This window comes from Entelurus aequoreus, linkage group LG07 (genome assembly GCF_033978785.1).
Source record: "Entelurus aequoreus isolate RoL-2023_Sb linkage group LG07, RoL_Eaeq_v1.1, whole genome shotgun sequence".
Taxonomy (NCBI): Eukaryota; Metazoa; Chordata; class Actinopteri; order Syngnathiformes; family Syngnathidae; genus Entelurus; species Entelurus aequoreus.
Genome location: NC_084737.1, coordinates 49838243 through 49910331, shown reverse-complemented (window position 1 = coordinate 49910331; position 72089 = coordinate 49838243). Strand labels below are relative to the sequence as shown.

At 40.9% G+C, this 72089-nt stretch overlaps 1 protein-coding gene across 1 annotated transcript; it reads right to left on the bottom strand.

Moving 5' to 3' along the window:
* Nucleotides 1–18917: 18917 nt before the first annotated feature.
* Nucleotides 18918–57110, bottom strand: kcna10a (potassium voltage-gated channel, shaker-related subfamily, member 10a). Its single transcript, XM_062053843.1, has 2 exons — nucleotides 56993–57110; nucleotides 18918–21901 (listed from the first exon to the last, which is right to left on the bottom strand). Exon 2 carries the CDS (start codon nucleotides 21764–21766, stop codon nucleotides 20045–20047), a length of 1722 nt encoding a protein of 573 aa, XP_061909827.1. The 5' UTR covers nucleotides 21767–21901; nucleotides 56993–57110; the 3' UTR covers nucleotides 18918–20044.
* Nucleotides 57111–72089: the final 14979 nt, after the last annotated feature.

Sequence of the window (72089 nt, the reverse complement as noted above, 5' to 3'; positions counted from 1 at the left end):
TATGGGGAAAAAGAAAACCTGTCCGGGGGCCTCACTCGCCTGCCGTAACGGCTACAATGTCCATCCCGCTAAGCGGGTGTGCCTTGTGGAGCAGAACAAACATCAGGATCCGGGAGAGGCGAAAGACATTCAACCCGAACAGATTTTGGGGGGCGACCTCGGCGGGGGACTTGGCCCAGCAGTATCTCTTCACCTGCAACACAATGCGCCGGTTTAAGTCTGTCCAGAGAAACGCATTCCCTGCGCCCGCCCATATCCAGTGTCGTAGAATTTCTGACCTTTTGACCTATATTTCTTGTCTTTTAAGAATGTCCGCTCATTTTCAATTCTCTTCTATTTTGTGCCATTGAATGGACCAGTTGTGGGACAAAGGTGAATATGGAGTTATGCCAACCTGTCTACAAAATGTTTAGATTTTCCAAATATGACTAAGAGATACAAGGTTGTTTTGGAACAGACAAAACCAAAACAAAACAATCATGACGCACTCGATAAACAACAATGATGCACAAGAGACATATAAAAAATGGCAGAAGACCGGAACTCGGGAGTGATTTTGGCTTGTGTGTGTCTTGTTTACTCCGGAGTAACATGTGGTCTGTCTGCACGGCCAACTTAATTCAACCTGCACTTCTGATAATGGGTAAATCAATTTGTTGTACTAAACTACTTTTGTTGCCTGTTTAAGCTTCGGACAATCCACTACACAAATTGGCGTCACGAACAGGATGGTTTAGAAGCTACAGGTCGACAGCCGCTCCCGCTCTCTCTGTCAGGCAGACAGTGTGCTGCACGCGCGCATAACAAGGTAAGCGTTTTGCTTAAAGTGTAAACATTTTCTGCCTGGAGAGAGTCGGATCGATAAGACTAATTGCTGAATCTATTTTTGATAAAAGATAGGTTTAGTCAGGTTCTCCAAAAACAACCTGGAATGGGGTAAATTATGGTTGGATTGAGTTGTTTTATATGTGATCATTTGTCTGTGTGTTTGTTGAAAACTTGTGATTTCTTGTTTTTAACATAAGGGGATTGTTATTAGAATTTTGGTGGTTTGGAGTGTAGAAACATAGACGATGTGAGATGAACAATTTCTTTTAACCTCTTCATCCTCTGTCGTTGTTGGCAGAGGATGCTTTTTTCTGCAAGTACATTAGGTTAGCCGGAGTTGGACACAGCGAAATTTAAGGCAAGGTTGGCTAACTGGTGTGACATTTGGCCCACACAAATTTATGACGTCTATGAAGGTCCTACGTATCTGTCTATGTGGAAACTGCAGCCGGGTAAAAAGCCTGATATAAGGTGATCGTTCAGTGACTCCGGTAAAGGAGATCAACTGAGCCAAGTTGTCACGAATTTGGAAATTTGCTGCAGTATAGATGGATAGAGTTAAGGGCTCCGTATGGCAGAGCCTTGGTGAAACTATATGGACTGACCAGACACGATGTACTGTAGGATTGGTGGGTGATTCCTGGTAATTCTACAGCGCCTTAGGCCGATTATCCGAGTTGGTCAGGGATAACGCAGGTGTTGCTCCAATGAAACGGGTTAATCGCCGTTTTATGAGCAATGATGGAACCTGGTTTTTGTGATATGAGACGGCCGATTCCACAAAAGCACGCGTGCATTAGTTGTTTATATTTGTCCGGACAATGGGGTATAGTATGGTAATTTAACAATGTGTGTATAATGATGAATGCTGAAATGTGTGTGTATTGAGTGAGTCAGTTTATGTTGGTACATTTAGATATATGCATAATTTAATAACTTTTGTGTAGCACCTGGTTTCTTATCTGGTTTAATTCCCCCCTTCCTTTTCTCCCCCCCCCCCCTCTCGCAACCTCCCTTCACGCTTTTTCTCACAGCCCCGATATCTGTAAAAGTTGGGAAATTGTCTAAAATGTGTGTGCGTGTGAGAAAGTAGACAAAGTTATGTACAGAAAACACATGAGTGAATGATGCATCCATATAATTATTTTCTTCCGCTTATCAAGAGGTTGGATCGCGGAGGCAGCAGCCTAAGCAGGGAAGTCCAGAATACCCTCCTTAAACTTGACAAATTGTCCATCTAAGAGTGAATGATAAATGTTGTTCTTATTATTAAGGTTCTGATATGATACAGCTGTGCTTCTGGATGAGAAAAATAGTTGTCTATTGCATTTACTTTGAACTGTGCTGGTAAATTCTCTGTGTGAGTGACTGTGTGACGCATATAAAGAAAAAAAAAAAAAAGGAGTCTCAGCTGGAAGACATTTTAAGATAAGGGATGTGTGCGTGTGACGAGGCTGTGTGAGTGACAGCTGCGTGAGGCGTGGGCCGAAGAGGTGTGACAATGTTAGGATAGCATTGAGCTAGGATAGCATTGAGCTAGGTTAGCATTAAGCTAGGTTAGCATTGAGTTAGCATAGCATTGGATTAATTTAGCATTGAGCTAGGTTTAAAGAATACAAAAATAAAAAAATAAAAAAATATATATAAATATATATAGTGGACAGCTGTACTCAATCTGAAGAGAAGGCTGACAGGTTGGTTTTGATAATAGGAAAAATAAAATATACTGTATATGAATAAATAAACATTTAAATATCAATACATACATTTGGACTGGGACATTGAAGCATTTTTAAATTCATTAGTCATTAATTATGTGTGTAATATACTGTATTGAACAGCCTTGCTGCTTTTCTGATCCATCCAGTTCCTGTGTGGAAGTTGAGACAAACACACACACACACGCACGTCATAGATTAGGACACATTGTAACTTTGAATTAATAGTTATACAACAAATAAATTAATAATATTGAATTTAAATTTGATACAGATAAATTGATTATACATTGACATTATAATTTTTTTTAGGAATAAACACACAATAAAATAAAAGTTAAATTTATATTCTAATACATCTAAGGGCATCTGTGCAAACTGTGAAACATAGAGTCTGAAGAAGTACAGATAAGCGTCGCCAACACTCAGCGCCATTGTCAAAACAAAACGTAGAGAAGCGTTAAACAAATTCTAATCAGAAGGAAGACAGACCAAAATATGAGAACTTAAGTAAACAGACAGCAAGTAAACCAGAAATAATAATGTAAATAAATAACAAAGAAAGCAAATTTCTGTGACATTGGTGCATGTAGAATTACATGTAGAGAATAAAACTAAATGGAAATAACTGTCTGCAAGATGAGCATGACGTCATGAATTGTGCTCGGGTTAGTAATAGATAGATAGATAGACAGATAAAACGTTATTGATTCCTTCAGGAGAGTTCCCTCAGGAAGAAGAAGTAAAAAGTAAACAGTAACTAATAAGGGTATAAATGGAAACAAAATAGAAAAATATTACAAGGAGAATAAAAATAGAACAGTAAAATAAGAGAAACTAGGCATTAACGACCATGATATAAAAAAGTATTGCACTGTTATTGTTTTGCATTCCCTGTCATCCTAGCCCCCCCAAAGAGGAGTTGTACAGTCTAATGATGTATGAGACAAAGGATTTTTTATAGGCTAAACCAGTAGTTCTCAAAGGAGGGTATGGTGTTTCCGCCCGGACAAAAAAGGGGGGTACTTGAAGGTATGCCAAGGGGTACCTGAGATTTTAAATATTTTAAAATAGCGACAATTCAAAAAACTTTATAAATATAATTATAGAAGAATAATTCTTCAACAAAATAAATATTTAGAATTAAGTTCACGAGCCCAGATGGATCTCTATTACAATATCCAAAGAAGGTTGATGATTGATTATATGTATAGAAATCTTTATTATAATTTAATCACTTGTTTAATTTTTAAAATGTTTTAGTTATTCTTATTTTTTTTGTTTGTCCAAATAAGTCAAGTAAGACCACAACAAATGAGCAATATGGTGCACTGTTATACAATTTAATAAATCAGAAAATGATGACATTATGCTGTATTTTATTTCTTTATTTTACTGGGAAAAAAGGTTGAAAACCACTGCCCTAAATCATATCTAAAGCTAAAATTATTTTATAAGACTGATTATTGTGGATTATTGTGTTTGTATTGTGAGAGAAGGAGAGAAAGTGAGAGACAGAGGAAGAGAGAGCAGGTGAAAAAACAGATTGAGGGTGAAGAGGATGGTTTGAGTAAATATGGGAAAAGGATGTTTATAACCTTACGTTATGTGAATGGTTTCTAGGAGAACAGAAAATAGAAACATTGTGTGAAGTGTAAGGAAGAGATGGATACAGGATGTTGTTTGTAAAGGAAAACGAAAGTGAAGAAAAGATGAGAAAGTGACAAATGAAGGTATTCGTAAATGGTATGCTGTTGATTGTGGTTAGCTGCAAGTTTGTTTAATTGTTTGGTTGTTTAGTTGTTTGAGTGAAATGGGAAGAAATAATAGGAATAATTACATGAAAAATGGAATAAAACTATGAGTGCGATAGATAATGAATGAATAAATGAAATAAGTTTATTTTGGTCATATAATCAACCATCAACCAATTTGTGTGAGCAGTTTAACAGTAAATTAGACATATTAACAATCATACACATTTACACACAGAAAAGAAAAGAAAAAGAATGACCGAAAAAAGAATAGGCGGAAGCCAAAGCTTATATTGGCCTATGATATACATTTATTGGACATTAAATTACCTGGAACATTAACGTTAAAAGATGAAAGTAATTGTTACTATATTTTATAATGTTCAAAAAACTTTACTTTTCAAGGGTCTCCAAAACCATAACAAAAAACTACATGTGTTCAGCTCATCACTGAGGATGGTACATCATTTAACTCCTAAAACTGAAATACATATGTGTTTTTATTTTATTTTACTTGACCTATTTTAAAAATCAATATCCCCCGTAAATGATAGTGTCTCCTCATAATGTAAATAAGCTAAGAATACAAACTGGAAGGCTGTTGTTCTTTACTTGGAAACATAATTGCCATTGTTTTAAAATTAAATTATCTGAACATTTAACACATTATGACTTATAAAAATGGATTGGTATGATCATAATAATAATGCTTTGTGTATTATTGAAATGAGCCTTTTAAGTTTAAGTATTGGGTCTATATTTCTTCTATAAACATTTCCCCAAACTTCAAAACAATGTTACATATGGAAAAAATAAATGAATGACATAACATATGCAGACATTTCTTATTCAGCATGTGTTAACTTTATACCGAATAGCAATGGATTTGGATATGTTTCTTTAATATGTTCAATATGTGGCTTCCAACATATTTATGATCAATTATTATTCTCAAGAAGTTAGTTCATATACTCTGTCAAGTTACTCTTTCTGGTAAAGATTTAGTCTTATTAATTTCTATTTATTGAGATCTATTACTTAAAATAACTACTTAACCACTGTTGTGAAACACTTTCTAATTTATGGGAGTATTGGGATAGGATTGAGGAAGATGTCTGCTGTGGTGGTGGTTAGTTTGGAAATCAATTTAATAAAAGTAATTTTAAGTCAGGTAACTTTAAAGTGCAGTCTGACATTTTAGTTTGGAGTAATTTATATTTTTATTTAGACATTGCAGTACACCATACTTCTGGATGTTGCGCTAGAAGAGGATAATGGCATGACATAATAAAGTTAGAGTTAAAGTTGGGGTGCCAGTGATTGTCACACACACACTGGGTGTGGTGGAATTTGTCCTCTGCATTTGGCCCATCCCCGTGATCGCCCCTGGGAGGTGGGGGGAGCAGTGGGCAGCAGCGGTGCCGCGCCCGGTAATCATTTTTGGTGATTTGGCTCCAAAATTTTGTATAATCTTTGGTATGACTCGGCCGGGGTTTTGAACTTGCGACCTGCCGATCTCAGGGCGGACACTCTAACCACTAGGCCACTGAGATGAAAGAGGCAAACCAAATCTCAACAGCTTTCAGTTAGCTACAGATTTTGAGAGTATAATGCGAATAACTATAACTTTACAACTGTTTGCTGTGAATAGTGTTGAATAATAATTACAAATAACAGCCTACATTAATAATTAGAATAAGAGCCGATATGTAAAGTGTTAAAAAGAGGAGAAGTGTGATTAAGCCTGGCGCTTAGAGCATGGCCTTGTGTGTTTGTTGTGACTAGGTTGGATAACCAGTCGGAGACAGGCAAGGCAAGGCGGGGCAGCTTTGTTTGTGTGGCGTTTTTCCAGGAAAGGGCAGACTCAAAGTGCTTCACAGACAACAAAGTGAAATGAAAGAAAATAAAAGCAAAATTAAAATGCAGACAATAAAAATAAAAACAGTGCGGACGTTAAAAGTTAAAAGGTTAAAAGATTTAGCTGAAAGATAAGGAGAAACGTGAAGAAATACATTCTTTTGTTTTGGAGAATATCACGCACAGCGGGAGGTCAGAGTGCAAGCATGACAGCTTGCTCGCGGCTACTGATAGACAAATGATAGTTTAAATTAACGTATAGATAATCTTTAAGTGAATTAAAAGGGTACTTAAATACACATGAAGTAGTACGTATAATCTTTGAATTAAGGTTATTGATTAGCAATTAATGGGATAGTTAAGACTGTAATTTTAAAACGTGATATGCAAAATTGAACTAACCGAGAGGATATGAAAACGATGAGTGTACATGTTTTGAGTTCCAAATTCTGGAGGAAAAAACCTCAACAAAACGTAAAACCATACAGACGGACTTGGGTGGTAGCCACGGTTGTGCTAGGTCAAGCGAGGGTGGAAAGGATATGCAGCACGGGGACTGCCAACTTCTCTGAACAAGACAAGCTCCAAAGTTGTAGCCAGAACATGCTCACAAAAAATACAGGTGTGACAGCAGGACGAACAGCAGGATACAAACAGACCCCTGCTGGACATAAGTGTCAACGGACAATGTTCAACACAATCTTTGAAGCATTCCTTTGTGGTCAACCTGCACACACCTTGTAATGACCTGCTTACGAACTGTGCCCTGACATTCAATACTGCACAGAAGGAACTTCCTGATGTTGCCTGACAGCACGACATCAGCTGACAACTACTGGGGACGCCTCCCAGGAACGAATGGAGGACGGGGACTGCTCCAACTGTCCTAGCACTGGCTGACTGAGGTGCGTCCGTGTGCCCTGCAACCCAAACCGCCAAAGTGTATCATCACCAATTAGACGACTCATAATAGGAGCCTTTTGACTCTTATGTATGGTGGGACTCAAGGTATGGCCGCTCATGTGAACTATCCTTACAACAACTAGAATGATATAAGATGGACAACTAATGACCCACATTGTTCCTTTGCTCTCTGTCCTGCCTACGAAACCAAAAATGTAGGTCAAATGATAAAACAGGGCGTAGCTGCCGCTGATTGAACCGATACGCAAATACCACATTTTCAATTATTTCGGTTGTCTGTTAAAAACAAAGCTATTGGTTGCAATTTGGACATTCCTGCTGTAGGCTACAAAGAGCTAGCAGCTACACAACAGCTGAGCTAAAACAAAATTTAAGCATATCAAATAATTGTAGTTGCTTATTACATACACAAAGTCGCAGAGAGACAGAAGTCTGTAGAAAGTATTCAGTAACAAACGTGTCCGCATTATTAAACTTTCTACCACAGGAAACATACTGAACAAATACAGCAGTTATTGTCAGACTCTAATCCGGATTACCTTGTCTATCAGAGACATTGTTAAAACCCACAACAACTTTTGTTCTAATTAATGTCCCGGGGGACAAGATTACAGAAAATACAGATCGAGTGACAAAGGGGGGAGGAATTATGATTTATGAAAGGGAAAACATTAAAAGTAGATCAATTTGAGTATGTTGAAATTAAAATCACATTTTCCTCAGAAATGTATTTCAAGGTAATTGTAGTATACCGACCGACCACAGCTAAAGACATTTTTCTTGATTCATTTTCAGACATCCTCAAACAGAATAGTATGAAAGAAGTAATGTCATGGGGGACGTTAATCTGGACTGGTTAAATAAAACACGTAGAAAGAAACTTAAGGATATTATAAACGGCTTCTACATGATACAAATGATAAGCAGCCCTACTAGAATTACAATTGGATGACAAAAATCAAAGAGAACATCTGTAAATACACGAATACAAAACCAGAAAGAAGAGTGCTAAAATAAAAATACCATTGGATTAATAAAACAATTTGGATTCTAATAAAGACATGAGGACTCAGCTCTCATAAGAGCAATTAAAACAGGTCTAAATACAGATCGTATGATTTTAAAAGTTTGGAGGAACAAAGTTACAATGTTTATGCGGAAGTCTAAGGCTGACTTTCATTTAGAATTAATCAAAGCTGCAAAAGGGAACAATAGAGAGTTATGGAAAACCAGATGCAAACTTACGGAAAGAGAGCTAACAAGAAACAACACTATAACATTAAATATCAATGGCGCTACTATCGCAGACAGTCTGGACATAAGTAATAATTTTAATGAACATTTCATCCAGTCTGTACAAACCCTGAATAAAAAATCCCTCAAAATCAGTGCAAATAATTGTCATTTATTCAGGGTGGACTAATTTTAGAATTAACAAATGAAACAAAGTTAAACAAAATCTTCACTGCATTATCAGACTCACGATCTAGAGATATATGTATGGGTTGGACACTATCTTCCTAAAAACATAAGGATTGTATTATTGCTCGTATAACAACGATTGATAAATAAATCAATAACGGAAAACACTTTCCCTACCACGTCGAGAAACTGCTACTATGATTAAATCCATGAAGCAGGAAATAAAGAAGACCAGAACATGTACAGACCAATTAGCCTTCTCCACGTTATAACAAAAGGAATAGAAAATTTGAAGTTAAAAGGTAGCTTTGGAGCAATCAAGGCTGCTCACACAGTCGCTAAGATGGGCATTATGTTGACACATCAATTTAATGAGTATTATATTTATCTATGAGAGCATTTTTGTTGTAAATTGTGAGGTATGGCTGTTAAAAGCTTGGTTGTTGTTATGAATGATGACAGATGTGAACAAGAGCATGTATTGTCTTTGTGTGATGATGTAAATAAGGTGTGGTTGTATTGTATATTAACAATGTGTCCATGAAGGGGCATTTTAGGACTTCTCTTAATCTGATTACATGCTACAGTATGATTATTTTTTGATTAATTATTGATTACTATGAAAGTATATATTTATTATGATTAATTAGTGTCATAATTTTATTGCTTGATTTTTGGATCCCTTTAATTTAGGTAGCCAGGGACTGCAGATGGAAAGTAGCTATTTAGATATAATCTGGTACAGAACATATCTGTTTCTGAACTTAATGTTTCTGTGGATTGTCCCATTATAGATAGACTAAATTAAATACAACTATTTAGTGAATTATTGAGGCCACAATAATTCACTAGGTGTTGTAAAATATCAAAGTACTATTGCAAAAGCGAACAGTGACCTCAAACATGACCTGTCCTCCGCCTCTGTTCTTGCTGCACTTGACTATCAGCTGTCTTTTATTTTTCTTGGATGTTTCTGAAACTACTAATACTACTACTACTATTACTATTACTATTACTACGACTAACACTGTCCCTGTTTCAGGGACAGAGGGGGGAGGTGAGTTTGGATTGGGTCAAGTTTGAGCGTGTTGAGGTTTTATTTAATCGATATGATCAATCCGGTACAAGGATAAAGGAACGTAATGATTTAGATTGACGATTGCAGTGGTTGGCGAAAGCAACCCCAACCTCAAAGGAGGGTGCCAATTCAGTAATTAAATGTTTTGTGAATGATCTAATATCCCGACATGGTTTCCCCAAAAAGATTAGGTCAAACAACGGCACCTATTTTAAGAAAACAGGTTAATCTTCTTCAGTCACAAGATCAGCACTTCTCAGGACCAGCAGCTTCCTAGGAAGGTGGAAAGACCATGAGACCAAAATGGTAAGTTTGCAAAATGTAGAATTTGTGTGCCAGTTCCTCTGTGCAGATTTGAGGATGAAAGCAGCCACTCCAGATTCCCTTGCACTCGCTAAGAGGGGCACGGTCAAAGCAAATCCAGGATCAACACCCGATACCTGACTGGAAGGAACCGAGAGGAGAGACAACACCTTGCCAGCGATGACGAGAACAACTAAGGTTGCCAGCCAATGTGTCCACCGGGACTCCAGCAGCTGTGGAAAGAAGTGTCGGGAGTGCCGAAGCAGCGAGGAGGCCTGAAGCAAGCCGAGGGCCTGGACCAAAGCCCCACGCCCCATACTCTGCCCCAGCCTTCCCCAAAGCCCCCACAGCTCCAACTCTACCTGAGTTTTCCCCAAAGCGGCCAGCGCGCACATGCCATTGCACAGTCTGCCCAATGGACTGAACCACACCCCAAGAAGAGACAGAGACAGACTGTTTGAGTGGATCTCTTTCTTCACCAAGGCAGCCAAAAGCCCAACGAGGTGTCGGCAGGCCACCAGCCTGAGGCACCACCGAGCCATCTATACGAGCTCTAATCGAACATGGACTCATACGAAATTCAGTTGTGTGTTCAAAATCAATTGATAATTAACAATATTGGTAACTACATTCATTGCAAATGCCGGGAAAAATATTTTTGCAAATGTCTTACAGTCATAAGTCTATATACATTCATCTATTTATGTTCAATGATGTTCATGATCAAAGTATTTGTTATTCCTTTACTAAATCAAAGGGTAGGCCACTAATTGTGTTCTGTGAGATGGTTTTACTGCAGGCTGGTAACAGCGATCGCTCTGAAGGAGGGTCATAGATGGAATTTTTGCCTCGTATAAAAACATTGAGGTTTTTGCCTCTATCTGTGGTAGAGATTTAACTTAGTGGTCTACATCAGAAATTGTTTTGGTCCAGGGTCTTAAGACCCTGGAAGGAGGGTATGTCGTAGAATTTCTGACCTTTTGACCTATATTTCTTGTCTTTTAAGAATGTCCGCTCATTTTCAATTCTCTTCTATTTTGTGCCATTGAATGGACCAGTTGTGGGACAAAGGTGAATATGGAGTTATGCCAACCTATCTACAGAATGTTTAGATTTTCCAAATATGACTAAGAGATACAAGGTTGTTTTGGAACAGACAAAACCAAAACAAAACAATCATGACGCACTCGATAAAAAACAATGACGCACAAGAGACATATAAAAAATGGCAGAAGACCGGAACTCGGGAGTGATTTTGGCTTGTGTGTGTCTTGTTTACTCCGGAGTAACATGTGGTCTGTCTGCACGGCCAACTTAATTCAACCTGCACTTCTGATAATGGGTAAATACATTTGTTGTACTAAACTACTTTTGTTGCCTGTTTAAGCTTCGGACAATCCACTACACCAGCACAAAGTTTTTAGGACCGCGTTCCAGCACCCTAAATGGGCCATCGTAAGGCGGTTGGAGGGGCGAACGGTGGGCGTTGTGACGTACGAAGACAAAACGGGCAGATTTAAGCTCCGATGGCACAAACGACTTAGGGAAACAGTGGTGAATCGGGCCGGGAGCCAAGGACCCCCTCGACAAAAAGGGAAACGGTCGCGGGGTACAACCCTCAGGTAAAAATTCCCCCGGAACGCGTAGTGGCTGATCGAACACCAATTCAGCGGGGGCCGCTGCAAGATCCTCTTTAGGGGCTGAGAGCAACCCGAGCATAACCCAAGGTAAACGGTCAATCCAATTGCTATCAACGAGCGCCGCACGCAAAGCCGCCTTAAGCGACCGGTGAAAACGTTCACATAAGCCGTTAGCTTGGGGATGGTAGGCTGTAGTACGGTGCACCTGCACACCCAAGGACTGGGCCAACGCTGACCAAAGCTCCGACACAAACTGGGATCCCCTGTCCGAGGTGATATCAGACGGCGTGCCAAAACGCGCAACCCAGGCTGACAGAAACGCGCGAGCAACGTCTACAGAGGCAGTGGAGGAAAGAGGAACTGCTTCCGGCCATCTGGTGGTACGATCTACCATCGTTAGCAAATGTGTATAACCCTGCGACGGAGGGAGGGGGCCAACTAAGTGTACATGCACGTGGTCAAACCGCCTGACCGGAATCGGAAATGGTTCAAGGGCTGCCTTTGTGTGCCGGTGGACCTTGGCACGCTGACATGCCACAAATGCAGCTGCCCACTGCCTAACATCCTTCCTAAGGCCAGGCCAAACAAACTTGGCACCAACCAACTTGACGGAAGCCCGAACGCCAGGGTGCGACAGGGAGTGTATTGCCTCAAAAACCCGGCGGCGCCAGTCTACCGGGACAACCGGCCGAGGGCGGCCAGTGGAAACATCGCAGAGGAGGGCGGGACCGCCATCCTGAACTACCACCTCCTCGAGCACTAGTGCTGTACCGTCAGTTTTGAGTGCACGGATGTCGGGGTCGTTGGGCTGGTCAGCGGCCATTCCCGAAAAATCTAAACCGAGCTGCACGGGACATACGAGTACGCGTGAGAGACAGTCAGCCACAGGGTTGGCCTTACCGGCCACATGCTGAATGTCCGTAGTGAACTCTGAGATGGCCGACAAGTGACGCTGCTGACGGGCTGACCAAGGCTCTGTGACCTTTGACATGGCAAACGTCAGGGGTTTGTGGTCAACAAAATCCTTGAAGGACCGACCTTCCAACAGAAAACGAAAATGGCGTGTTGCAAGATACAGTGCCAACAACTCTCGGTCAAATACACTGTACTTCCGCTCGTTATCTCACAGTTTACGACTGAAGAACACAAGGGGCTGCCATACATTCGCCACCCGCTGCTCCACCACAGCGCCCACGGCGACATCAGACGCGTCTGTTGTCAAAGCCACGGGCGCCGCGGAAACAGGGTGGGCGAGGAGAGCAGCCTCTGCGAGCGCGGATTTAGCCCTATGAAAAGGTTGGACTCGCTGAGGAGACCATTCGAGGGAATCGCTTGCCTTTTTGTTCCGTAGGGCACCATAAAGAGGCTGCAGGAGGTGGGCAGCGCGAGGAAGGAACCGATTATAAAAATGAGTCATGCCCAAAAATTCCTGCTGAGCTTTGACAGTGGAGGGGCGAGGAAAATATGCCACCACTTGCACTTTTGAAGGCAAAGGGATCGCACCCAGCGACGAAATACAGTGACCTAAAAAATCAATCTCTGACAGCCCAAACTGACATTTAGAAGGATTGACGATCAGGCCGTGCTCGTCAAGACATGTGAACACCTGTGTTAGGTGTGACTGGTGCTCCTCGGCTGAAGGACTCGCCACCAAAATGTCGTCCAGATAAATAAACACAAAATTGAGGCCGCGAAAAACTGAGTCCATTAATCTCTGAAAGGTTTGTGCTGCCCCCTTCAGGCCAAAAGGCATACGCAGGAACTCAAAAAGCCCAAACGGGGTTATTATTGCGGTCTTGGGCACGTCCCCGGCACGCACCGGCACCTGGTGATAACCACGGACTAAGTCTACCTTCGAGAAAATGGCGGCACCAGCCAGGCGCGCCGAAAAGTCCTGGATGTGCGGAATAGGGTAGCGATCGTGCGTTGTGATGTTGTTAAGGCGGCGAAAATCCCCACAAGGCCGCCAGGAACCGTCTGACTTGGGCACCATGTGCAAGGGCGAGGCCCACGGGCTATTAGAACGCCTAATGATGCCTAAACGCTCCATAGTAGCAAACTCCTCTTTAGCAATGGTCGATTTAGCCGCGTCAAGACGGCGCGCGCGCGCAAAAACTGGCGGGCCCACCGTGGGAATGAAATGTTCGACACCGTGCTTAGTGTCCGCGGTGGAAAAAGCGGGAGTGATTAATGACGGAAAATCCGCCAGCAAACGCTGAAAAACGTCACCAGATACCAAATAATTAGCGTGTGTTAACGGTCCAAGTCCCCCCGCCTTACATGTAAAAGTTGAAAAAGACACAGCATCAATCAATCGGCGGTTAGCAACATCAACAAGCAGTCCATTAGCACACAGAAAATCCGTGCCAATAATGGGAACCGTGATGGCGGCGATGATAAAGTCCCACTGGAATTTGCGTCCATGAAAGCACACAGTCACCAACCTGGAGCCGAAAGTGTCGATCGACGAGCCGTTGGCGGCATTCAGCAGCGGCCCGCAGCCACCTGTCGCCCTGTCCGCGTCCGTGGCAGGTAACAGGCTGACTTGCGAACCGGAGTCCACCAGGAAACGTCTCCTTGACGACGAGTCAGCGATGAAGAGCAGCTCGCTTGCTTCGCCGGCGCCCACAGCTGCTACTGAACGCTGGCGTTGGAGTTTCCCGGGGCCGTGAAGGAGCATGGAGGGACACACCGTCGAGCTTTGGCGCCAAAACATTGATGGAAGAAGCACTGGCTCGCTTCGCGCCTTTTCCGGGTAGCGACTCCCGCCACTACCGCTGGGTCCGCGTTCTCCATCGTCTGCAGAGGGGGCGCTTCTACGCTCTGTACGGCAAACCGTCTGGAAGCCAGAAGCACCCGGTCAGCTTCTTCAGCCAAGCCCCGGTAGTCGCCGGAGGCCAGAGAAGCGGAGTTAGCCAACACCGCACGGGCCGCAGGTGGTAGCTGCCGCAAGAAAAGATGCGGGAAAATGAACCCGCCCTCCTCGGAGCCCAGCAGCGACAGCATACTGTCCATTAGATCAAAGGCGGTGCTATCGCCCAAACCGGGCAGGGAAAGAAGTCTATCTGCCCTCTCAGCGTCAGTTAGAGTAAATCTCCGAAGCAGAAGATTCTTGAGTGCAGCGTACTTGCCGCGCTGTGGAGGCGTTCGCAACAGCTGTATGGCGCGGCGAGTGGTCGCCTGGTCGAGGGCTGTTACGACCAAGTAATACCTCTCATTCCTCGCAGGTGGAAAAGTGCCTCGATGTGCTGGAACCATGATGCTGGGTCGCTCTGCCAGAACTCCGGAAGCTTTGTCCCCGCGGGGGATGCAGGTTGCTGGAGTTGGGGCAACATGGCCGATGAAGACACAGCTTCCTCTTCTGCGTGAAACATTGTCGGGGTCACCAATGTGGTAAATGCAAGAAACACAGCGTTGTTTCTTTGAGGTCTTTATTGTAAGACTGCCAACATAAGAATACACAATAAAGCACAATATGCACTTTTATAGTGTGCCCAAGAAGGTACATAAAACCACACCCATTCTGCTGAGTGTGAGCATGGTCCTAGTGCCCGCCACAATATATATATATATATATACACAGCCTGGCCCCCGGCCAATTTTTTTTAACCCAATGCGGCCCCCGAGTCAAAAAGTTTGGGGACCCCTGACATAGAGTCATAGACAGTCTAGCAGGGAAAGAGAAGCTACTACATTTTCTGGTCTGGTGAGACACAGATTGAACTCTTTGGTGTGAAGGCCAGGGGTATTGTTTGGAGGAAAGCAGGCACAGCTCATGACCAGACCAATAGCACCCCTACAGTGAAGCATGGTGGTGGTAGCATCATGCTGTGGGGATGTTTTTCAGCAGTAGGAACTGTAAAACTCATCAAGGATAGAGGGAAAGATCCTAGATTAAATTTAACACTTCTTATCTAACCTGAATGGTAAATGGGTTATACTTGTATAGTGCTTTTCTACCTTCAAGGTACTCTAAGCGCTTTGACACTATTTCCACATTCACCCATTCACACACACATTCACACACTGATGGCGGGAGCTGCCATGCAAGGCCCTAAATGCGACCCATCAGGAGCAAGGGTGACGTATCTTGCTCAAGGACACAACGAACATGACACAGTTGGTAGAAGGTGGGGATCGAATCAGGAACCCTCAGGTTGCTGGCACAGCCACTCTGCCAACTGCGCCACGCCGTCCCCTGAAGGCGCTTGAGAGGTGCTGCAAAGAGGAATGGGAAAAACTGGCCAAAGATAAGAGTGCCAAGCTTGTGGCATCGTATTCAAAAATACTTTAGGCTGTAATTGCTGCCAAAGGTGCATCAACAAAGTATTGAGCAAATGATGTGAATACTAATGTGATTTTTAATGTTTGAATGTGTAATACATTTGCAAAATGTTAAATTAAAAAACATTTTTACATGGTCATTATGGAGTATTATTCGTAGAATTTTAAGGGAAAAAGTAATTTATTCCATTTTGAAATGAGGCTGTAACATAACAAAATGTGGAAAAGGTGAAGCGCTGTGAATACTTTCCGGATGCAATGTAAGAGAAGGGATTGGGCCTACTCTGAGTCAAGCATTTAAGAGGGCAGAAGATATAGGAGAGTGGTGACAATAATCGCCAACGGTGCCCCAAAAGTCTTCCAGACTATGGTATAGGACAGGACAGATACATTTTTGCTCTGACAGATTTTAATCCAAGCACAATTCAGGTCAAAGGATGTAAATGTTAGTGTACCTAATTTCTTCTTTGATTATCAGTACAGAAGTTTCCTGAAGCAGCTGAGGCCAGCAGATCCATCTGCGGTTGTGGGAACAAAGTGTATGAATGTGATCATCTGTGTCTCTGTGATGTTGGATTACCACATCATAATCAAAGAAATTAATGGAAAAAAGCACAGGCAGTGGTACAATCAACTCAACTGTGCACTAGGATACTTTATTTTAAAACATTTGTATCTTTTCTGCATGGCGAAAACTCGTAAACAGCAACAGAAGTTCATAACAAACTTGGGAGTCAGGGGACACAATGTAACTAATTAACTGAGGGTGAACGACACATCAAGAGTTTGGACAAAACATTAATTTTAGTGCTGTCAAATGTTTAAATTTTTTATATATTTCTAAACCCATTAATTCAAATAAATCATGATTACATATCATCAGTAATTTATCATTATTAATTCTGTTTCATTTTGCATTAGCAAAGAGAGTTAAGAAAAAAGGAAATATACAGTATATAAACTTCATCCATCCATCCATCTTTTTCTGCTTATCGGAGGTCGGGTCGTGGGGGCAGCAGCCTAAGCAGGGAAGCCCAGACTTTCTTTTCCCCAGCCACTTCGTCCAGCTCTTCCCGGGGGATCCCGAGGCATTCCCTGGCCAGCCGGGAGACATAGTCTTCCCAACGTGTCCTGGGTCTTCCCCGTGGCCTCCTACCGGTTGGACGTGCCCTGAACACTTCCCTAGGGAGGCGTTCGGGTGGCATCCTGACCAGATGCCCGAGCCACCTCATCTGGCTCCTCTCGATGTGGAGGAGCAGCGGCTTTACTTTGAGCTCCCCCCGGATGGCAGAGCTTCTCACCCTATCTCTAACAGAGAGCCCCGCCACCCGGCAGAGGAAACTCATTTTGGCCGCTTGTACCCGTTATCGTGCCCTTTCGGTCATAACCCAAAGCTCATTACCGTAGGTGAGGATGGGAACGTAGATCGACCAGTAAATTGAGAGCTTTGCCTTTCGGCTCAGCTCTATCTTCACCACAACGGATCGATACAGCGTCCACATTACTGAAGATGCCGCACTGATCCGCCTGTCGATCTCACGATCCACTCTTCCCCCACTCGTGAACAAGACTCCTAGGTACTTGAACTCCTCCACTTCGGGCAGGGTCTCCTCCCCAACCCGGAGATGGCATTCCACCCTTTTCCGGGCGAGAACCATGGACTCTGACTTGGAGGTGCTGATTCTCATCACAGTCGCTTCACACTTGGCTGTGGATCGATCCAGTGAAAGCTGAAGATCCTGGCCAGATGAAGCCATCAGGACCACATCATCTGCAAAAAGCAGAGACCTAATCCTGCAGCCACCAAACCGGATCCCCTCAACGCCTTGACTGCGCCTACAAATTCTGTCCATAAAAGTTATGAACAGAATCGGTGACAAAGGGCAGCCTTGGCGGAGTCCAACCCTCACTGGAAACGTGTCCGACTTACTGCCGGCAATGCGGACCAAGCTCTGACACTGATCGTACAAGGAGCGGACCGCCACAATCCGATACCCCATACTCTCTGAGCACTCTCCACAGGACTTCCCGAGGGACACGGTCGAATGCCTTCTCCAAGTCCACAAAGCACATGTAGACTGGTTGGGCAAACTCCCATGCACCCTCAAGGACCCTGCTGAGAGTATAGAGCTGGTCAACAGTTCCACGACCAGGACGAAAACCACACTGTTCCTCCTGAATCCGAGGTCCGACTATCCGAGTGTTTTTATTGAATACCTTTAATCATGTTTGTGTTAACAGTGTTAACAATGTTAACAATTCACGTTTGTTTTTCCAAACAAACATTTAGCCGCAATAATATGGACCTGAGTCGTATATAAACGCAACACTTTTGTTTTTGCTCCCATTTTTCATACGTTCAACTCAAAGATCCAAAACTTTTACACAAAAGACCCATTCCTCTCAAATGTTGTTCACAAATCTGTCTAAATCTGTGTTGGTGAGCATTTCTTCTTTGCCAAGATAATCCATCCCACCTCACAGGCATCTCAAGCCTTAGGCTGCCCATAATAAAAGGCCACTCTGAAATGTGCAGTTTTATGACAAAGCACAATGTCATAGATGATTTTAGGGAGCATTCGCTTGTCATGCTGACTGCAGGAATGTCCACCAGAGTTGTTGTCCGTGAATTGAATGTTCATTTCTTTACCATAAGCCGTCTCCAAAGGCATTTCATAGAATTTGGCAATATTGGACAGACCACGCGTAACCACACCAGCCCATGATCTCCACATCCGGCAGGTGCACATCCATGATCGTCTGAGACCAGCCACCCGGGCAGCTGCTGCAACAGTTGGTTTGCATAACCAAATAATTTCTGCACAAACTGTGAAAAACCATCTATGGGAAGTTCATCTGCATGCTCGTCCTCCTCATCGGGGTCTCGACCAGACTGCAGTTGGTCGTCGTAACCGACTTGAGTGGACAAGTTGTCACATTTGATGGCGTCTTGCATGTTGGAGAGGTGTTCTCTTCACGGATTAATCCCGGTTTTCACTGTTCAGGTATTCATGGTGGGGGTAGGGTATGGGCAGGCGTATGTTATGGAAAACGAACGCAAGTGCATTTTATTGATGGCAATATTTGAGTGGAATAGGTATTTTGTGTATATAGTCAAAGTGTTAGCTCTGAGTTCAACTCATGAAAAATGGGAGCAAAAACAAAAGTGTTGCATTTAAAAATGTGTTCAGTATAATTACTTTTATCATAATCCATTCATTAATTTTTGCTTCTGTTTATATGCATTGGCGAGCTGGAGCCTATTTCAGCTGTCTATGGGCAAAAGGCATGGACTGGTTGGCCTTTCATCAAAGAGCAGACAAAAAAATTAAAAAATCACACTCATGTTCACATCTTTGGACAACAAAGACAACCTGCATGTTTTTGGACTGTGGGAGGAGGTGCAAACCACACCATCATTGTGCTGCCCTGCAGATAAATGGGAATTGTAAATTTTTTTGGAATTTTGCCCAACATTTACAATCATTATGAGAGACAGGATTGTAAAGGTGATAAAAAAGATGATAAAAAAACGCTAGGTACTAATTTTTTTATTTTTATTTTTTTAAATTGTAGTTTGTGTACATGTACATACAGACCAAACATCACAGAGTCTCAAATAATAAGGTTTAAACCTAAATGTGTTAACCTTATTTGGGGATTACTTTGAATTATATTCAAAACCCTGAACTCTTAAAAGTTTCTAGGGACAATGCATACCTTGATATAAACTATATAAATACTGTATATACAAATTAACTCAATGTTGCTGTAATTTCATTGTCAGAACAGTGAGAAGGCTTAAAAATGACGAGGGTTAGTTTATTGCTTTTCCAAAAAACTGTTAAGTTAAAATAAGTGTTTATGGTAGGAAAACCAGTAAATGGGTTCTAGTTTTTCCTTTTCACTGTATGCATATTTCATGATTTTTATCACAAACAATAATATTTAAATCGAACTAACTAAAGTGCTTTCAAACAACCCAGCAGCCCAACATGTAGTGAAATTGTTCATACGACTCAGGCAGGGAAAACATTGAGAAGAGTCTTGTAACCTAAAATGTGATATGTAACATGGCATTTTACACAACTTTTATCTGGTAAAAATAGGTAAATGTAGTGTCCACAATTTAATTGATATCTGTTGATGATTTTTTACACTTTGTGATACAAATCAAATCGCCAAAAACAAGACAGTCAAAACAAAAATCCAATACATTTCCCTGTTTTTGCTCTGTCAGATACCATTGACCTTATTGAGTGAATTGTTACTCCCTTGTTTTGTACCCATTTGAGCCCTCATGGCGTCCTCAACAGCATCTGTCAAGGACAGCTTGTCTTCTGCTTCATTCTCTCTGTGATAAAAATAGTTGAAATTGGAGACAATTACAGGAACAGGTAGAGCGATGGTCAGTACGCCAGCAATGGCGCACAAGGTGCCGACCATTTTACCCCCCAGGGTGATAGGGCACATGTCTCCGTAGCCTACAGTAGTCATAGTTACCACTGCCCACCAAAATCCATCCGGTATGCTGACAAACTGTGTGTTAGGCTCATCTACTTCAGCAAAGTATATAGCGCTGGAGAAAAGGATGACTCCAATAAAGAGGAAGAAGATGAGTAAGCCAAGTTCACGCATGCTAGCCTTGAGGGTCTGTCCCAGAATCTGCAAACCCTTGGAGTGGCGCGAGAGTTTAAAAATACGAAAGACTCTGACCAGACGGATAATCCGTAGAATGGCCAACGACATATTCTGTCCAGAACTCTCTTCTGTCTTTGTGACCAGTTCTGTCACCACAGTGACAAAATACGGAATGATGGATATGATATCAATAATGTTCATGAGATTGTGGAAAAAATCTCTTTTGCTTGGACAGACCAAAAATCTTATAAGTAGTTCAAAGAAGAACCAGGCAATGCAGGCAGTCTCAATAATGAAGAATGGGTCCGAGAAAATAGTGGGTAAGAAACTAGGCGTCGTCATAGAAGTGTAAGCTCTGGATAGGTTGACTGGCTTTGTAGCCGTGGACACGACAACGTCAGTGTCATCTCTGAATTCTGGCAGTGTTTCCACGCAGAAAATAATGATGGATATAACTATAACTAGTACGGAGACCAATGCAACACCCCGGGCTGCATTGGAGCTTTCTGGATACTCAAACAACAGCCAAAATTGTCTATAGATATCATTATTAGGCAGTGGGATATCAACATCCTTAATGAATCCTTCTTCTTCCCTAAACTGCTCCATGGCTTCATTTCCAAGCTCATAAAATATGATTTCATCTGTAAATACATCCAGAGGCACATTTGCAGGACGTCTGACCTTACCCCCGGACTGGTAGTAATACAAGATCCCATCAAAACTGGGTCGGTTCCGATCAAAGAAATACTCGTTCCTCATTGGATCAAAGTAGTCCATTCTCTTCTGAGGGTCTCCAAGAAGCGTATCAGGAAACTGGTCTAATGTTTTTAGCTGTGTCTCAAAGCGAAGACCGGCAATGTTAATAATAACTTTCTGGTCTCCGTCGTCCAGCCCTCTTTTATCGACAAAAAGGTCCTCACAGCACTCCTTAGCAAGTTGGCTGAAGATGGTCTCACTTTCCTTGGTGCCCTCACTGTTTAGCAGCAACTTCCAATTGGAGATCATACTGGCACGACTACTTCTTCCCTCTAAGCTCGGACTTAGCATTGGGGAATGGAGTACTTCCAGTGTCTGTATAAATGGGAGGGGTGTCGACGAGGTGGAATCCCACATACATGAGGGAACAGGACTCGGGTGGGATGGCGGGGCGTAAAATTGCGGTGTACGCAGAAGGTAGTTTTCGCCTGGGATGTTGTGCTCTGGGGGTACGTCCACAGTAAGCGCTGTGGTCTCATCAGCATCAGAGTCCACCTCATCATCAAGGCCGACTTCAAGGTCATCCAGGCTCCCAAAGTCTACCAGGGCCACATCCATGGCTCTGGTTCAGCAAAAGCCGGTCTGTAGGACCCAGGATAAAACCACTGTATGAACGTGGATAAAAGGCTCAGTCAGCAGATACCAACTGCTTGGCACCACAGCAAGGACTGTCTTCTGTTTTCTGTCCCACACCTGCAGATTGACAGAGACAATACTGTACTTAGTCTCCAGAAAATAACCTGAGAACAAAGGGAACATCCATCCATCCATTTTCTACCGCTAGTCCCTTTTGGGTATGCGGAGGGGCTGGAGCCTGACCCAGCTGCGGAAGGCTCGGGCGGAAGGCAGCGTACACCTTGGACAAGTTTCCACCTCATGGCAGGGACAACACAGATAGACAGACAACATTCACACTCACATTCACAAGCTAATTTAGTATCGGCAATAAACCCATCCCCAAGTGCATGTCTTTGGAGGTGGGAGGAAGCCGGAGTAGCCGGGAGGAGAACATGCAAAACTCCACACAGAAAGATCCAGAGCCCAGGAATCGAACCCTAATTGTGAGGCACGAGCACTAACCACTGTCTCTTATCTCATGACTTCTTATGTACAATATTTAAAAGCCAAGACAAGGTGCCAAAAGAAATATGTGATAAGTGAGGAGGCAAGTAGGAATAAAAAAATAAAGAAAACAATAACTTGCTACTTCTTTCTCCAGTCTGTTATTGATTCTATTGTCATTCTAACTGTTAGAAAAGCAACATAAAACAAACTAAGACCTAGGTTGTTTGTTTAGCTAGCACTTTTAAAGGAGAATGTGGTAGTGCGAGGACAACGGGATTGCGTATACATTAGTGCTTAATGTGTATGGGCCCCGCTTGATACCATGAATGCTATTCTGCACTATGATCTATAAAATCTTTGTGTTTACTAAAAGGGAGGGTCCATCATTTAAGTGTGTGCAGCTTTTTACAAATATCATTATAATACCTCATGCATTACTAGATGTTACGACCTAAGTTTGTTTATTTAAAGCCCTCACCTAAAACCAGAGCCAGTAATGCCGGTCTTGCCAGAAGATGGGCAAGATAGAGACACTAAGAAAGAGAGAATGTCCAGCTGAGCGAAAAAAAATAAATAGGATAGCATTAAAATTGTAGGGGAGACAGACTGGTGTTGAGGAACTGGGTGGCATGACTGCAAAATAAAGCAGCAAAAAACTAGACAGACAGGATGATAACACAGCAGCAACAAGAGATGGGCTGTGTTTAGTCAGGAAAAGATCACAATAGCCTGCATGTGTTAGAGAAAGAACAAGAAAAAATATGTTTTGTTCTCTTGAAGGTAACGGTGCCTATGGAGCACCAAATATGTTGTTAAATCTGTTGATTATGCAATCAAGGTTAGGCATCTGACCTCTTTAAAACACTTGTAGAATAATGTTTTTGTTATTATATTTCACGATAAAGTAAAATATAGTTCACTGCTTTGACTGTGGAAACTTACTAATTATTTGTTAGTGCACCCACAAGGTTATCAGACATAGCTTGTAAAATTGATTTGAAATATTTTCAAATGTTTCTAAATTAACTCTATTTTTATGCATTGTGAATAAGAATGTATCACCCTTTTCCACCAAAAGTTTAGAAACTTTAAGTTCCTGGAACCTTTAGTTCCTAGAACTAGAGGTTCCTGTAGACTTGTGAAAAACACTAATTAGTGGGACTATCTTGTGTTTTACTCAGCTGTAGTCTTTAAGCTAGTATGCAGTATAATGCTGTTAATAAATTTTTACAAACTTCATTTTGAAATGCAAAGCGCCGAGATGTGGACATACTTTTTAAACCTACAGTACGTATAGAGGAATATTCAGTATTTAGCCGGCTTTCAAAGCGGCGAGGCAAGCTGCTCACTGGGACTTCGACATAGTTGTTTAAAGATAAATGTGAAATGAAGGACAAGGGAAATAAAGGTAAATTACATCAAATATTAACTATTTACTTTGTTACATGCCGTAAAAGTAGTCGGTGACACGCCATTTGTGTAGTTATTCGTATAACCTGAGTGAACCGAATGCAAATGCTAACGCTAAATCTGATACGTTTATGTTGTCGCTGTATATTGTTATTTACAACTGAAATGGATCATAAGGAATCACCTGACCCTCATGAATTTATCATTTACTCAGGGGACGACTTTCTGACTGCAGGATACTTTGGACAAAAGCTTGACTTTTTATACAAAATCCGGTACGTTTTGTTTTTAAATCATATAATTTTTGTATATTATCGCTTTGTGTTTCATTTACTTACACTTTAGTAAAATAAATATGACCTAATGTCTGTTTATTTTCATGGTATCAGTGCAGAAATATATTGTAACCAGGGCCGTTGCTAGGAATTCTGGGCCCCCTGAAAGAGTATTAGCGTGGGCCCCTGTAGCCCATTTATTGCCACCTTCAATATTCTTGTTTGTAGTGTTCTTGACGGTGCCTGGTGAAATACACCAATTTGTTTACTTTTATTTACTAAATGACTGCACAAGTAGGCTAATGGTCTCGGTCACCCTGAGTAGTGATACACTCTCACTATTCTTAGAAAACGTTTTTAATGCCCTTGGACCCTGCTCTGCTGCTCCTGCTCCTGGCCTTCTTCTCAACTCTTTTCTGGTGTCCGGACTTGTGCTTTTTGGTGGGCATCCTAACCCTGCTGGAGTTCGCCCGCACTCACTTAATTTTGATGAGGAAGAACCATGGAAAGAACGTGCGCTGTGGACCAATGTTACTCCTAATTTTTCATGTCCATCCATTCATCCATTTTCTACTGCTTGTCCCTGTCGGGGTCGCGGGGGTGCTGGAGCCTATCCCAGCTGCACTAATGCATCTGAGCAAACGCAGAAACTCCCTGAGCATTCTTTGGACCGCATCTGAGCAACATCAGACACGTACCAGCATCACACACAGCTGTCCCAAACCTGACATCATAACAAGTTAAATATACAACATAAAGTAGCAAGAAACACGTCAATAATGAATAAAGCAAAACATGTTTTAGACTAAAAATCACTCCATATTCTCTACTGCTCGCTAGTGTTACCATATCTGAGTTACTGTGTAGAAATATGGGGAAATAATTACAAAAGTACACTTCATTCACTAACGGTGTTACAAAAAAGATCAGTTAGACTAATACATAATGTTGGATATAGAGAACATACAAACCCTTTATTTATTGAATCAAAGATACCGAAATTCCACGATATAGTGAATTTGCAAACAGCTAAAATTATACACAAAGCAAACTATAACCTGCTACCCAAGAATATACAACAATTCTTCTCAAAAAAAGAGGATAAATATAATCTCAGAGAAAAATGTAATATAAAACATGTGTATGCACGTACAACACTTAAGACCTTCAGTATATCTGTATGTGGAATTAAATTATGGAATGGATTAAGCAAAGCAATCAAACAATGTACTAATATGATCCACTTCAAGAAACTCTTCAAACTTAAAGTGTTTACAAAGTCCAAAGAAGAAGAACCATGAAAAACATTCTGAATTTATTTCATCCATCTATTCTTTCATTCTCAAAATAATCTTACTTATCTCATCATATGAAATGTAACCTACTTCACCAATTATTATTATTATTATTTTTTAAATTGTGATTACTTATGGAGCATATTGTGAATAAATTGAGAACAGGAAGTGAACAAAAGTTTCAGCAACTGTTATGTAAAGAAAAGGGGTAGGATTAAATAAGCTATGCTTCTTCCTACTCCTTTTCGAACATGTTGAAAAGAGAAACTGGAAATTGTGATGTATCATGTTGTATGCTTGCATGTTCGAAATGAACTCCAACTCCAACTCAAACTCAAACTCAAATGTGTTAATTTAATAATGCATTACGTACACTATACATTACCTTTTGCACTATATTAATTTATATTATTATGTGTTGTCAACTTTGTACTTTTTTATGTCATTGCCTGAAATAAATAAATAAATGAAAACAATAATAATAATCAAAATAATGACAGATGTTTTTTTTGTTTTGGTGTGATGACGGCAGAAAGTGACCGTTTCTGCTTGATAGTACTTTGTTGCTGACCTCCTCCTTGTCCTCCTTGAAACTCCTCGGCTGGCACGTCATTGTTTTATCTATTGTGACCACTTGTTGATATGGTACAGGATAAATTGTTATGTGTTTATTTTGTTTAGAGTTGAGGTTGGATTTGTATTTTGTGCGCTGCATAGATTTCCCATGCATGGAGGACACGTGGGAGCAGTGCGCAATTGTGCAGGCGCACAACTTAGAGAAAACATTGGTGTGGACCTAAAAAAATTTTAGGAAGAGGGTTATTGAAATTAATAAAATTTGAATATTGTATGACTTGTGGCTTTGCTTTAATTCAGATTAATTTATATATAGTATACATATATATGGTAACTGTGGAAGTTTCCCTCCTCGGGGTTCCTCGGACCACCAAACATCTCCACACGAGCCCAGATCAGGGTTACAACACTGTTTTATTTTTCTCAATAGCGTCTCTCATGTGCTTTTCAGCAATTGTCTTTTGTGCTGTCTCTCTCTCTCTCATGCGCGTGCTCTCGCTCCAGCTTCCACCACCTCTCTCCTCTCCGGCTGCTGCCTTTTAACAGAGCGACAGGTGATTAGATAGATAGATAGATAGATAGATAGATAGATGGATAGATAGATAGATAGATAGATAGATAGATAGATAGATAGATAGATAGATAGATAGATAGATAGATAGATAGATAGTACTTTATTGATTCCTTCAGGAGAGTTCCCTTAGGAAAAATAAAATAATAAGATAAGCAGGCCCAGGTGGACCATCTACGCACCTGTCGCTGATCTCGAAGCCGGTCCTGGCACACCCCGCTTCGCTGCAGGTCCGCAGGCCACGCCCCCCTCCACAGTAACACTTTAGTATGGGGAAAATATCCTACCACTAATTAGTTGCTTATTAACATGTAAATTAGTAACATATTGGCTCTTAATTAGTCATTATTAAGTATTTATTAATGCCTTATTCTGCATGGCCTTATTATACAACCAGTACGCCATTAACTGAGAGTCTTCCCTCAATAACCTCAGAATTATTGCTTATTAGTAACCCTAACCCTAACCCTTATTTGTTCCCCTAGTGTCCAAATAACTCTAAACTAAGTATGTTAATAAGCAACTAATTAATGGTAGAATATGTTCCCCATACTAAAGTGTTACCATATATATATATATATATATATATATATATATATATATATATATATATATATATATATATATATATATATATATATATATATATATATATATATATATATATATATATATATATATATATATATATATATATATATATATTCTCTATACATATATTAGTTATATTATATTATATTAGTTTAGTGACTGCATAATCATTTTGTCATAAAGGCTGCTAGGGGCAATGTGTAGGCAATGTAGAGGGCTGTGGGCCCTTAGAATTGTCATCACCTTTCCCACACAAATCTACAGGAACTTAAAGTTCCTGACCTTTTGGTGGAAAAGGGCCTAATGTGTGCATGATAGTGCATAATACAATATGAACCTGTTCTGGGTATTTTGCATGATCCCTTTATTACATTTTATCTCTCACTATTTAAGACTCTTGCATCATTAGAGTGCCACTGTCTTTTTTTTGGCAAGAGCAAGGGTCATACTGTACATGATCAAATGTCAAATTCGTGTTGCACAAATCACCATGCCATACTTCTTGGTCCACACACCGTAAAACACATTTGTGCGCAGAGCCATGCAAGGAAGCTGGCACTACAATGTAACAAGAACATGCCTGAGCCGCCCGAGCAGACTTCTTGTCAACAGTATCTAATGCTAATAATGTCTTTATTTGTAAACTTCGTATTCAAATCTTTGCCAGTTTGTGAATAAAGAGCATTGACGGTTGACAATTAGAGTTTACCAGACAATAATGCATTGCTGTGGCAGGGAGGATAATTCTGTTTTTAAGGAAATGCGGCGTGACCTTGACTTGTGGTTGTACAGCTTAAACGAGAGGTGTCACATGGGGCCCATGTGAACGCCTGGCGCTCTGTCTATTTTAGCCATTCTATTATTAAGCAGCAAGTCAATGAAGGACAAGCCCATGCAACAAGAACTTGACCTGCATGAGATGCTGTGAGTACATAAACATATAGGAAATCCATACGTACATAACGTGGAGTCCGCTCCAGAAAAAAATGGTATTGCATGTTGCTGTGAGAAACCTCACATTTTTGTGACTTTTGACTTCACCAGATGTGTGTAAACATGAACAGATGTTCAGCCAGATCTAGCTTAGCTACCAACCAAATCTTCCACATTAGATCAGATCTAATCTCATTATGTGTGCAACTTGATATATACTGTATATATTGCATTAATATGAACTCCATCCATCCATCCATCTTCTTCCGCTTATCCGAGGTCGGGTCGCGGGGGCAGCAGCCTAAGCAGGGAAGCCCAGACTTTCCTCTCCCCAGCCACTTCGTCCAGCTCCTCCCGGGGGATCCCGAGGCGTTCCCAGGCCAGCCGGGAGACATAGTCTTCCCAACGTGTCCTGGGTCTTCCCCGTGGCCTCCTACCGGTTGGACGTGCCCTAAACACCTCCCTAGGGAGGCGTTCGGGTGGCATCCTGACCAGATGCCCGAACCACCTCATCTGGCTCTTCTCGATGTGGAGGAGCAGCGGCTTTACTTTGAGCTCCCCCCGGATGGCAGAGCTTCTCACCCTATCTCTAAGGCAGAGCCCCGCCACCCGGCGGAGGAAACTCATTTCGGCCGCCTGTACCCGTGATCTTGTCCTTTCGGTCATAACCCAAAGCTCATGACCATAGGTGAGGATGGGAATGTAGATCGACCGGTAAATTGAGAGCTTTGCCTTCAGGCTCAGCTCCTTCTTCACCACAACGGATCGATACAGCGTCCGCATTACTGAAGATGCCGCACCGATCCGCCTGTCGATCTCACGATCCACTCTTCCCCCACTCGTGAACAAGACTCCTAGGTACTTGAACTCCTCCACTTGGGGCAGAGTCTCCTCCCCAACCCGGAGATGGCACTCCACCCTTTTCCGGGCGAGAACCATGGACTCGGACTTGGAGGTGCTGATTCTCATCCCAGTCGCTTCACACTCGGCTGCGAACCGATCCAGCGAGAGCTGAAGATCCTGGCCGGATGAAGCCATCAGGACCACATCATCCGCAAAAAGCAGAGACCTAATCCTGCAGCCACCAAACCGGATCCCCTCAACGCCTTGACTGCGCCTAGAAATTCTATCCATAAAAGTTATGAACAGAATCGGTGACAAAGGGCAGCCTTGGCGGAGTCCAACCCTCACTGGAAACATGTCCGACTTACTGCCGGCAATGCGGACCAAGCTCTGACACTGATCGTACAGGGAGCGGACCGCCACAATCAGACAGTCCGATACCCCATACTCTCTGAGCACTCCCCACAGGACCTCCCGAGGGACACGGTCGAATGCCTTCTCCAAGTCCACAAAGCACATGTAGACTGGTTGGGCAAACTCCCATGCACCCTCAAGGATCCTGCCGAGAGTATAGAGCTGGTCCACAGTTCCACGACCAGGACGAAAACCACACTGTTCCTCCTGAATCCGAGGTTCGACTATCCGGCGTAGCCTCCTCTCCAGTACACCCGAATAAGCCTTACCGGGAATTAATATGAACTGTAAAGTATAAATCACCTAAAATAGTAATAGCACATTTACTTACATAGTAACTGTCTCTTTTAATGCTATAATAAATTATAGGGATTGCATTGGCTGATCCAATAACTTTAAGGGTGAAGAAATGAAGTACTTAGTTTGAGTTAATGTTGCACTGGAGTATGCATTGCAGGCCTAATAATAACTTGACATGCAATTTTAGCACACTTGTTAAAAATCATACATCCATTTTCTACTGCTTGTCCCTTTCCGGGTCGCGGGGGGTACACTTCTGTTTCAGATGATCTGTTCAAAGAACTCCGGCTTATTAGTGATTCCCAGTGCCCAAAAAGAGTCTGCGGGCTATAGAGCATTTTCTATTCGGGCCCCAGTACTCTGGAATGCCCTCCCGGTAACAGTTAGAGATGGGGGGGTGGGGTGGGGGGGGGGGGGGTCCGGTGGCCATGGATGAAGTGCTGGCTGTCCAGAGTCGGGACCCGGGGTGGACCGCTCGCCTGTGCATCGGTTGGGGACATCTCTGCGCTGCTGAGACCCGTCTCTGCTCGGGATGGTTTCCTGCTGGCCCCACTATGGACTGGACTCTCACTATTATGTTGGATCCACTATGGACTGGACTTTCACAATACTATGTCAGACCCACTCGACATACATTGCTTTCGGTCTCCCCTGGTGGGGGGGGGGGGGGTCCTCTCCAAGGTTTCTCATAATCATTCACATCGACGTCCCACTGTAGTGAGTTATGTGGGCTCTGTACCGCGGATGTCGTTGTGGCTTGTGCAGCCCTTTGAGACACTTGTGATTTAGGGCTATATAAATAAACATTGATTGATTGATTGAGATGTTTGTAGCTTCACATATTTAGGTAGTTACATTTTCTTTAGCGGTGCATTATCGTCTCAAAACTATTTAAACCTTGTAAATATTACTGTATTCATTTACAAAGTTTGTAAAATTGTATTTGTTTGCAGAGAAACAAAACACAAACAATTTGTATTTTCTCCAAACTCCTAATATTACATATTAATATTCTAACTGGCCATCTATTTGAAGTTTGCGTGTTCATGTTAAATAAAAAAAATTTAATTTACAGTGGCAGGTGATTGGGAGGTAGAGTATGTTTAGGTTCCTGCTCTTGGGTGGACATTGTTTTGGTAGAGCTGATATTTTTGGATGTAATTTTCCGGATTAATGCTGGCTGAGCAGCATGGTGCCATAAGCCGAGGGATCTCTTCTCTCAGATCAACACAGATGCCAGCGAGCCATCATGTGCAGACACGTACAAAACATATCTACCCATCCCCCCGCCCCCATTTTTCTTACTGCTTTGGCATGTTTTTTGGATGCCATCACTTTATAAAACATCTGGCAACACTATGGTTAATTTTGTGAGAGCAAGCATACCTTGGGTTTTGACATTGTGGATTATGCAGCCAGGGCAGCCCATCCCATGAACACTCTGTGTGTTGTTTGCTGTCAAAGTTCAATAATAAGGTTGCTTGAATCAAATAAGGAATGTGTAACACTACCTAGGCTTCACCCCCTTGCAAAGATGCAACATAGTTAATTCCATGGGGTAGCAGCAAACCCAGCATGGAACATTTCATTGTTCACTCAACAATGATGTCCTAACTTCTTCAAAACCTACTCTAATGCGATTAGCACCAACATTTGGGAACCAGAAAAAGGAGATAGAAGAAAGATTTAGCATGCTTTTGCCTATTTGTGGCAGCACTGGACAAAGTTATGTATCAGTCTCACTTTTGCATCTCATAACACATAACTGGTGCTTTCAAGGAACCTTGATTAAAGTTCGAAACAGAGGTATCATACTTTTTAAAGTCAGGGGAGGCTAAACCCTCAGTAGATATACTAATAATCGTAATTGTATACATTACACAACATATACGATTCTACACCATTTTTAATCTATTCTTGTTTTTTATTCTTAAACCGTCACTTTTTTGGCTCGGCATAACTTCATCCCTGTTCATCCAATATACACCGTTTTAACTTCATAATGTTTAACCCATTCAGGACTCTTTGGGACTTTTTCAACAATTTTCTAAAAATTCCCAGATTTCCCAGTTTCTCGGGAAATCTTTCCCATTTAAAATGAATGGGTATTATTTTTTACTTCCACAATGTCCACGTTTTTCAATTGATTCAAACCATTCCAATTTCAACACATTCCACTTATCCTGGTGATTGAAACTAGAAAATTTCCAGGTTCTAAAACATTCCAGAAATTCCCAGACTTCTCGGTTTTCCAAAACCCTATTCCAACCCTTTTTCCTTTCAGTTTTACCGTCCACATTTCTTAACCAATTTCAACCATTGCACCACCAAAACATTTAACTTATTCAGGACATCAAACGTATCTATTTTATTTTTCCTGAAGGTTTCCAAGTTTTCCCGAAATTCTAGGAATACCCATTTTTAATTACAAAGTTTTACTAAGTTAATATTTCTCAGTCGATTCAGAAAATTATGGCACAGAACCATTCATCATATCCAGGGCCATTGTGCTATTATCCATAATTTAAACATTTCCAGAAATTCCAGAATTTTCAGGAAATTCCCATTCAGATGAATGGACAATTTTCCAAATTCCAAAATTACTGAATTTCTCAACTGTTTCAAACCAATCCACCTTTAAACATTTTGAAAATTCAAATGAACAATTTTCCAGGTAACAATTTTTTTTTTCCAAATCCCTATCATCACCCTTTGTTATTTTGGTTTCACCGTCCACATTTTTTCCCAACAATTCCACAATCCAAACATACCACTTAGTCAGGACACCAAAGTTACCCTTTTTTTTCTTTCTTTTAAATTCCCGTTTTTCCAAACTCCAGGAATTTCCAAATTACCAATTTGTTATTGCAAAGTGTTGATATGTCAGTAGTTCTCTACCGATTCAAAACATTCTAACACCAACCCTTTCTTCTCGTGAAGAGGGGGGCGGCATATCTCAGTTGGTAGAGTGGCCGTGCCAGCAACTTGGGGGTTCCAGGTTCGATCCCCGCTTCCGCCATCCTAGTCACTGCCGTTGTGTCTTTGGGAAAGACACTTTACCCACCTGCTCCCAGTGCCACCCACACTGGTTTAAAGGTAACTTAGATATTGGGTTTCACTATGTAAAGCGCTTTGAGTCACTGGAAAAAAGCGCTAAATAAATATAATTCACTTCACTTCACTAATTGCTGGACTCAAAAAACGTTTTTGTTTATTACCAAATTGCCATTCAATTGAATGGACAAGCTGTCCAAATTCCAATTCTCAAATTTCTCAAACCATTCAACCCTCAACACATTCCACTCATTCTGGACAATTTTAAACTACCACTTTTCTAAGTTCCCCCAACATTTCTGGTATTCATGGAATTCTGTAACACTAATTCTCAATTAAAAAGTGTTGTCCCAACATTTTTCAACCGATTCAACACCAACCAATTAAGTTTATTCAGGACATTCATGCTATTTATCATCTTCAGAAAATTACCACTTTCTCCAGAAATTCCCAAATTCCCAGGAAATTCCCATTGAAAGGAATGGGAATATTTTCTTTGTTTTACGTGGGCTTAAAATGGAACGAGCAAAAAATTATCTTGACAAAACACTTCAAGTTAGTTAAAGGCCTACTGAAACCCACTACTACCGACCACGCAGTCTGATAGTTTATATATCAATAATGAAATCTTAACATTGCAACACATGCCAATACGGCCGGGTTAACTTATAAAGTGCAATTTTAAATTTCCCTCGAAATATCCGGCTGAAAACGTCTAGGTATGATGACGTTTGCACGTGACGTCACGGGTTAAAGCAGACATTTTGGAACAGCACGGTGGCCAGCTTAAGTCGTCTGTTTTCACCACATAATTCCACAGTATTCTGGACATCTGTGTTGGTGAATCTTTTGCAATTTGTTTAATGGACAATGAAGACAGCAAAGAAGAAAGCTGTAGGTGGGATCGGTGTATTAGCAGCTGGCTGCAGCAACACAACCAGGAAGACTTTGAGTTGGATAGCAGACGCGCTACCCGACGCTAGCCGCCGAGCGCACCGATGATTGGGTGAAGTCCTTCGTCGCGCCGTCGATCGCTGGGACGCAGGTGAGCACGGGTGGTGATGAGCAGATGAGGGCTGGCGTAGGTGGAGAGCTAATGTTTTTAGCATAGCTCTGTCGAGGTCCCATAGCTAAGTTAGCTTCAATGGCGTCGTTAGCAACAGCATTGCTAGGCTTCGCCAGGCTGGACAGCATTAACCGTGTGGTTACAGGTCCAGGGTTTGGTTCGGTGTCTCCTGATAGTAGAAGTAATAATATTATTGTTGATCTTCTGTCTATCCTACCAGTCAGGGGCTTATTTCTTCTGTTTCTATCCGCAGTTAAGCACAATGCTATCACGTTAGCTCCGAAGCTAAAGTGCTTCACCGATGTATTGTCGTAGAGATAAAAGTCACTGTGAAGGTCCATTTCGCGTTCTCGACTCTCATTTTCAAGAGGATATAGTATCCGAGGTGGTTTAAAATACAAATCCGTGATCCACAATAGAAAAAGGAGAAAGTGTGGAATCCAATGAGCCCTTGTACCTAAGTTACGGTCAGAGCGAAAAAAGATACACCCTGGCGTCCTGCACTGCACTCTAATCCTTCACTCTCACTTTCCTCATCCACAAATCTTTCATCCTCACTCAAATTAATGGGGTAATCGTAGCTTTCTCGGTCTGAATCGCTCTCACTGCTGGTGTAAACAAGGAGGAAATGTGAGGAGCCTTTCAACCTGTGATGTCACGCTACTTCCGGTACAGGCAAGGCTTTTTTAATCAGCGACCAAAAGTTGCGAACGTTATCATCGATGTTCTCTACTAAATCCTTTCAGCAAAAATATGGCAATATCGCGAAATGATCAAGTATGACACATAGAATGGATCTGCTATCCCCGTTTGAATAAGAAAATCTCATTTCAGTAGGCCTTTAAATTCTGAAGGAAAAAATTGGTGGAGTTTCAAAAACACCATGAAGAACACAATCAACTTCGACTTCATCTCAGTGTATCTACAAAGCAATTAAACTTTAAGTCACAGCCCGTGTAGGATTGAACAAAAAACTAAATAAAGCATAAAAAAATTATTCTATTTTTTCACTACCTCATTTGTTATTTCCACTGTTCACTTTCTTTCAATTTGCAGAGAAGACAATCATTTTCACAGAACCATATCAATTTGCAGCATTTTAAGTGTGTATTTTACTCCTGTTTGTTTTAAAGTCCCGCTTTACTGTGTACCTCTTGCTCTGTATACTTGCTCACCCTGGTATAAACTATTTGCTTGCCTAACATAATTGCTATTGCGACATCCAGTGGAAAAATTTAGAATAGCAGTTTCTATAATTTAAAAATGCAGCTAAATTTTACACTTAGCAAACTAGCCTCGCGGGCTAGATTGAACCTGTTCACGGGACTGATCCGGCCCACATGTTTGAAATCCCTTGAAGTGACCAGCAGAATGATCAGTCGCATTTCCTTTCGCTCCCGCTGTAGCATACAATCAAAGGCTCATTTGATTCCACACTTTCTCCTTTTTCTATTGTGGATCACGGATTTGTATTTTAAACCACCTCGGATACTATATCCTCTTGAAAATGAGAGTCGAGAACGCGAAATGGACAATCACAGTGATTTGTATCTCCTCGGTAATACATCGGCGAAGCACTTTAGCTACGGAGCTAACGTGATAACCTTGTGCCTGACTGCAGATCAAAACAGAAGAAACAAGCCCCTGACTGGAAGGATATGTGATGGGACACAAGTAGGGGATTTTATTGTTCATGTTTTATTGCCATGCATGTTTTATAGTGTTTTATTGCTGCGGATTTTAATTGCATGTTTTTATACTTTAGAATTTGATTGTATTTTTAATTGCATATTTTTACATTTTAGAATTTGTCTTTTTTATTGCATGTTTTTATACTTTAGAATTTGATTGTATTTTTAATTGCATGTTTTTATACTTCGGAATTTGATTGTATTTTTAATTGCATGATTTTACACCTTGTGGACTTTGCTGGCATTTTAAGACTCGCCCCTTTTAGCTTGTTGCCCCTGACAACCAAAGTGCCCAATCAAACGGCACCTGAAATTAGACGCACCTGTGGAACATTAAGACTGCACATTTAAAAGGTCCGCAGCAGGAGAAGGGGGAGGGAGGAGGAGCAGCAGGAGAGCGACAGCAGGAGGAAGCGACCGGCTTTGCCGAGAGCGACCGGGGGGACGCGTGCGCGCGCGCAGGCTGGGAAGGAACCCCCAGACTACACAGCCGACCCCGCAGGCTACCGGAGTGAACCCCAAGACGCCCACAACACGCAGGGGCTAGTGATGGGTTGATGAGGCCTCATGAAGCGTTTCGACACATTGCAAAACTGTATTGATACTGTGTCGATACTGTGTCACTAAATACTGACATCTGCTGGACATTAAAAATCCCTACAGGCAACCTATGGACCGACTCAACTGACACTGATTTTATGACTTAGTATATACAATAATATAAACCAAGTCATTGTATTTCATTTAGGATTATTTCATATCTTCATTTAAATAAAAACATATTTTTATCTTTTTTAGATACAGTCAAATAATGTGAACATGTATCATGACTAGGATGGTAGAAGGTGGGGATTGAACCCCAGTAACCGATTGCTGGCACGGCCACGCTACCAACTTCGCCACGCCGTCATTCCTGTACCTTCTCTAGTAACAGTAGTGATGGGTCCTGCAACACAGATGCATCGGCGCATGCGTCGAGCTCATAGAGCGAAACCCTGTGTCGGTGCGCGTACCGCTTTTAGAAAGTCACGTGACCGATCATGAGCTGCTTTGGTCACGTGACCGATACGCGAACTGTATCGCACTGACGCCTCCTCTGTGCCCTGTGAGCAACATTCCCTCGCAATTGCGCAGTGCTCAAGCGTCCTCCGCGCACACCGTGCGCCGCACAGCCAATATATGCCGCGCACCAAATCAAACCCATCTGAATTCTAAACAAAATAAACACATTTATTCTGTGTAATTTTGAAATGCAACTTTGAGTGACAGTGACAACAAGCGGCCCTAACGGTGTTCGTCAACAACACGCATTGCGCCGCTTCCTAATAAACACAGTTTGACGCGCAGGCGTCAGTGCGATACAGTTCATGAGCGGTCACGTGACCAGAACAGCTCATGAGCGGTCACGTGACCAAAACAGCTCGTGTTCGGTCACGTGACTTTCTAAAAGCGATACGCGCACCGACACAGGGTATCTCTCTATGAGCTCGACGCATGCGCCGATGCATCGGTGTTGCCGGACCCATCACTAGCAGGGGCAGAGGAAACTCTGCCTCGGAAGTAAGTGACGTTTGTTGTGGATCTGTGGGGGCAACCAACTGCCTTGGGCTGTGGGCTTGTGGGCTTGCGGGCTCGTGCGTTGTACGCTGGCTGTGTGGTCCTGTGGACAGGGGGAGATCGGGGACCCAGAGACCTGCGGCGACCCCCGGGAGTGACCAGGAGGCGGAGCGAGACGGGACGGGTACCGCCACGTAGGTCCTGACAGGCTAGGAGAGTGGGCGTACCCAAGACTTCGACGTGGAACTACAGCAAGGGCAGGGGAAACCCTGCCTTGCGTGTAAGTGTGGCATCAGCCCGGAGAGCGTCTCCTTGGTTTTAAAAGATGTTATCCCTGTGGCCTGCCTCCGTGTTAATTGTGTGTGCAGGAGGACGCCGTGGAAGTGGGCGGAGCCAGGACATTGACCACGCCTGTCGTTGCTGTACCCTCACCTGTTTTATTGTTTACCAATTGGTATTTTTAGTGTTATCTACTTGACTGTTTTTAGCTATATTATAATAAATTGTGAACAAGCAAAATCATCTTCCCTTACTTTGGACAGCTGCTCTCACTTCATTGGGTTCTTAATGTTTTATATTTGTTTTTAGCAACATTTTTATTAGATTTTAAATATACCACCACTCGGGTCCACATCACAGATAGACCAAAGATCAACAATACTACTATTACTTCTACTCTCTGGAGACACGGAACTAAACCCTGGACCTGTAACCACCCGGTTAATGTTGACCCGCCTGGCAAAGCCTAGCAATGCTGCTGCTAACAACGCCATTGAAGCTAACTTAGCTACAGGACCTCGTCAGAGCTATGCTAAAAACATCAGTGGCGTGCGGTGAGGTTAATGTCAGGTGAGGCACTGCATCATCACAGTTAGATTTACAAACATATGAACCCTAAATAGTATCTTATTCACCATGTGATTGGCAGCAGTTAACGGCTTATGTTTAAAAGCTCATTCCAGCATTCTTTACACAACTGTAGCACACGAAAAAGCACATTTAATAAAAAGAACATTATTATGGTCTTACCTTTCTTGCTGGACAGCCTTTGCGTGTGTACCACGCCGTTTGAAAAGAACGGTCTTCTGTCCCGAAGTCAAAAGCAAACCTTTTAGCTCCGGCGTTGGTCTACCTTTAATTATTACCTCCTGCTTCGATTGAAAGTCCAGTTTAGAAAACTGTTTTATTGTACATATGTAATCCCCCATGTTTTTAATAAAAGTCCAGGCTAGAGGAAATAAACAATCTCTTGCAAACTTTTTTTTTTCTTTTTTTTTTCTTCTGCGGCCGTGGAATGATCTCTGGGATCACTACCGCCCTCTACCACCAGGAGGCCGGATTACTGCGAGCCTCAACCAGTACGTCTTTTGCAGCAGATTTATGAATGCTCAGCACAAGAAATACGTTACACACACACAGTTGTTGACAAAATACACTGCACATTATATACCTCAGCTAACTAAACTATGCCATAGTTTAGTTAGCTGATATAATTCATATAGCAATACAGTCTCACTGCACAGCAGCTCAGCAGTTAGCCGAGTCATTGTGCACAATCCATGTTGAGGCACAACTGAGTGACGTGCCTCAACTGGCTGCTGATCACCGCACCGTCTCTTCTCAGTATTTGAACGGCAAATGTGAAAATAAAAATAAAAATAATCTAAAACTGGTGAAGTTAAATGGAAAATAAATTTAGTATAATCACTGGATACATATAACAATTGAATTATTATTTTTTTCTTTTTACATTTTTTTTCTTTCCATGACGGCAGGTGAGGCCCCGCCTCCCCTGCCTCTAGTGACGGCACGCCACTGAAAAACATTAGCTCTCCACCTATGCCAGCCTCTATTTGCTCATCTCAACCCGAGCTCACCTGTGCTCCAGCGGTCGGCGACTCGAAGGAGGACTTCACCCCGTTCATCGATGCGATCGGCGGCCCGGCGGCGGAGGAGGACGACCCAGACACCGGTGAAGACAGCGGTCCGGCGGCGGACAGCGCGACGGCGGACAGCGCGGCGGCGGACGAGGTGACTGTCGACAACAACACCCTGGTCTGCAGTAGAGACGGCGGAACGGGGGTCCTTGCGGCCTCTCCCCGGTCCCTGACAGTCGGGGCCGCGGCGCCTGGACCCGTGGCCTATACATGATTCAGGGGCCTCTTCATCTATACCTGGTCTTTGTTCTCAGCTACACCAAAGCCCGCGAAATCAACAACCCCCCTACCTGCCCCCCCTCTCTCCAACTCCTCCCCTCACCAAAGCCCGCGAAAAAATAAATAAATAAATAATTAACTTAGAATTTCATGGCTGCAACACGTGCCAAAGTAGTTGGAAAAGGGCATGTTCACCACTGTGTTACATGGCCTTTCCTTTTAACAACACTCAGTAAACGTTTGGGAACTGAGGAGACACATTTTTTAAGCTTCTCAGGTGGAATTATTTCCCATTCTTGCTTGATGTACAGCTTAAGTTGTTCAACAGTCTCCGTAGTGGTATTTTAGGCTTCATAATGCGCCACACATTTTCAATGGGAGACAGGTCTGGACTACAGGCAGGCCAGTCTAGTAGCCGCACTCTTTTACTATGAAGCCACATTGATGTAACACGTGGCTTGGCATTGTCTTGCTGAAATAAGCAGGGGCGTCCATGGTAACGTTGTTTGGATGGCAACATATGTTGCTCCAAAATGTACCTTTCAATGTATGTACCTTTCAGCATTAATGGCGCCTTCACAGATGTGTAAGTTACCCATGTCTTGGGCACTTATACACCCCCATACCATCACAGATGCTGGCTTTTCAACTTTGCGCCTATAACAGACAGCAGACAGACAACAGCTTTATTTTGTCCATTCTTAACATGTACAAGACACATAAGAACTGAAATTACATTTTCGGCACAATCCCGCTAAGAGCAGACATACGTTACAGGGGGACAAGACGGGACCGCCAACGGATCAGCCACTTACAGCGCTCCATAAAAAGGTGTGAAAAAGGTGACATTGGGAAAGGGGGAAGAGTAAAAAAAATATCAGTCTGAGGCTGGACCCTCAGGAGTGGTCCAGACTGAGTCCGAGGAAAAAACCTCACATAGCATGGCACACATAAACATGGTACATGTAATCACAACAACTCGCAACAGAGGAGGGGGGAGTTGGGACCCTGGAGGCCGGCTGCCGCTATTAAAGCGCTACTCAGCCCCCACAACCCCGGAGGAATTAAGCAGTGGTGAAGGCGTTGATTTGGGGAGGGGCGTGTGCGTGCATGTATGCCCAATTAACTTGGGTGAGATGTTGGAATGTCTTTGTGGACTGAGGCCGATCTCAAAAGTTCGACTCAGGTGCTTTTTGAAAAAAAGGAAGGTCAAAAGCGTCCATCTTTGAGGAGTCCTCGGGGGAGTTCTTCAGAAGAGCCTGTTCCTGATAGCATCAAGGCCATTCGAGGGAGTCAAATCGTAGATTAAGATGTTGTTTTTCTTCGAGCAGTCAAAACAATGACATTCCTGCTCTGTGTCCGTGTGCTGGCTTTCTCAATTCCAATTTAATTATTCTTCCTCGGCAAACTTCTCCAAGATGATATCCATTTTGCGATTCAAATCAGAAATCGCTCCAGTCTGTGATCCCACAGCACAACCCAATCCTTCCATTGCGTTGAACAGCCTTTGGGCCCCTTGAGTGGCTGCCATCGTCTTCCGAATTTGACGATACACCAGAGCAATGCCCAGCCCAATCAGCAAATGCCCTGCGATCACGGTTCCAAATAGGTAGATGTCTTCCACATCCTCGATGGAAAGGACTGAGAGGCACATGAGTCTTCAAGTATTCCAGGAATCTCTCACGTACCCCGCAGCAGTGCGGGGTACGCAATCAGGGCAGCCAGGCTCCCCCGAACCTCTTTTCCTTGGACGGCGTGGCGAAGTTGGTAGAGTGGCTGTGCCAGCAATCGGAGTGTTGCTGGTTACTGGGGTTCAATTCCCACCTTCTACCTTCCTAGTCACGTCCGTTGTGTCCTTGGGCAAGACACTTCACCCTTTGCCTCTGATGGCTGCTGGTTAGCGCCTTGCATGGCAGCTCCCGCCATCAGTGTGTGAATGTGTGTGTGAATGGGTAATGTGGAAATACTGTCAAAGCGCTTTGAGTACCTTGAAGGTAGAAAAGCGCTATACAAGTATAACCCATTTATCATTATTTAAAAGACTGTGTCCATTGCGTCGAGAGTCCAGTTGATCAAATTCATTTTGATGTTTAGATTTGAGGACAGCGCAAGAAAAAAAGGCTTCAAAAAAGGCTTCAAAAAAGTTCAGACAAAGACAAGGACACAAGAAAGCAAGCAGGGAAGGAGGGAGCGGAGAAAAATGCGACCGCCCTCACCTTTGCGCTTATAACAATCCGGATAGTTCTTTTCCTCTTTGGTCCGGAGGACACGACGTCCACAGTTTCCAAAAATAATTTGAAATGTGGACTCGTCAGACCACAGAACACTTTTCCACTTTGTATCAGTCCATCTTAGATGAGCTCAGGCCCAACGAAGCCGACAGTGTTTCTGGGTGTTGTTGATAAACGGTTTTCGCCTTGCATAGGAGAGTTTTAGCTTGCACTTACAGATATAGCGACCAACTGTAGTTACTGACAGTGGGTTTCTGAAGTGTTCCTGAGCCCATGTGGTGATATCCTTTACACACTGATGTCGCTTGTTGATACAGCACTGCCTGAGGGATCGAAGGTCACGGGCTTAGCTGCTTACGTGCAGTGATTTCTCCAGATTCTCTGAACCCTTTGATGATATTACGGACCGTAGATGGTGAAATCCCTAAATTCCTTGCAATAGCTGGTTGAGAAAGGTTTTTCTTAAACTGTTCAACAATTTGCTCACGCATTTGTTGACAAAGTGGTGACACTCGCCCCATCCTTGTTTGTGAATGACTGAGCATTTCATGGAATCTACTTTTATACCCAATCATGGCGCCCACCTGTTCCCAATTTGCCTGTTCACCTGTGGGATGTTCCAAATAAGTGTTTGATGAGCATTCCTCAACTTTAGCAGTATTTATTGCCACCTTTCCCAACTTTTTTGTCACGTGTTGCTGGTATCAAATTCTAAAGTTAATGATTATTTGCACAAAAAAAATGTTTATCGGTTTGAACATCAAATATGTTGTCTTTGTAGCATATTCAACTGAATATGGGTTGAAAATGATTTGCAAATCATTGTATTCCGTTTATATTTACATCTAACACAATTTCCCAACTCATATGGAAACGGGGTTTGTACATCAAAACAGAGAACTGGACTGCTCTTCATCTTCATCTTCAACTTCAATAACAACCAACATAGCCATCTCTCCTTTTTCTGGACATTACCACTACACAACGGACTCTGATGCTCTTTTTGGTTCCAGTGGACTACACATCATCCACCTTAATGTGAACAGCCTCTCTGGAACCAAACTCGACCAAATCAAAGAAATTTTCCTCAACAAGAAGGTAAAAATACTGTGTTTCTCTGAAACCAAATTAGATCAAAGTGTTTCTGACTCAGAGATAGAGATAGAAACATTTTCGGTTATCAGAAATGACAGGAATAAACATGGTGGGGGTGTTTGTATGTATATTCACCAGGATATAAAATACATAACTCGCACTGATCTCAACCACAATGCCCTTGAATCTGTGTGGGCGGAAATCAAATTTAAAAAAGCTAAGTAGTTTCTGGACATTAGTTATACTGATAGGGACTGTATAACAGTAGTTATACTGACAGGGAATGTATACAGACCCCCTAATCAGAGTGATTTCTATGGGGCTCTCGAGGACTGCTTGGCTGGGGTAGACAACTTGTAGAAAATTATAACTGGAGATCTGAACACAGATATTCAACGCAGAGATGCGCCTGTCTTCAGATCCTACAGCAAGCTTTTTAATCTACACAGTCTTTCACAGCTAATAACACTACCTACAAGGGTGTGTGATTCCACCCAATCAACCATAGATCTCATTCTCACTTCAGACCGGCCTAAAATAAAAAATAGTGGGGTCATGATCTGTGGTCTTAGCGACCACTATCTAACCTTCTGCACCCGCAAAATAGCTAAAACCATAGCCAACGGCCACATAACAGCTCAATCCAGATCCCTTAAAACATACTCCAGTGATAATTTCAACCTAAAATTAGGTGAGTGGGACTGGTCCCCTGTGCTCACGAGCAACCTGGTCGATGATGCTTGGGAACGCTTCAAAACAGCGTTCCTAACGATACTAAATGACATGGCTCCCGTGAGAACAGTCAGGATCAAAGCCCGCTCTGAACCATGGATGAATCCGGACCTATTAGCTGCCATAAAAGACAGAGCCAAAAAATACTCAGAATACCAAAAGTGTAAAACCGAAGTAGTTATACAACCCAATAATAACCTCAAATCAGTCCTTTAAACACTCAAAAAGCAATGCAATAAATAAAGAAATAAGACAACCAACCTGACTAAATCCTTAGAAAAAAATTACATTAACGACAAAATAGAGGAAAACACAAATAAGCCACGTGAGCTCTGGAAAATCCTCAACAACCAGCTTCCTGGTTGCAGCCAGAAACTTAAAACCAGACTCACCAACATCAACATCAAGGAGGGTGACTCCCTCATTACAGACAAAATGGAGGTAGTAAGCAGACTTAACACCTTTTCCACCAGCATAGCCCCACCATTGCCCCAATCATCACGCACATAATAAACCTCTCAATTACACAAGGCCAAGTACCAAAAGATTTTAAAATAGCAAGAGTAACTCCCCTCTTTAAAAAAGGTAGCAAATTAGAACCTGGCAACTACCAACCTGTTTCTATTCTCAGTTCCATTTAAAAAGTAATGGAAAAAATTGTTTATGAACAGGTCGATAGTTACCTTGCCACTAATAAACTCATGTACAAATTCCAATCAGGCTTCAGAACTAACCACTCCACTGACACATGCCTTTTCTATCTGACCGACCACATCAAACATGAGGTGGACGCGGGCAAAACCTCATGGAGCTGGATACAATCTTACTTGTAGGGGAGGAAACAGGTGGTAGAGGTGAATGGCACCGTGTCACCCCCCCCCCCCTCTCAGTAAGCTGTGGAGTCCCCCAAGGCAGTATATTAGGGCCTTTAATGTTCCTAATATACATAAACGACATGTCATCAGCATGCGACTGTGAATTGTTCTTGTTTGCGGATGACTCGGCCCTGCTGGTATCAGGCAAGGACAAGTCACAGGTGGAGAAAATCCTCAGTGCTGAACTCTGTAGAATTTGCACCTGGCTCGCGAGCTGACAAGCTATCCATACACTTGGGTAAAACGGAATCCATCCTATTTGGGTCCCACATCAACCTTAAGAAAGTCAGTGACTTCACTATAAAAGTGGGTGACAGAGTAAAACAACTTGCACTGAGCCTAGTCTATAAAATCCGCTACACCTCCCTGATACCTAAGTACGTATCAAACTACTTCCTAAACATAAATGACCGCCATAACCACAACACCAGGGGGAGTTCCACTTACCACGTTAAACCCAGATTCCGATCTAACAAAGGTCTTAACTCATTCTCTTTCTATGCCACATCAATATGGAATGCACTCCCAACAGGTGTAAAAGAAAGGGCATCTCTATCCTCCTTCAAAACCGCACTAAAAGAACACCTCCAGGCAACTTCAACCCTAAACTAACACCCTCCCTTCCACATCTTACCTCCCCGGATTGTAAATGATCAAATATAAATAATCAAATGTAGATACTTATTCTTACACTTTCTGATCTCTCTCTCTCTCTCTATGTCCACTACTTGCTGTACATATCCTACCAAGTCAGTCCTACACTGTTCCAATGTCCATTTCTCTGATGATGCAATTGTTGATGACTGAAGTGTTGATATCAACCAAACCTAACCCCCCACCCCCTCCACATCCCACACCCCGAATTGTAAATAATGTAAATAATTCAATGTATATACTCTGATGATTATCTTGTGTGATAACTGTATTATGATGATAGTATATATCTGTATCATGAATCAAGTTGAAAAACGTATTCGGGTGTTACCATTTAGTGGTCATATGTTGAAGAGGTTCATTTAGCCTACTAATGTGTATTTATAAATGGTTGATTTATATAACACGTCACAGATGACGTCACACTAACATCACGTGACACCTCTGAGGAAGGCTGCAGAAGCAAGATAGCCGAAACTTGTCAGGTACAAAACTTTACCTTACTAGCCTATATAAATCAACCATTTATAAATACATTTAGTGGTCAATTGTACGGAATATGTACTGCGCTGTGCAATCTACTAATAAAAGTTTCAATCAATCAATCCTTGGTTTAGGTTCATTCTCAGTCCTATCAAAGCATCTTAAAAGCAAGATACTTAAAGTTGATGCTGTGTCAGCCATGTGTGAATGAGCGGTTTAGGTTCCTTCCATAGCAACAAACAACGAGAGTAAAGGAAATCATTAAAATAGGTGGGTAATACTAGACATGATCTAAAATATATTTTTAAGATAATATGGTTCCATGAGAATACACAACCCTTTCAATCAAGAGACAAGTCAGTGTTAATTAACACAAAGTTGACTGTGACCTCGTAAATCTTTTGTCGATTCCTCCTTCACATTTCATTCTTTTTTAAAGTCTTTTACACTCTTTGTAAACAAAGTAGAGGTTAGGTGTCTACCTTGAGGATAATCAGGGCCACTTTAATTATTATCAGGTTTGTACAGGCTAGTAGGCAACTACTGAAGCAAGGCGAACACAAGTCTACACCGCTAAACATATTTTGCCACCTACCCCACAGATTAATACTGGGACCGAAATTGTTAAATTTCTATACAACGACATTTTCAAAGTTACAACGGACTTAAAGTTAGGGCTATTTGCAGACACCACGACCACATTTTGTTCAGGAGAGAACACACAGAGAACAAAGAACAAAAAATGAATACATTAAAGAGATGGTTTGACAAAAATCGACTATCCTTGAATCACAGTAAAACTAAAATAAATGTATTTGGTAACAGTTATAGAATTGAAAGACAGACACAAATACAAATGCAGATTAGACATTGACACAAATAAAATAAATAAAATTTATAGGTGTAACAATAGATGATACAATTAACTATACCTCTTTTATAAAAACAATTACAACATTTAGTGGCAGGATAATAATGAATAAAGCAAAATATGCATTGGAGCAAAAATCTGTTTATATTCTCTACTGCTCGGGTGAGGTAAATATGGGCCCTTGATTGTGTCTTTTCAAAGAGATCTTCAAGCTGCTCTTTGTTTGGTCCCTCACCTAGGACCTGTTTGTTTAGGGAGACCCTACCAGGGGGCAGAGAAGCCCCCAGGCAATATAGCTTCTAGGATCATTGGGACATCCTCACATGTTGATTTTATACTTTGTTGTTTTATCATTATCTTTGAATTATTTATCTGCATATTGTAAAGTGTCTTTGGGTCTTTTGAAAGGCGCTTATACATTCAATGTTTTATTATTACTATTATTACCACGATAAAGTAACAGCTGAGGGGAGGATTTTTTCCCACATCAAGTTATCAAATCAATCAAAGTTTATTTATATAGCCCTTAATCCCTCTTCCCTCACCCTGGGTGACTGGTGCACTGGATGCCCAGTGGGTACGGTTAATAATGTGAGTCCAGTCGTAGGTTTTTGATACTTCACAATAACTATGTATTTAACAGTGGCGTGTCCACTTAGCATAGCCCCTATCAACATTTCATATACTGTATATAGGGAGCAACATCAGAGCAAATTAAATTAAATGCCTCTTTTATCCATATGTCTGGCGCAGATGTGTCGTTAATGTGCAGTCTCCTCCGCAAGGCATTTACAAGATGCAAGCTGACAGGGGTGTGTCATCAGGCTTCAGGCCAAGTTCCTGTGCACAACAGCTGGGGACAAAATCCGTCTTTGGCCTTTTGACAACAGAAAGACCCACACACTCATGTACTAACACAGACTGCAACACTAGGGCTGGACAATTAATGACATTTTGATTTTGATTTTGATTATGGCTTCTCCCGATCATGAAAATATAATAATATTTTTTTAAAAAGAAACAATTTATTATGCACAACGTGCATGAAAATTCCGGAGCTTGTGACGGTGAAATGGATCATCATTTAATCAATCAACGTTTACTTATATAGCCCTTAAACACAGGGCTGCACAAGCCACAACAACATCCCACATCAGGGCAAGAAAAAACTCAACCCAATAGGAACAACGAGAAAGCTTGGAAGGGACCGCAGGTGTGGGGACCCCTGAGTGACCGGTGCAATGGATGCCGAGTGGATACAGTTAATAATGTGAGAGTCCAGTCCATAGTGGGGCCAGCAAGGGATCCTCTTGCATGTAGACAAGTCGGGGCGCAGAGACGTCACCGACTGATGCCTAAGGAGTGGTCACCCCGGGTCCCGACTTCATGTGCAAGTCCAGTCCATTGGGAGGCCAGCAGGGGATCATCTTGAACGGAGACAAGTCAGCAGCGCAGGGACGTCACCAACTGATGCACAGAGGACTGGTCCATACTGGGTCCTGACTTTGGACAACTAGCGACTCATCTGTGGAGGCTGATCCGTAGTCACCTGATAACTTCTCCACGCAGGTGAGGGGTGCAGAGCAGAAAAGAGAGACAGCAGATCAACTGGTCTAAAAAGGGGTATATTTAAAGGCTAGAGCATACAATTTAGTTTTAAGATGGGACGTAAATGCTTCTACTGAGGTAACATCTCTAACTGTTACCGGTAGAGCATTCCAGAGTACTGGAGCCTGAATAGAAAATGGTCTAAAGCCTGCAGACTTATTTTGTTTTCTGGGAATCACTAATAAGCCGTAGTTCTTTGAACGCAGATTTCTGGCCGGATTAATGGTACAATACAATCAGCAAGATAGGATGGAGCTAGACCGTTAAGTATTTTATACGTAAGTAGTAAAACCTTAAAGTCACATCTTAAGTGCACAGGAAGCCAGTGCAGGTGAGCCAGTATAGGCATAATATGATCAAACTTTCTAGCAGCTGCATTTTGTACCAACTGTAATCTTTTAATGCTAGACATAGGGAGACCCGAAAATAATAAGTTACAGCAATCGAGACGAGACGTAATGAACACATGAATAATGATTTCAGAGTTGGTGGTGGACAAATTGGGACACATTATAGCGATATTTCAGAGATGAAAGAAGGCTGTTTTAGTAACACTCAATGTGGGACTCAAATGAGAAAGTTGGGTCGAAGATAATAGCCAGATTCTTTACAGAGTCGCTTTGTGTAATTGTTTTGTTGTCAAATGTTAAGGTAATATTATTAAATAGGTGTCGGTGTCTAGCAGGACCGATAATCAGCATTTTCGTTTTTTTAGCGTTAAGATGCTAAAAGTTGCTGGACATCCACTGTTTAGTTTCATTAAGACACACCTCCAGATGACTACAATCTGGCGTGTTGGTCAGCTTTTGGGGCATGTAAAGTTGGGTGTCATCAGCATAACAGTGAAAGCTAACACCATATTTGCGTATGATGTCCCCTAGCGGCGGTATGTAGATGCTGAAGAGTGCAGGGCCAAGAACTGAACCCTGTGTAACTTTGTATGTTACCTTAACATACTCCAAGGTCACATTGTTATGGGAGACACACTGCATCCTGTCATTAAGATAGGAGTTAAACCAGAAAAGGCTAAATCTGACATACCAATACGTGTTTTGAGGGACGGCATGGCGTGGTTGGGAGAGTGGTTGTGCCAGCTACCTGAGGGTTCCTTGTTCAATCCCCGGCTTCTTCCAACCTAGTCATGTCCGTTGTGTCCTTGAGCAAGACACTTCATCCTTGCTCCTGATGGGTCGTGGTTAGCGCCTTGCATGGCAGCTCCCGCCATCAGTGTGTGAATGTGTGTGAATGGGTGAATGTGGAAATAGCGTCAAAGCGCTTTGAGTATCTTGAAGGTAGAAAAGCGCTATACAAGTATAACTCATTTGATACGTTCTAATAAAATGTTATGATCTACGTTATCAAAAGCAGCGCTAATATGAAGTAGCAGCAACATGGATGACACATCAGCATCCATAGTTAGTTAGTTAGTTAGTTAGGATGAGGAGTGAATGAGTGGAACAAAGACCAGGTCTACAAGAAGTCTCGGATCTTATCATGGTTGCTACTTATTATGTGACACAGCACAAGTATGCTTAAAGGCCTACTGAAAGCCACTACTACCGACCACGCAGTCTGATAGTTTATATATCAATGATGAAATCTTAACATTGCAACACATGCCAATACGGCCGGGTTAACTTATAAAGTGACATTTAAAACTTCCCGGGAAATATCCGGCTGAAACATCGCGGTATGATGACGTATGCGTGTGACGAAGTCCGAGTAACGGAAGTTACGGTACCCCGTAGAATCCTATACAAAAAGATCTGTTTTCATTTCATAATTCCACAGTATTCTGGACATCTTTTGCAATTTTTTTAATGAACAATGAAGGCTGCAAAGAAGACAGTTGTAGGTGGGATCAGTGTATTAGCAGCGGACTACAGCAACACAACCAGGAGGACTTTGTTGGAGCGCAAGCCGCGCTAGCCGCGCTAGCCGCGCTAGCCGGCGACCTCACCTTGACTTCCTACGTCTCCGGGCCGCCAAACGCATCGGGGAAAGTCCTTCGTCCTTCTGCCGATCGCTGGAATGCAGGTGAGCACAGGTGTTGATGAGCAAATGAGGGCTGGCTGGCGTAGGTGGAGAGCTAATGTTTTTAGCATAGCTCTGTGCAGTCCGGTTGCTAAGTTAGCTTCAATGGCGTCATTAGCACAGCATTGTAAACCTTCGCCAGCCTGGAAAGCATTAACCGTGTATTTACATGTCCACGGTTTAATAGTATTGTTGATTTTCTATCTATCCTTCCAGTCAGGGGTTTATTTCTTTTGTTTCTATATGCAGTTAAAGCAAGATGCTATCACATTAGCTCGTAGCTAAAGCATTTCGCCGATGTATTGTCGTGGAGATAAAAGGCACTGAATGTCCATTTCGCGTTCTCGACTCTCATTTTCAAGAGGATATAGTATCCGAGGTGGTTTAAAATACAAATCTGTGATCCACAATAGGAAAAGGAGAGTGTGGAATCCAATGAGCCAGCTTGTACCTAAGTTACGGTCAGAGCGAAAAAAGATACGTCCATCGCTGCCTCTCAAGTCATTCACTGTAACGTTCCTCATCTACGAATCTTTCATCCTCGCTCAAATTAATGGGGTAATCATCACTTTCTCGGTCCGAATATCTCTCGCTCCATTGTAAACAACGGGGAATTGTGAGGAATCCTAGCTCCTGTGACGTCACGCTACTTCCGGTACAGGCAAGGCTTTTTTTTTATCAGCGAGCAAAAGTTGCGAACTTTATCGTCGATTTTCTCTACTAAATCCTTTCAGCAAAAATATGGCAATATCGCGAAATGATCAAGTATGACACATAGAATGGATCTGCTATTCCCGTTTAAATAAAAAAAAATCATTTCAGTAGGCCTTTAAATGATAATTAATAATCACTAAACTCAAAAAAATAGTAAGGCATATGATTTCCGAATATGCGTAACCACAGACGAAGTCACATAATTGGTTAATAAAACGGATTCTGCTGTAAAATGCAGAATATCAGGGAAATCGACATAAATGTGAGAGAAAGTACATTTGTGTGGGAAAATAATGTTCAAATTAACCGCCCATTCATCCCCGAAACAAGTCCTGGACTTAACAATGTTGAGATGGCCACTTTGACACGACTCAAGTATGAAGCTCAAGCTGGCGAGAACAGTCCGTACACCCACAACACATCTCATCTGCTTGTGTTGTTGTGAACGACATCATTGATGTAACATTAATGTACAATCATCAGTCGCAACTTCAGAGGGTCACTCTCTTTTTTTTTACAGCCTCAAATTGTCTCTACTAGTCAAGCTGACAACAGCACAGCACACTTTCACCCTTCACAATAATAGCGCAATGTGCCACATTTGGTCTGACTGCACTAACAAAATAAAGGTTTCAAAAAAGTACCTTACACAAGCATAATGTACTCAAATCACGTATTGATACTTTTACACAACTATTATGCTTTGACCAATAATTCTAGTCAAAAGTGTCCAAAGATATATTACACCAATAAATGTGAGGATTTTTGCATTTACTGTAATTGACAAACATTTGATTACATTTTATTTGACACAAAAAGCACACATTGTATGGTTGTAAAATAAGTGTAAAAGAAAAAAACATTGTATAAAAAAAGTTGTATTGCTGTTGAATATTATTGTTTTTTATATAGCTATTGTTGTTTTATTACTGTTGTTATTTTACTGGATGTGGTTTATCCGTTACTAATTTGTATTCCTTTTTTAAAATTATATTTAAAGTTGAGTTTTGGTGGTGCAATAAATACTCATGTTTGCAATTTAATACATAATCGTGTTATAATCATAATTACAATATCCATCTAAATAATCGTGATTATTATTTTTGCCATAATAGTCCATCCCTTTCCTAGTAAAATACAAACTTCCTGAAAAACTGTTCTATCAGCTCAAGAAGTGCTATTTACTCAATAACATGTGATCTAAATAACACAATATTAGATATTCAGTATCATTCAAATAGATATGTTCACATCCACCTAGTGTGGCAAATTTGAATGTCCCAGCAATATCTCATATATAATAGTAGTTCAAATTAACACATAATTAACAATGCACCTGATAAAATCAATTAAACACATATTTGCACAGATTACTTTTTGCGCAGCTTTTTAAATGCAGACAGAGTGAATACATTCTTCTCAGAAGGGGATAACTTATACAAAGCCCTTTTCCACCGCAGGGACTATTAAAGGAACTTTCCCATTTCCCCTGCGTTTTCACCAAAACATGGGTAAATAATGTTCCGTGGAGCTAATGCAGTTCCAAGTAGCTTTGAAAAGTTCCTGCAGGAACTTTAGCGGGGGAGGCCTGGTCTGTCAAATGCTGATTGGTTTAACACAGTTGGGGTGTTTCTCAAACTTTTGAAGCTGATAGTTCAGCCACAATTACAGTATGCAAAAAGACAACTTGTTTATTTCTTGTGTATTTTTCTTACAATTAACGTACTTGACAACAGGGAGAAAAAATTACGAAAGGAACTTTCGACTTGCAGGAACTTTTGTGGGGCATCTGTGTGCTGGAGAACGCTGATTATAGGAACTATCTTGTAGTGTTTTTACTCAGTTGTAGTCTTTAAACTAGAATGCAGTTTCATGCTGTTTATTAATACATACTTGCCAACCCTCCCGGATTTTCCAGGAGACTCCCAAAATTTAGCGCCTCTCCCGAAAACCTCCCGGGACAAATTTTCTCCCGAAAATCTCCCGATTTTCAGGCGGAGCTGGAGGCCACGCCCCCTCAGCTCCATGCAGACCTGAGTGAGGACAGCCTTTTTTCACGTCCGCTTTCCCACGATATAAACAGCGTGCCTGCCCAATCGCGTTATTCCATACCGCCGATGAGCATGGTGCAGATGGAGAAGATCTTCTCGGTGTCCGTGTTAGCACACACGTTGCCAAAGCCGACGCTGGTCAGGCTGCTGAGGGTGAAGTAGAAGGCGGCGATGTACGAGCTGCGCACCGCAGCTCGTAAAATATAGTAAAAATAAATGTTTACTATATTTTGCTAAAAACATCAAAATTAATTGTATTTTTTTATTTGTATTTTTTCTTACTCCTTATTACATCCAACCATAGAATTATACATTAAAATAAACATATTTGAAACAATTAATTTGAAATGATCATAATAATTCATTTAAAATGACCATATTTAATCATTAAAATAATTGCTTGTTTATCAACAACTTTAGCATTTTATTCATTACATTTTTAAGCTCTCAGAAGCCAAGTTATGTTATATTCCTTAAGATTTATTTATGCAAGTTTGAGGTATCAATTACCTAAACACAGTTTTGTTTGCATATTTTCAGGATGTAGAAATATATATATATATATATATATATATATAGTATATATATACATATTAATATATGTACTGTATATATACTATTTCATATATATATATATATATATATATATATATATATATATATATATTTATTTATTTATATATATATATATATATATATATATATATATATATATATATATATATATATATATATATATATATATATAATATATATATATATATATATATATATATATATATATATTTTATATATATATATATATATATATATATATATATATATATATATATATATATATATATATATATATATATATATATATATATATATATATATATATATATAAATGAAATACTTGGCTTGGTGAATTCTAGCTGTAAATATACTCCTCCCCTCTTAACCACACCCCTGCCCCCCAACCACGCTCCCGCCCCACCCCCGACCACGCCCCCCACCTCCCGAAATTGGAGGTCTCAAGGTTGGCAAGTATGTTTATTAATTTTACAAACTTCATTTCAAAAAGCTACAAGAAGTCCTTCAAACATATTTACAGAGCAATATAAAGTAAATATTCACTAATAACTTTGTTACGTGCTGTAAAAGTAGTCAGTGACACACCATTCATTTACCAAGGGAAGGACTTTCTGATTGTTGGACACTTTGGACAAAAGCCTGACTTTTCATGTAAAAACGGGTACACCTTGTTTTTCAATCTTATCGTTGTGTGAATGCTGAGAATTTTGCTTTGTATTTAATTTACTCATTGTATTTTTTGGACTGTAGGGCGAACTTACAATCCTTTCATTTTCTCAAAAATCGGCCTTATAACACGGTGCGCCTAATCTACGGAATAATTCTGGTTGTGTTTACCGACCTCGAAGCTATTGTATTTGGTACATGGTGTAATAATAAGTGTGACCAGTAGATGGCAGTCACACATAAGAGGTACGTATAGACGTGTTGTTGCACTAGTGAGCCACGGATGAGGAGATGCTGCTCCGTTATTGATTTAAGTAAAGTCTGAATGTCATTCAAACAGTTAGCTCCATCTTTTGACACTTCTTCCACTCCCGTCCTTGCACGCTACACCGCTACAACAAAGATGGCGGAGATAAGACGCTACCGAAGGTGAGCCACGTAAATAAGACCGCCCACAAAACGACACATCCTGAAGCGCTTGAAGATGGTCTGTAAAACATAATCTATGCAACATTTTGACCAAATAACCACCATTACATGGTACTTAGACCAGTGGTCCCCAACCACCGGGCCGCGGCCCGGTACCGATCCGTGGACCAGTACCGATCCGTGGACCGCACAAGAAAAAAAACAAAAAAATAAATTAAAAAAATAAAAACATATTTTCTTTTTTAAATTAAATCAACATAAAAAACACAATAAACACATTATATATCAATATAGATCAATACAGTCTGCAGTGATACACTCTGTAAGCACACATGATTGTATTTCTTTATGACAAAAAAATAAATAAATAAAAAATACAAATAAATACCATCCCCCCACAGTCCGTGGGACAAATGTTCAAGCGTCTGCAGCTAAAAAAAGGTTGGGGACCACTGACTTAGACCACAAAATATTGTTTTAAATGTAGAAAAAAAAATCTTATTTTTGACACCTTTAGCGTCTTGTAATCCGGTGCGCCTTTTGTATAAAAATGGACCAGAATAGACCCGCTCATCGGCAGTGCACCTTATAGTCCGGTGCGCCCTATGGTCCAAAAAATATGGTAAAGTTTGACCTAATATTGTCTGTTTATTTACATGGTGTATCAGTGTAGAAATATACTGTACCACTCATCCAGATTAAAGGTTAGAGGAACATTAAGTTCCTGAACTTTTGGTGGAAAAAGGCCTAATGTCTCTATTTAGAGAGAGATTTGCTCCCCAGCCAATCTTATTTTAACCTACATCCTTAACTATGAAAAACACAATCCCTCCCTCCAGCCACTGCACCTCCCCCTCCATAGGAGAGTAAGCACGTCTCATTTACAGAAATGTTACATTATTTTCCAGAAGTCCTTTTTTTGTGTGTCAGACAGTGAAACTACAGCCATCTGGACTGACTATTATACTAATCCCAGGTGCCACACAAACATATAAAGCACTAACACACACGCACACACACGCGCGCGCGCGCACACACACACGCACACACACACACACACACACACACACGCACACGCGCACACACACACACACACACACACATTCCCACACGCACACAAATATGCCAAAACAATGCAATGAATAACAAATATGATGGTTGATAATTACAACCAATTTATATGTAATGTGTTCATGTATTTTTGCTGTTTTAATGATTTATACATTTACTTTCAAACAGATTAAATTCAGTAGTAACAATAGGATCATTATTGCTCACATCCGACCAATGCACTAATTTTTATCTTTCTGGTTAGTTTTTGCACCTGTTGCCTGTTGGTAAAGCAGATATGATTAGTTTCAACAACAGCAACAACAAAAACAACAACAACAACACATTAGGGACTTTAAAATGTAGGTGCAGTAACTTGACACTCGAAGGTAACTTGAAATGTATTGCTTGACTTTTGACCTTAGTGAAGTGAAGTGAAGTGAATTATATGTATGTAGCGCTTTTCTCTAGCGACTCAATATCTAAGTTACATTTAAGCCAGTGTGGGTTGCACTGGGAGCAGGTGGGTAGGAGCTTTAAAACATGTATTTTCATTTTTGGCCCTGGAAACAGTTACTTTTGATTTATTGTTAGTAAAGATTTTATTTGGTAAAGGAAAATGACTATGATTATAGTGTCAGAAATAGAGGATAGCGGAAGTCCATGTGAGTACATTACGGTACAAACAACACTATTGTACAGTATCTTTTTGGGTTAGTTATTGGCCTCCAATGTAACAATGTGTACATATTCCTGGGCAGATATAAGAACGCTCTTAAAATGTCACAATAAAGGCATTCTCTATAACCTGGCAGTCCGCTATATTCCTACATGTAGCCTACTTTTTATAGGGTGTATGTTAAGTGCAAGAAGATAATTAACACTGCAGTGATCGAGAGTAATTTACCATTTAATATGTTAGGTCTTGTAATTTCTGATTAGACGTTTAGATGAACTTATTCAAGGTAACTTTTTGGAGAATCCTGGTTTAAAATCAATGGGATATACAGCTATTGAATGACACCATTATGGTTATCATCTGATGGCTACTGCACTGTATGTGGACTTTGATAAAAACTGCTGCACTTTATATACTTCTGCACTTTAAATGAAGCTGCTAAACTACTGTAACTTGACCACCCACTGATTTGTAACTCACATACCCTCTATGTATTGTACTTGTATTTTAAATTGTTTATCATTATGTAATTGTAATATTGTTGTGTATTTTCAATCCTGTGTAATTTTATTGTGGATATTAGATGCACCATAAAAGGACTACAGATGGAAATTAGCATGGTGCTAAATCTGGTGCAGCCATCATCCTAATGTAACTGCACATTGTCCTTCAAATTAAAAAACACAAAAAAAAACAAAAAAGGACTCTGCACACCATGCTAAAAGGAAGTAGATGCGAGATTTTCTAGACATCTGTGAAATAAAATAAAATAAAAAGTATCACAATGTAGTGAAAATAATCATGGTTGTCAATGTTATTGAGTGTAGCAATATTTAAAAAGGTTAAGTAATAACAAATTGAACTGTCATAAATGTTTTAAAAAAAAAAGGTTGTACATTACAGTCATGCATGGTTGTTTACATTTCAAATGTCCAAGTTAGTGCTGTATGCACTAAACCCAACATGCATTGAATGAAATGATGTAGAGAGCTCATTTATAATACTCAGAACAGGTAGGAAACATAAAGAACGTACAACAAAGTACAACAATTGTTAAGGTTGCGTATCAGAAGGCCTCTGGTGGTTGTTTGCTTTGTTTTAAGTTTCCCTGGCGTTCAAAGTATTCTGGTATGACATTCAAGCGCCATCTGCAGCTTGGGAACAAGCATGCTGTGCTCAATCACACGCTCACACAAACTGTTGCACTTGCTTCCACATGTAAGGATGGAAGTGACTTACCTCGAATCATTTGCCGCCGACACCTTCAAAACTTCCCGACTCCCCTAAAGCTTGGGGTCCATGGTGCACACCGGTCCAAGTTGCCACATCAACATCTTGCATTGTTCTACCAACAGGGACAACTGACCCCACATCCCCCCCACCAGCCCCTCCCCTACCCCTCCCCCGAGGTCACCCCAGGGCCAGATGTGGTAGTGATATAACAAGAACATGATTACGGTTTATTTAGCCAATTCCCTGCTTGTCTTCGTCCTCAATAACATTGTGCTGCACGTTGAGAGACAGAGAGAGAGAGAGAGAGAGAGAGAGAGAGACAGAGAGAGAGAGAGAGAGACAGAGAGTGAGAGAGAGAGGGGGAGGGGGTGGGATGGATTGGGGGTCTATAAAGGGAGAGCCAGACTAAGGAGATTAAAAACGAGGTTGTGTTTTCTAACCTCTGCCTCATGCTCTCTTGGCTGCAGTCCATGATCATCACTTCCTCACTCTCATCTCTGATTAATGCTGAAATAATTGTATTTAATTTATATTCTAAGAAGATGTAATACATGGAAATATGGTGGGGCACCAACTACTTTTGGGAGATTCTAGGAAATTAATATTCTACATTACTCCTTGTTGGACATTTCCCTTCTACGTGTTACAATGTCATGAATTTTACGGATTAAATTAAATGAAATAATCTTTTGATAGAAGTCCTCGCGTTTGATTGCCTGTCACACATGTTGCTAGGCAGACTTCTGACATTACTCTACATTTACTCCAAATAAACACTGCACAAACAAAATAGGACACAAATAGTAAAGATAAGTCAATTATATTTACGTAGCACTTTTTCCTCTATTGACTCATAGAGCTTTACATTGGGAAACCCAGCCATCCATCCATCCATTTTCTACCGCTTGTCCCTCTCGGGGTCGCAGGGGGAGCTGGAGCTTACCTCAGCTGCATTTGAGCGGAAGGCGGGGTACACCCTGGACAAGTCGCCACCTCATCGCAGGGCCAACACAGATAGACAGACAACATTCACACTCACATTCACACTAGGGCCAATTTGGTGTTGCCAATCAACCTATCCCCAGGTGCAGGGCCGGCCCGTGGCATAGGCCGTATAGGCAAATGCTAAGGGCGCCGTCCATCAGGGGGCGCCACGCCAGTGCCACAAATGTTGGAGAAAAAAAAAAAAAAAAAAAAAAGTTGGTACTATTATTTCTAAATACAAAAAATAATCCCACGTTAATTAAAATGCAAAGTAAAGCCTATTTAATAGAAATATTATTTGTTACAACATTACGTCCCACCCCCCCGCACGGTGCGCCACCTCCCTTCCCGTATCATGACTTTTTTTGGACGTCACCACATCAAAAAATCAACACAAGATGTCAAAACGGCCAAAACTGTCAGGTGCCCAGGGAAGAAAAAATAGAAAAGAAGAGGAGGAGAAACAAGAAAAAGACAGAGGTAGCAGGTAGGTAACGTTAGCCTACATGAAATGATTTGTCTGTTACAGAATGTGATAGTAACCTGGCTTTTTAGCATTAACCTAATGTTACATGATTCGGCAATTGCTAATCAATAAATTGCTAGTTCTGTTTTAACGTCGGGTTAATATTGTGGAGGGGGCTAAATTGTTATGGTAATTACAGTACTCCCACCTTACATTCCTCAGGGACATTTGTATTAGATCTTTTAAGCAGGTGTTTTTTGTTTACATTGTTATTGCCTTCTGGTTAGCTAATGTTTGCCCTGCAGGTAATAGTCACTTTTCCACCCCTTTATATATTAGGTATAGTTGTAAGCCTAGTTGTTAAAGTGCACATCATTAATGTTAATTAAGCAATATCACATGAGAGGAAATGCTGTTTTTTAATTTGAGCACTGCTCTGATTCGGTTAAAGATAATCATAACATAACATTCTCATGTAATATGTTAATTTGCTTTCTTTAAGTAAAAAAAAATGTCAAAGACAAAGCTATTCGGTTTCTTGTGAGTATATACACTTCACTGCCGAAGTGGGGGGGCGCCACCTAAAATCTTGCCTAGGGCGCCAGATTGGTTAGGGCCAGGCAGGCCTGCCCAGGTGCATGTCTTTGGAGATAGAAGGATATTAAATACACCCCCATACCATCACAGATGCTGGCTTTTCAACTTTGCGCCTATAACAATCCGGATGGTTCTTTTCCTCTTTGGTCCGAAGGACACGACGTCCACAGTTTCCAAAAACAATTTGGAATGTGGACTCGTCAGACCACAGAACACTTTTCCACTTTGTATCAGTCCATCTTAGATTAGCTCAGGCCCAGCGAAGCCGACAGCGTTTCTGGGTGTTGTTGATAAACGGTTTTCGCCTTGCATAGGAGTTTTAACTTGCACTTACAGATGTAGCGACCAACTGTAGTTACTGACAGTGGGTTTCTGAAGTGTTCCTGAGCCCATGTGGTGATATCCTTTACACACTCATGTCACTTGTTGATACAGTACAGCCTGAGGGATCGAAGGTCACAGGCTTAGCTGCTTACGTGCAGTGATTTCTCCAGATTCTCTGAACCCTTTGATGATATTACGGACCGTAGATGGTGAAATCCCTAAATTCTTTGCAATAGCTGGTTGAGAAAGGTTTTTCTTAAACTGTTCAACAATTTGCTCACGCATTTGTTGACAAAGTGGTGACCCTCGCCCCATCCTTGTTTGTGAATGACTGAGCATTTCATGGAATCTACTTTTATACCCAATCATGGCACCCACCTGTTCCCAATTTGCCTGTTCACCTGTGGGATGTTCCAAATAAGTGTTTGATGAGCATTCCTCAACTTTATCAGTATTTATTGCCACCTTTCCCAACTTCTTTGTCATGTGTTGCTGGCATCAAATTCTAAAGTTAACGATTATTTGCAAAAAAAAAATGTTTATCAGTTTGAACATAACATCAAATATGTTGTCTTTGTAGCATATTCAACTGAATATGGGTTGAAAATGATTTGCAAATCATTGTATTCCGTTTATATTTACATCTAACACAATTTCCCAACTCATATGGAAACAGGGGTTGTAAGGTTTTAATTAGCTACAGTACACATCCATTTGACAAAAAAATCCCATTCATCAATGAATGGACCCACTCAAGTTTCTCCCACTTCATCACCTTCATTTTCTTGAACTGGTCCCCACTCTTGTGCACACTCTTTGACCCATTAGACTTATCTGTCACTTTTGGCAGAAGCTTGCTCTTGTGGAGGCATTCACTGGATATTTTTATGTACGCAATTGACAATGCTTTTGCCTAAGTGAGACCAATGCTGTTACATTTACCTATGGCCTGTTTTAGCAAACACTGCACTTGTTAAACCTTCCAGTATACCCAACCTCTGACTTTTTCAACAAAAGATCAGAGGTAAGGTCTAACATGGCCACAATGCATCCCACACGTTATCTTGCAATTGTACGCGCTAGGGCTGTTTTTGACAAAGGATTTTCATATGTTTCACATAGTTGACTATTAGTAGAGTCTATAGCGTTTTTTAAAAGCGAGAAATAAACAGATTGTGATGATAGTAGTGTATTCTGACTGGTCAATCTAGTAGCTGTAAGGTTATTATTTCAAATGCTTATAATCGGAATACATTATTTCATTTAAGTGAACAATACAGGGATCCGATACACCTTACACCCCCAAAAAGGCTAAACTACTCTGATTAACAAATAAAAACTGTAGAGATTGGATTGTTTAGCGAGGACTTCGACACTGGTGCTGCCTCAACAAGACGTCAAACTTGAATAAATAGAGGAAACAAAAGTTGTGTCAAAGTTTCTGTATGTGAACCTGCGGAAAGATCAATACCTTTACGGAAAATGGATACAACTCTGGGGCATCCAGGCGTGTGCCATGTCCGATTTCTGGTGACTTCTATATTCTGCCTGCCATAGGCAAACGGTGGCATGGAGTATAATACTGTACAGTACCTCGATTTACAAGCTCAATTGTTTATGTGAGGTAGCTTTTAACTTAAAACACTTGTACCTCAAATTAACATCTCCCATTCAAATAAATTCAATTGGTGCCTGGCCCCAACACCATATCACAATTGTAACATGCACTTTAAAAAGAAAACAAACTTTAAGATCACAAATATTGTATGACAAATAATACAGTAGAATGTAATACTAACAACCACAGTAGTTTTATAAAGTAATGTAGTAATAATGTACAGAATTTACCTGAGACAGTATAGTTTCACGGTATCTCCTTCCAACTGCTTCTCTGTCACACATACTATCAGCAGCTTCTCCATATTTAACATGGATAAATGTCTGCAGTTTAGATAATGTTTTAACATTCTTGGCTGGCGTTCTAGTCATGCAGATCAGCAGTGATACGCTCAAATTGCTTTACCAAATTAGTGACAGGATCAGTGATGTTTTTCATGACTTATTTCTTTAATGAAATTACACAACCCAAAACCAGTTAAGTTGGCATGTTGTGTAAATCGTAAATAAAAACAGAATACAATGATTTGCAAATCCTTTTCAACCTATATTCAACTGAATAGACTGCAAAGACAAGATACTTAACATTCAAACTGCTAAATTTTCGTTTTTTTTGCAAATAATACCTCATTTGGAATTTGATGCCTGCAACATGTTTAAAAAAAGCTGGCACAAGTGGCAAAAAAGAAAGTTGAGGAATGCTCATCAAACACTTATTTGGAACATCCCACAGGTGAACAGGCTAATTGGGAACAGGTGGGTGCCATGATTGGGTATAAAAGCAGCTTCCATGAAATGCTCAGTCATTCACAAACAAAAATGGGGCGAGGGTCACCACTTTGTGAACAAATGCGTGAGCAAATTGTCGTACAGTTTAAGAACAACATTTCTCAACGAGCTATTGCAAGGAATTTAGAGATTTCACCATCGACGGTCCTTAATATTATCAAAAGGTTCAGAGAATCTGGAGAACTCACAGCACGTAAGCGGCAATGTCCATGACCTTGGATCCCTCAGGCGGTACTGAATCAAAAACTGACATCAGTGTGTAAAGGATATCACCACATGGGTTCAGGAACACTTCAGAAAACCACTGTCAGTAACTACAGTTGGTCGCTACATCTGTAAGTGCAAGTTAAAAAAACTCTGCTATGGAAAGCGAAAGCCATTAATCAACAACACCCAGAAACGCCGCTGGCTTCGCTGGGCCAGAGCTCATCTAAGATGGACTGATGCAAAGTGGAAAAGTTTTCTGTGGTCTGACGAGTCCATATTTCAAATTGTTTATTGGAAACTGTGGACAGCGTGTCCTCCGGACCAAAGAGGAAAATAACCATCCGAACTGTTATAGGCGCAAAGTTCAAATGCCAGCATCTGTGATGGTATGGGGGTGTATTAGTGCCCAAGGCATATGTAACATACACATCTGTGAAGGCACCATTAATGCTGAAAGGTACATACAGGTTTTGGAGCAACATATGTTGCCATCCATGCAATGTCTTTTTCATGGACGCCCCTGCTTATTTCAGCAAGACAATGCCAAGACACATTCGGCATGTGTTACAACAGCATGGCTTCTTAGTAAAAGAGTGTGGGTACTAGACTGGCCTGCCAGTAGTCCAGACCTGTATTCCATTGAAAATGTGTGGCGCATTATGAAGCGTCAAATACCATAACGAACTGTTGAACAACTTAAGCTGTACATCAAGCAAGAATGGGAAATAATTCCACCTGAAAAGCTTCAAAAATTGGTCCCCTCATTTCCCTAACATTTACTGGGTGTTGTTAAAAGGAAAGGCGGTGTAACACAGTGGTAAAAATGCCCCAGTGTCAACTTTTTTGCAACGTGTTGCTGCCATTAAATTCTAAGTTAATGATTATTTGCAAAAAAAAAATAAATATATGTTTTTCAGTTCGAACATTAGATATATTGTCTTTGCAGTCTATTCAATTGAATATAAGATGAAAAGGATTTGCAAATCATTGTGTTCTGTTTTTATTTACAAATTACACAATGTGTCAACTTCACTGGTTTTGGGTTTTGTAATATCATCCACCTCTTTTTCTTAGCACTGTCCTTCACACTCAATTTTTTCTTCCCTCCAATGCTTGGAAAAACAAAGTTATGTCGAGCTGCTGCTGTTAGCCAATGCAAGTGAATAACACCAGATTTTTCGGGGAAGTCTTATGGGGGTTCACTGCGACATTCGCTATGCCAAACAATGATTGTAACCTACATTTTTGCAATATAGTATACCAATTAGTCAAGAGACAACTCTTATCTCAAAACACTCTTAAGTTGTTGGACCACTGTGGGGGACAGATGACTAAGAATCAAGTTAATTTCCAGGGTTGCCCCGGGTGGTAAGAATAAAAAAGCACTCATATGTTCCAGGAAGTGTAGCGAGGTCAATCCAGTATTTCAATGTTAAGGCAGGAAATGCTGCCACTTGAGATGAATAAAAGGTACATTGAACAGAAAGTAGTTTCTTTATTCATTTAGCCTTTATTTAACCATGACGGTCACTTGACAACATTACCATTTCCAAAGGTGACCCGGTTGGAAGACTATTAAGGGTGGTGCATGAAGTCCAGATAGTGTCCAGATGGCAGACATTTCACAAACAAGTTGTCATTATGTATTGGTTTGTTTCTGAATGTGAATCTGCTAGTAATTTGCCATAATATCAATTAGTTTTTGATTAATCGGTAGATAACTAACTGTACTTGGAACTTCTCCTCTCCATCGCCAGACTCAATATGTCGGCCTCTCTTGGTGTGACGCCATCTACAGCAGTGGTACCCAACCTTCTTTGCACCACGGACCGGTTTAATGTAGGCATTGTTTTGCCAGATAAATACAGCAAAAATAAGTGCAACTCACTATAACGCTGAATTAGTGGGAGCCCTGGGCTTGTTTCTTTGCAATGAGATGCAGATGGAAATCAGCCTTTGGCTACAATCTGTCACATTTATATTTTATATGTTCATAATGTGCATTGTATCATGTCACAAATTTATAACAAATGGCAACTTACTATGAGAAGTTTTATTGTTAATCTATAAACCAGCTTATTGGTGTGTCTGGTGGGACGGGCGAAAGTTAAGTCAAAGAAAATGCAGTCGTTTATAAATTCTTTAATGTTTCTCTGCGGCCCGGTAACAAATGCATCACGGACCGGTACGGGTGGTTGGGGACCGCTGATCTACAGAACTGGAGCCCATTTCCCTGCATAGATAAAGGCATGTAAAACTTATTATTTTGATCACTTAGTTGCATGTTTTTGTCACCCTGGTCAATGATTAATTAAAAACTGATATGATTAACATTATGAGCAAAAACTAAATATAAAATAATCTTTCAATAAAACGTGTTATTGAATGTTATACTAGTTTGGAAAAAAACCCGGTTTTGATTCAAGTTCTGAGTCAAAGAGTCTGCATTCGGATTCTCCTGACAAAGACGCTGAAGAATGCCATAATTCGCCGCCAATAACATAATTTTACTGTAGTTTGTGACAGGAGTAGGAGGCCACACCTGACCGGGCCACAGATACGGGCGGTGCAGATGCAGATCACCGAGCTCAATCAGAATATCCATCAGTAGAAGAAGACCAAATATAATACCAGCAGATTAACTTTTTTTAAAAATTGTTTTTCTGTCTTCTTTGTCTCTTGTTCAACGGTGCATCTGACTCAGTCTTTCTCCCCTCTATGGTGCTCCTGATTTACAGGGTCTCTTTTTTTCCATCCATACTCTGACCAAAACTAATGCTTTTTCAAGTCAGAATCTTTAAAATGATGGCTGCAAAGTATACTCGTCTGGCTTGGTCCGTCCAATTCTGCGCAAGTCAATTTGACTGAAGAGGTCCATACTTTCTTGGAAATGTGTGCAAGTTGACCCCTTCTTTAGCATTATTGCTACAACTCGCAACAATGCAGACATATTTTCTACTTACTTCAAATTATGTGCAGAAATATTGTGATTCATAAATATGCTACCAAAAATACATAAGGCCTGATATACTAAGATCCAAACACCATGCGGAAAACAGCGTGAGCAATCTATAAAATAACGTGTACGATTAGTGGGTGTGTTGCGTGCGATTTTCTAAGACTGGGTGTGCAATTGTAAAGTGGTGCAGACCGCCGTGATCTAGTGTGCCACCTCGAATTTAATTGGCTCTTGGCGCTGTCAGTCAAGCAGTTGCGACCTTCAGTCTATTCTATCACCAACCAGATTAAAAAATAAAACACAGTATTTGTTTTTAATTTGTATATTTACACATACATATACATACAACTCTGTGTTCAAAACAAAAAGGGGGCTTTGAATTCAAAGTTCTACAAACAGGGCGTGACAGGGACGACTGCAGGTAAGACACTCACGCAGAGTTTGCATACATTGTGATTTAGGTGTTGCAGCTCCAGGTTAAGAATAGGGTAAGCAGATGTCCCGCACACGCATTGTCCTTACTTTTTACACGTCCGACTAACTGAGACATCCCGCATTGCTAAAAGTCGGCCTCTCGTTTTGAAATGCATGTTTTGTACAGGTAATCTGGCTCCAGTGTTAATTTTGTAGACTAAGAATTTTCGTCTGAGCTATTGTCAATGACCTACTTTTACATGACTAAAATAGGACGATAACGAATCAAATCAAATGCACGTTGACAAAAACAATGATAAAATTAATTGACAATTTAGTCGACAAAAACGAGACGAAAATGTTGACAGAGACGGGAATCCAATCATATTTAATTTCTTCTTTTGGTGGGTTATCCAAGTTATCCAACGAAAATTGCATGTGGGAGAGCGTTGGGGATAAATCACGAAGGGGTCCAATCAGAACTACTGTCTTTGTCAGGCAAAACAAAACGGGAAAATCATACTTTTGTAGGGAATCCCGACTGGGGATGTAACAATAAACAATATTAATGATGACCGCAGCAAATCTCCCGAGGGTCAGTAATACCCTTTTAAATTAAAATGAACTAAAAACCAAGATTCATAACTGCACTTTGATAAACTCACGGACTGACTGGTGCCAAATGACTAGCACGAAAACATTAATGTATTTCCTAACTAAAAAAAAACATATCCCAATCAAAACTTAATTCATATTCCATACTTAGTACGGCATCAGTACGTGCAGCACAAGAGCGAGCTATTGAGAAAAGAGAGAAAATCACAACATGTACAGCTGAAAAAAGTAAATGCAGCTACAACAAACACTTGCAAACCAAATATTACTGGGTAAAATCAGTGCAAGGCGATTCTGCTTAAGTTTTAAGTGAAAATTGCAGGAGTAATTTTCACACGCAGGTGAATATGACATTTGTATTTCTAATAAAATGGCATTTAAAAAAAAACAAACCTTTGTACATTGTAATTATGGGGTATTGTCTGTAAAAAAAAATAAAACAATAAAGTAAAATAAAAAATTATATATATATATATATATATATATATATATATATATATATATATATATATATATATATATATATATATATATATATATATATATATATATATATATATATATATATATATAACATGTCAAGTAATTATTTTTTTGAATCAGATTAATCACACTCTTGAACTGTGATTAATCATGATTAATCACAGGTTATTATTTGCTTGCATAAATAAAATGTGCTTAATAAAATATCCCAATATTTGCATACAAATGCAATTTGGTATTACAGGAACGTTTTTTAAATGTTTTACTGAACAAGTCATTGACTTGCTCAAAACTTGGTGACAGTAAGTATAGTAGAAATTAAGTGCCCATTATTAAAGTCTGCAATAATATAGCAAACTAGGTACAGGTGTACAGCATGTTATTATTATTATTATCGATAATTTAATAAAAACATAAATAAACAACTTTACATAGTGCAACCATTTACATCTGCATATAGTATTCCTTAGTTTAATCAGTTCTTGAAACAGATGTAAGCAATTTTCCATTTTTGTTGGCAATGTTGCACTGCATGTGATGTCTCAAGCTCTTATTTTGAAGCCGGAAGTGTGTGCGTGTGTGTGAAAGAAGTTTCCTTGACGAGAATCCAGTGTGTTGACGAGAGACGCCAATAAAGAACATGCCTATCGATGCCGTCATTATGGTCTGTCTTTTCTGCTGGACTTCATTTATTCACAAAACCTCGGTTACACAAACACGCCTATTTACTTTTTCAGATGACAGCGCTGGTACAACGTTAGTTGGCGACATTAACGACATCTTGCGGCACCTAGTCTTCACAGATGTTAGGTATCCTACATGTGGTGGCTGTCCATTTCAAAAAGGTGTTGTTTAATTTATCTGTGGTAAATGCAAGTAAATTTAACCAGCATAGTTTGTTGTCCTCCGTTTGCTGCCCATGTGGCATTCATGCTAGCAACGCCATCCTCATGTCTACGTTTCGCTTAAAGAGACTTTTTAAAACTATTACACATGTCTCCGTTATCCATAGGTTTATCTATAACCCATAAAGTAGGCAGGCACGGAGCTATTGCTCAGCTTGTGTTTATTCTAGCCGGCACGTTAATACACTGACACACAACATCCAGATTCCTATCATGCATTGCTTTAAAAGTACGGAAAGTAGTAATGTCCAAAAACATAACAGAGACGAAGCAGAAGAACGAAGAAGAGACAGTCATGGCGACGACGAGTAAGAAGAAGAAGTACGCTTGCAAGTTCCAAAATGATTGGAAACAAGAATTTCAGTTCATCCAGGACAGCTCGAAGGGGAAGGGGTATGCTAGGGAGAGATGGAAGATTCCAGACTCTGGTGCATTTGATGAAGGCACTTTTGTGCGTGCCACACAGCAATGCATCATAAGAGAGGGTGTTCAGCATGGTTAGAAAGATAGTGACAGAGAATAGAACGAGGATGGACAATTCAACCCTAAACTCACTCCTTTCCTGCTAATTAAATTTCACAGATGCTGCCCATACCTATGATTGTTCAAAGACTGTGCTACTGGCTGCAAAGCATTGCACTTTCAAAAACAACAATGAGTAGAGGAGTGTTATGTGTGTATATATGTGTAAATAAATGAACACTGAAATTCAAGTATTTATTTTATTTATATATATATATATATATATATATATATATATATATATATATATATATATATATATATATATATATATATATATATATATATATATATATATATATATATATATATATATATATATATATATATAAGAAATACTAATTTCAGTGAAATACTAATTTCAATGAATTCTATCTATAAATATACTCCTCCCCCTTAACCCCGCCGCACCCCCCGCCCCGCCCGCCCCCGCCCACCTCAAAACCCCCAATCTCCCGAATTCAGAGGTCTCAAGGTTGGCAAGTATAGTTGCAATACTAACTAACCTCAGTTGTATCTAAAGTTTCATCGGACTATACATGGACAAAGATAAGACCTTCTGGAGGAAAGTTCTGTGGTCAGATGAAACAAAAATTGAGCTGTTTGGCCACAATACTCAGCAATATGTTTGGAGGAGAAAAGGTGAGGCCTTTAATCCCAGGAACATAATTCCTACCATCAAGCATAGTGGTGGTAGTATTATGATCTGGGCCTGTTTTGCTGCTAATGGAACTGGTGCTTCAAATGGGACAATGAAAAAGGAGGATTACCTCCAAATTCTTCAGGACAACCTAAAATCATCAGCCCTGAGGTTGGGTCTTGTGCGCAGTTGGGTGTTCCAACAGGACCCCAAACACACGTGAAAAGTGGTAAAAGAATGGCTAAATCAGGCTAGAATGAAGGTTTTAGAATGGCCTTCCCAAAGTCCTGACCTAAACGTGTGGACAATGCTGAAGAAACAAGTCAATGTCAGAAAACCAACACATTTTGCTGAACTGCACCAATTTTGTCAAGAGAAGTGGTCAAAAATTCAACCAGAAGCTTGCCAGAAGTTTGTGGATGGCTACCAAAAGCGCCTTACTGCAGTGAACTTGCCAAGGGACATGTAACCAAATATTAACATTGCTGTATGTATACTTTTGACCCAGAAGATTTGGTCACATTTTCAGTAGACCCATAATACATTCATAAAATAACCAAACTTTATGAATGTTTTTTGTGACCAACAATTATGTGCTCCAATCACTCTATCACAAAAAATAAGAGTTGTATAAATGATTGGAAACTCAAGACAGCCAAGACATTATGTTCTTTACAAGTGTATGTAAACTTTTGATCGCGACTGTATATACAAACATACATATATACATACATACTCGAATATATATACACATTCATATAGTTTATATATATATACATACACTCACTCATATATATATACATATATAAATACATACATATATACATATACTGTATACACATTCATATATACATATATATAAATGCATACATATACTGTATATAAATACAACAAGTGGTAGAAAATGGATTGATGGATATATATATATTATATCAGGAAAAAACATACGGAGGCTATTTCATCCCTACAGGTCTGTTTCACAGGTTTCCCTGCTCTTTGGGGGAGTTTATTGAAGCGTCTGTGACACCACGGTGTAGATGGTGTAGATGGTATCTTGGGAAGAGAATGGAATTCTATTGTGTTGTATAGAAGGAGAGAACTCTCAACATCAAACTTTAATCATGGACATGCTACTAAAACTCAACAAACCAACAAAAAGTATGCATGGATGAGAAGCCTAACATAATTTGCTACACTCAGATATAGATATTTTAGCGAGTTAGTCATTCTGTACAGTTGAAAAATAATACAAATTTTTACATGCAACTTTTAAACTGCATTTGACAGTCAGCCATAAGGTATGAAGGTATAGCCTACGTGTGGTTCAATAAATTCAATCCACTTAATTGCTACTTGTCATTTTAAACTGCTATCATGCATGTCATCACATCACATTGTTAAAATTTATTGGTCCAATAGCACAGATGACCCTCCTGGTTGACCCTGTTGGTTGACGCCTAGGCCTTGACTGAGCCTAGGGAGCAGTTGTCTGGGAAATGCTCAGTGAAGCGATGAAAAGCATGTCGTTAAAGTAGAACAGGTCGAGGCTGCTCTCTACTGGCGTTTTTCAATACTGCAACCAATTGGAGATGACCATTTTGTTGCAGATTTCAGTGAATGGGTGAAAGGGTTTAACTTGTATAGCGCTTTTCCCTTCAAGCAACATACAAACCAATAACCCAGTGTGTTCAATGTTTTTATGGAATTGAATAGCATTTATTAAATGCACATAAACTGAAAAAATAAAAAATATATATTTAAGGCATGGACTAAAGTAGAAGGGATTGTGGTTCCATTACATAATTCCTCATGTATGCATATATTTTCAGCAAAGGGGATCCTAAAAATCCAGATGGTTCTTTAACCATAAGACCTGTTTTCACCTAGTTTATATTTTACAATTTCAGTATCGATATAAAATACCAAAATATGCAGTCACGTGAAAATTCTCTCCTGTGGTGCAGGATTTTGGATGTTTCAGGAGTCTAATGGCCTTAGAGTCAATGAACTCTTGAGTTGGAGATACAATTACCAAAGATAAACTATTAACTGCTAATGTTCTGCAATCGCCACTCCATTATGTGATTCACTTCTGATGCATACTCGATCAATACGCTGAGAGGTTTTAAAAAGGAACGAGCCATTAAGAGGAGAGAAGGATCCGAACACAATGTCAACACATAAACACACCTGCAGGCTTGAGGACCGAGTGAAAAGAAACACAACATGAAAGAGCACTGGAGACCTGAGGGGGATCGTGCTACACGGTTTAGACTTCATGAATTATTAATGAGGCCAAGATATTTAAAGCTGCCTATATCATGGCTGCGATCAACGAGTGGGAGGAAGCACCGGCAGGAGAAGGAATGGTGTGACTATTACTGTGGTGCACTTACCTTGGAGATGTACTGTATTCGCACAACGCATTTAGCAACAGGTCTCTGACATCTACAGCTGAGCCTTTACTCAAAACTAGACTTAAAGGCCTACTGAAATGAATTGTTTTTATTTAAACGGGGATAGCAGATCCATTCTACAGTATGTGTCATACTTGATCATTCGCGATATTGCCATATTTTTGCTGAAAGGATTTAGTAGAGAACATCGACGATAAAGTTCGCAACTTTTGGTCGCTGATAAAAAAAGCCTTGCCTGTACCGGAAGTAGCGTGATGTCACAGGTTGAAAGGCTCCTCACATTTCCCCATTGTTTAGCAGCGAGAGCGATTCGGACCGAGAAAGCGACGATTACCCCATTAATTTGAGCGAGGATGAAAGCTTTGTGGATGAGAAACGTGAGAGTGAAGGACTAGAGTGCAGTGCAGGACATATCTTTTTTCGCTCTGACCGTAACTTAGGTACAATCTGGCTCATTGGATTCCACACTCTCTCCTTTTTCTATTGTGGATCACGGATTTGTATTTTAAACCACCTCGGATACCTCGAGAACGCGAAATGGACATTCACAGTGACTTTTATCTCCACGACAATACATCGGCGAAGCACTTTAGCTATGGAGCTAACGTGATAGCATCGGGCTTAACTGCAGATAGAAACAAAAGAAATAAACCCCTGACTGGAAGGATAGACAGAAAATCAACAATACTATTAAACCATGGACCTGTAACTACACGGTTAATGCTTTCCAGCCTGGCGAAGCTTAACAATGCTGTTGCTAACGACGCCATTGAAGCTAACTAAGCAATGGGACCTCACAGAGCTATGCTAAAAACATTAGCTATCCACCTACGCCAGCCAGCCCTCATCTGCTCATCAACACCTGTGCTCACCTGCATTCCAGCGATCGACGGAGCGACGATCATAGATGCGGTCGGCGGCCCGGAGACGGAGCAAGTCAAGGTGAGGTCGGCGGCTAGCGCGTCTGCTATCCATCTCAAAGTCCTCCTGGTTGTGTTGCTGTAGTCCGCCGCTAATACACCGATCCCACCTACAGCTTTCTTCTTTGCAGTCTTCATTGTTCATTAAACAAATTGCAAAAGATTCACCAACACAGATGTCCAGAATACTGTGGAATTTTGAGATGAAAACAGAGCTTTTTGTATTGGATACAATGGTGTCCGA

What these genes read in the sequence shown, in the direction of transcription:
- kcna10a (XM_062053843.1), bottom strand. Translation starts at nt 21,766, where the DNA reads ATGGATGTGGCCCTGGTAGACTTTGGGAGCCTGGATGACCTTGAAGTC.